Source organism: Notolepis coatsorum (genome assembly GCF_963971535.1).
Source record: "Notolepis coatsorum genome assembly, chromosome: 1".
Lineage (NCBI taxonomy): Eukaryota > Metazoa > Chordata > Actinopteri > Aulopiformes > Paralepididae > Notolepis > Notolepis coatsorum.
Genome location: NC_140165.1, coordinates 84,402,618 through 84,474,706, shown reverse-complemented (window position 1 = coordinate 84,474,706; position 72,089 = coordinate 84,402,618). Strand labels below are relative to the sequence as shown.

The 72,089-nt window shown below is 43.1% G+C and overlaps 1 protein-coding gene across 4 annotated transcripts; it reads left to right on the top strand.

Moving 5' to 3' along the window:
- Positions 1-12,420: 12,420 nt before the first annotated feature.
- On the top strand, positions 12,421-56,466 carry ift46 (intraflagellar transport 46 homolog (Chlamydomonas)). Of its 4 annotated transcripts, none has more exons than XM_084315799.1 (6): positions 12,421-12,545; positions 13,168-13,345; positions 33,395-33,696; positions 45,925-46,018; positions 48,531-48,662; positions 55,946-56,466. In XM_084315799.1, exons 2-6 carry the CDS (start codon positions 13,217-13,219, stop codon positions 56,297-56,299), a joined length of 1,011 nt encoding a protein of 336 aa, XP_084171925.1. In that variant the 5' UTR covers positions 12,421-12,545; positions 13,168-13,216; the 3' UTR covers positions 56,300-56,466. The 4 variants fall into 4 exon arrangements, with proteins under 4 accessions (XP_084171925.1, XP_084171926.1, XP_084171927.1 ...); XM_084315800.1 differs by having other exon boundaries at positions 12,431-12,556; XM_084315801.1 differs by having other exon boundaries at positions 12,434-12,550.
- The last annotated feature ends 15,623 nt before the right edge of the window (positions 56,467-72,089 follow it).

Sequence of the window (72,089 nt, the reverse complement as noted above, 5' to 3'; positions counted from 1 at the left end):
AGTCTAGATGTAGGGTTTCATACGAGGCCGTTAGTAATTGATGATAAAAATCTGAAACAAAACCTCTCGATGTCTCTCTTTCATAGAAGAATTTGTGGTATCTGTGGTGTACAATTGGTATCCTTAATGGAACACCGTGAGCCTTCAAACATGCCAATAACTGTGCGTAAAAATAATATGAGGACTTGGTGAGATTAAATTTTTTGCATATCTCATCAAAACTACAAAAACCCTGTTTGTTGAAAACATCTCCTAATGTGTGTATGCCTTGCTTTTCCCATCTAGGGAATCTTATAGGTTGTTTTCCAATCAAGAGTGCATTGTTATTGAATAAGGGAGTATGATTATGCCATTTATGTGGGATAGAGTATATTTTTTGTGTTTCACGCCATATCCGGATTGCATGACTTAATTGATAATTTGGTGTACACTATGTCCTTCAGCCTATGTGGAGCTACTATATTTTCTTCTAAATTTCTCCAGGATACTGATGCTTGGGGATCAAACCATGTTGTCAGTGGTCTTAAAGTGTATGCCTTAAAATAGTGGTGGAAATCTGGAAATGCCATACCACCGTCTGCTTTGTTTCTCTGTGCGGTGGATCTTTTTATACGTGGTGGTTTGTTATTCCAAATAAATTTGTATGTGGAGGAGTGTAATTCTTTCCAGTAACCCTTTGGAGGGGGTAACGGTAGCATTGAGCTGAATAAGTTGATTCTAGGTAGGACGTCCATCTTAATTATTGATATCCGTGCTTGTACTGAGTTTTTAAGTTTTGACCACCTGACAAGGTCGTATTTGATTTTGTTTTGGATTTTTATGTAATTGTGCTTCACCGTTTGGCTTATGGTAGGGAATATTTCAACTCCCAAACATCTAAAGTGTTTTACCATCGGTATCTCTTCTGGGAGGGTTATATTTCTTTTTGCAGGGGCGTTAAGTGGGAGGAAGGCCGACTTCGGCCAATTTATCCTAAATCCAGATAAATCTCCAAAGACCTCAATCAACTTGAGAAGATGAGGCAGTGCGGTGTTGGGGTTTTGCATGAACAGTATTACGTCGTCCGCATATAAACTAATTTTGTGTTGTGTGCCCTTGATTACGATTGGTTCTATGGATTGGGATTGTCTTATATATTGTGCTAAAGGCTCTAATGATAGATCGAATAGTCCGGGACTAAGGGGGCAACCCTGTCTGGAAGACCGTGGTACTGGAAAGATTTCGGAGGTGATTGTACCTGTTGTAATCATGGCCGATGGGTCTTTGTATAATACTTTAATCATATCAATGAATCCTTTTCCTAACCCCATCCTTTCTAATACTGCCCATAGATACGACCATTCCAACCTGTCAAAAGCTTTCATTGCATCCAGGGACAGCATCGCCTTAGGTGTGTTGTCTTCCTTGTTAGCATCTAGTACGTGTAGTAATCGTCTTATGTTATCAGTGATCAGGCGGCCTCTTATGAAGCCTGTTTGGTCCGGATGAATTAAAGACGTCATATGCTTTTGTAGTCTGATGGCTAATACCTTAGAGTACAGTTTGATATCGGTTCCGAGGAGGCTTAAAGGTCTGTAACTACCGCACTCGGTGGGGTCTTTGTCTTTTTTGAGGAGGACTGTTATGAGTGCAATATTGTCATTCTTATGGAAGTTCCCCTCCTTGACTGAGTATAAAATCATATTTAGTAATAAGGGTCCAATTATGTCCCAACAAGAGAGGTACATTTCTGGTGGGATACCGTCTCTTCCAGGGGCCCTTCCACTTTGCATTTCAGATATGGCCTCCCTAAGTTCATCTAGTGTGATCGGTGTTTCTAACTGTTTAGCGTCATCCTCTGAAAGTTTAGGGAGGTTAATTTGATTAAGATATGTGTCCATTTTGTTTTGATCGAAGGTCGTTTCTGATTTGTATAAGTTGGAGTAAAATTCTTTGAATGTCGTGTTTATTTCTTTGGGTTCTGTAACAAGTCCTTGTTGTGCTCTAATGGTAGTTATATCTGCAAATTTTGCGTTGACTCTTAGTCGCATGGCTAATAGGTGACTTGGTTTGGAACCTTGGGAGTACTGCTGTTGTCTTGTGCTACATATTTGCTATTCAGATTGTTGTCTGTATATGGCGTGAATCTTTTTTTATGAGAAGACTGAAACATATGTATATAATGAAACACACAATACAGTTTTTTTTCGATTGCCTAAGCATGATTTTGAAAACGGGGCCCAGTGTTTCAAAACACACAATTAGCACAACCACACACACAATTATCAGAACACCTCAGATCCTTTGCTAAATTAAACACTTGTCAAAACCATACACTAATTTTGTTACCATATGAGACACACGTTTCATTTGACTTAATTCTGTTTGAACCAGTTACACACACTGCTGTGCTTAACCTAAAACACATTTAGCAATTCTACTTCTCAGTGATTAGAGTACTGTAAGTGAAGTACGCAGAGAATGTGCAAATATACAATAAATTCACCAAACACTACACAAGACCAATGCTGTAGACTGATGAAAATATAATTTATTTATCTACATATACCGAAATCAATGATGCAGACTGATGAAAAAAATATCATTTTCTCTCCATATACCCAAATCAATGATGCAGACTGATGAAAATATAAATGTTCTCTCCATATAACCAAATCAGTCAACATTTCAACATGGAGAATCACAACAATACATGTCCCAGTTGTCATGCTACTATGTGCATAACACTGTAAGCTCAGCAAATATCAGACAAACATAAAATACTGTATCCAGTACAGGTTAAAATTACAGTAACACAATTTTTTTTTTGAAAAAATTTTAACAGAAAATACTAGACATTATCTCTTTGCCTAGCTGGATCTGGCAAGATAATTTTTTGTTGTGATTCTCCATGTTGACATGTTGACTGATTTGGGAAAATGGGAGAAAATGTATATTTTCATCAGTCTGCATCATTGGTTGTCTTGTGTAGTGTTTGGTGAATGTATTGTATATTTTCACGTTCTCTGTGTACAGTACTTCACTCTCCTTCCATTTTGGTTGAAGACAGGTGAACTCACCTGCTGCATTTTTATAGTGCTTAAACCTGATTGTGTATCTACAATTAAGCAATGGTGTGTTTGTGCATCTGATGGCTGTGTTTAACCAATTGGCTCATATGTGTGGTAATTTGACATTCTGTGTCTAATGTAATGCAAGTGTGTTTAGTGTTTTGCAAATCACTGTGTGTATTTTTTTGCAAAAAGTGAGGCTGACATTGTAGGGGTGCAAATCTGGGCCTATATTTTGCTCCTTGAGTGTAAGGTTTTGATAATTGTGTAATACTTTTGTAAAGACTAGAGATGAACTGTTTATTTATTTTGTACATAGGCTGTGCATATGTTTGTTTGTTTGTTTGTTTGTTTGTTTGTTTGTTTGTTTATTTGCTTATGTGTATGATTCTTAACTGTTTTTATTTTGTTATTGGTGTATATGTGTATGTATGTACAGTATATCTATATATATTATATATATATGTGTATATGTGTATATTTGTACTCCTGTTGGGGCTTCTTGGACCAGATCAATGTTGTATCTGGCTAAATAAATAAATAAATAAATAAGAAACTGATGATTTGGTCCTGTTAACTTTGAATTTTCTATGGGGACTGCCCAGATCCCTCTCATGGACCTGGACCTCACTTTGAGAACCTCTAATGATTCTAGTTGAAGCCCCCAATGTTTTCTAACCCTAAAAACGCCCCTGGTCGCGACTAACTCCCGTGCTGGCCTGAAGACAGCCGGTGCAGAGCAGACGTTGACACCGGCGAAGACTAGTTGTTGACGGACGCCGCTGGGTTGACGCGCAGCAATACTCTGGTCCTACCCTAAACTGAAGCTACTCTCTGGGTCCCAAACAGCCCACCTGCTACACGGTTATACTGTTGCGCAACGTGGCTGGCTACACCACCGGTCTCTTCAGCGCCTCGCGCTCGGTGTATACTGGAGTCAATATAGCAGCATGCTAAATATACCGCACACACTGCTACTATAACACGCTATCTATGGACGTTAGTCCTTGGGTTCAGTTTCTCTTACTCACGCACTATCACGGGTACTTCTGGGATAACCCGTCATATACTCAAGTTCAATACGTTCGCCCGTGTGGTCCACAACGGGGGCTCTGTCGAGACATGACCGATCACATCCAAGTCCAAACTCAAAGAGGCTCGTTCTCCCCCCTTCCGTCTCCATTGGCTTGCTTCCTTCCCCGTCTCTCTCGTACGCTCTCTGCCTGCCACCGCACCCCCTGCTGGTACCGCCAACTAGCCCCACAGGGAAGCACTGGATGAAAGAATATGACCCAGTGTTACTGTTCATAATCCATATTCCAGCCGGTAGAAGAAGGAGAAGTCCGCGTCATTGTTCGAGGGAATATTAATGGAAACTAGTTAGTATGTCTTGGTGCACCAGGGGAGATAGAAGGCAAGTCAGCACTTCTGAATAATAGCCATATTTTCAGGGTGCTACAGATTGATTGATTGATTGATTGATTGATTGATTCAGCCAAGCCAAAGCAGAGGTACATCATTTTAGTACATAGTTATAACAGCTAAGAGGTGTTGTTAATGCATTTTATTGACATTGGGTTCGTGTTACTTGCCGTGCTGAATCCCTACGTGTGGCCTGTGTGGACTGTGTGGACAAGTATGTGCGAGAGGCGAGGAGGCTACATAGCTGAGGCAGCTTCCAGCTTCCAGCTTCCATAGCTGAGGCTGCTTCCAGATTGCATCAACACGAGTGCCATCAGAGAGAGAGGCAGCACCTTCAACCCTGTGATGACTACCATCAACGTGCAGTCGGAAGCGCGGCGGGTGAGGAAGTGCATGCAACAAGAGCTTAGAATAAGATAAACTAAGATAAGATATTCCTTTATTGATCCCTTTGGGGAAATTCAGGAAAAGGAGAGGGATGAAGTAATAGAATGCATTTGTGTTGTTGCTAATGCGGTACTGTATGGTTGAGTCACAGTCTATAGGCCTACATTGACCATTGACTCTCTGGGTGGAAAGGAATCCCAACCTGAGCATGACATGAGAGCAAAATGGCCCCCCGTATGAATAGGGTCAATATGTACACTTTCCCCTGAGGGTGGAAAGGAATCCCAACCTGAGCATGACACAAGAGCAAATCTGCCGCCGTGTGAATATGGTAAATTAGAACATGCGTTGTCTTGTCTTGACTCACTGTTACTAACATTCGCTCTATTAAAACAACAACTGTGATATATCTCCTGCATCTTCTCACCGGTCTCTCATCTCGCTAGTGAGTTCAAGGGAAAGCTTCAAGTACAGGAAGGAGACATTAGACTAATTGCAACACAGTCAGTCACACAGGTTTCCATATAGGCCAGTGGCGGCCGCTGGGTACTTCGCCACTAGGGGCGCTATACCAAACATTTTGCAAAATGCAAACATGTACAGTACAGTACCACGCAACACTCATGGCAAGACGTGAGCGATTCGACTCACGCTCACGGCAATGAATCGGCTCTTATGAACGAGTCGCTCAGCTGTTACTACAACAACACACAACCAGTCAAATAAAGTATAGTCTAGACTCTAATTCACAACTTGAAACACAATATATAAATAGAAAAGTTAGAAACAGGGCGGCTAGGTGGTGTAGTGGGCAAGGCACTCGCCACCAGTGTGGAGACGCTAGGATTCGCGTGTTCGAATCCAGCTCTCCACATTGTTTTTCAGTTTGGCTGGTCGTCCGCAGTAATACACATTGGCCGTATTATGGGGAGGGAAAACTGAAGGGTGGGGATCGAACGTTGTGAACAAGCGACTCCTACAAGTCGGTTGGTGCGCCTGCGCAGTAGAATCAGGAAGTGTCGGGGGCAGCGTGAGCCTCCCACGCGTTACTCCTCGACACTGAGAGATCGAGCTGCGCAGGTGAAAAGATGCGACTGCTGTTACCTCAAGTACCGGAGGGGACTTGTGCTATGTATGACTTAGTCCACATTGCAGCCGGCTTGTGGGAGGCAAGAAACAGCGTTCGTGACAGGGGAGGGTTGAATTGGATGATACGAAATTGGGATGGGAGAAAATATGGAAAAAATGGGAGAAAAAGTGGATAAAAAAAAAGAAAAGTTAGAAACAAAACTCGCCCGTCTACAAACACAGGCAGATCTCTCCCTCTCTCCTTCTCTCTCTCACACACAGCGCGACGTGGAATCGATTCGTTACACAATCAGACCTATTATATACCAAGAATAACTTCAGTATGAGTACAGGGCTGTACACATATTTTGCATATTGTTAAACGAGCCAAGGCTAGCTATTAAACTATCGATATGAATCGAAAATCTGGGACCCTGATGTAAACAAGACAAACGTCTTTCTCTGGTCTGCATCCCCTTAACAATTGTGTGTATTGAGCCGTACTGTATTGTACCCATTCTGCAATCTGTTAATAAAGTTCTCATTCATTCATTCATTCAAACATAGACGATATTGAACAAGCCATAATCCACGTATTTTCAATCCGAGAGAGCTGCAGTAGTTAAATCAATGAGCCATCGACATAGTCAGTGTGGTAAGTAACGTTATTATTGCATCCAAGATTGATACACGGCTGGCTAGGCAGTTGGTAGTCATAGTCTTGTGTTATAAAATAAATAAACAATCAGCAATGTCTCGCTTCATGAATGGCCAGCAGTAGTACTGCTCCTAAAAAAAACTATTTACAAACGTTAACGTTAAGCACAGAGAGAGAGAGAGAGAGAGAGAGAGAGAGAGAGAGAGAGAGAGAGAGAGAGAGAGAGACTCACTGTTTAGTTGAAACGTCCAGGGCAGGAGAGCTTGATAAACGTGTATAATCCGCCATATAGCTTGTTAGCCAAGTGTTAGCTGAGCTCGTTAGCACAACACTCAACAAGTACATTCCTTTGTCCATTTCCGCTCGAACAGACTGCAAACTACCTGGCGTTCTATCGCCATGTTCTAAGACAAACTCTAACCTTAACCAACTTTGAAAGAGTGCCTAAGCTTAACAGTCTAAAGAACTTGCAGTCACGGCACGCTCGTCTAAGACAAACAGCTGCATGCATCTCACAACAACACAACTATCTCCACCGACCAACCTAGGACCAACCTAGGAACCAAGCTAGAAGCTAGAATTGGAACATTAGAAATTGGATTCGGCCAATCAGAGATCGTCTCTGTGAAATTCTGCCATGGAAAAAAATACTGGCGTCGGCCAATCAGAGAGCGTCTCCGCGAAATGCGGCTATGGAAATTCTTCACGGAAGTTCACGCTGCAGCCTAGACCGCTTCAAATCGCGCTCGGATTCCAACATAATAGTCATATTTCAACGCACAACGCCGTATGCACTGATTGGCTGTGATGGAGACAGCGATCAAACTGTGACGCGCACTCAGAGCGCTATCGCTTCTAGCCCGGGCGAGAAATACGAAAAAATAAAAAAAAACGTCACTTCCTGTTCAAGAAAACGAGTATTTCTTTTTTAATATAATAACGTTATATTGTGCATTGGAAACACAAACATACTTAAAATGAGTAAATATTATTAATTTTAAACATGTTTATATTATTTATAGGGCTTTAAAACAAAAAACTAAAAACTTATTTTTCTTGTTCTCTCATATAACCAGGGTAGGAGCTGAGGGGGGGCGGCGCCCGAGCGCCCCTAGTGGTAGAGCCGCCACTGATATAGGCGTATATGTCACACTGCTATAGTACGTAGCATCAATGGACTTGGAACTCCTATTGTACATTTGACTGCTTTTAATCCTTGCCAACTATTTACTGACTCATTTCTGTCTGTGTGACCCATTGTCTGGCAGTCCTGCTGAATATTTAGCTCTGCAAACACATGTAACTACTTCAGTTAGCTTATTCAATTGGGTTAAAGGGCAAATTGTTAAATGATTGTATTTGTAAAATGACATTACATCTCCATCTGGTAGTCTATATTAATGTCTTGTTTTTTCCCTTCATGAACAATGCCCAGTAACTTTTTTCGTTGTTGTATAAAGTTGGCATTAGTCATATTTTTTTTGTTGTTTTTTTTCTTTTTCATATTGTGTTCAACTTTACATGAGTTGCTTGAGGATACTGCAGGCTACCGGTACGTCCATCGACATGAATGGATATTATGCCACAGGCGTGTTGCAGTCAGACATGATGGTGGATGAAAGTTAACAGATGTATGTAGATGGTGAACAAAGCAGACTTTGTGGAGCATTTGAGGTGTTTACCATTACCAAACAGGGAACGGCTGTGGTGTTGTAATGGCAACATTAAACTGAAAGGCTGAGACCATCCGGTACATGTTTCTATTGTTCATGGGCGTATTATGGGGTATGTTTTATTGCGAAAATACTGTACATCTATGTGAATGTCAAATATGTGAATTTCAAAGGTTGTTCAAATGGAATGTTTGAGGTTGAGGGGTTATAAAATAGGCTAATCTGAGATTTATACAATTGATTTTGCTATAACAGTCTCCCCTGTTCAGACCTCTGGTGAGTGTACTGAATTAATAAAAAGTCACCTTCAAAGTAATGTGTGTCTTCAATTATTTTAATTATGCAGCAAAGGCCCAATCAGTGATCCAAATGTAAACCACAGGGTATAGTCTCCACCACCAGAAACAATAAGAAATTAAGGAGACTGGTTGATTGACTTCTTGATACAAGGACTACATTGACTAGACAACATGTAACTACAGTATGAGTTTTAATTGTAATTGCTGTATTGTGTGACCAGGGTTTGTTTACTTTGGTAATTGTATGTTTTGAGCTGTACTGTACCCATTCTGCAATCTGTTAATAAACGTTTCAATCAATCAATCAGCTGCTTTGTGTTACAAAGTACAGTTGCACGTTACAATGTACAGTTGACAGCTGGGCTACAATGTACAGTCGCGCGAAATAACGTTATGAATGCCCGAAATAACATAACGTTACAAAGTACAGTTGACAGCTGCGTTGTGTTAATGTACAGCGAAATAACGTTATGGCGTTATGAAAGTACAGTTGACAGCTGCGTTGTGTTAATGTACAGCGAAATAACGTTATGGCGTTATGAAAGTACAGTTGACAGCTGCGTTGTGTTAACGTTACAATGTACAGCGAAATAACGTTATGGCGTTATGTGGTCCTCGTTTGGATAATATGTAAAGTACAGTTGACAGCTGCGTTGTGTTAACGTTACAATGTACAGCGAAATAAGGTTATGGCGTTATGTGGTCCTCGTTTGGATAATATGTAAAGTACAGTTGACAGCTGCGTTGTGTTAACGTTACAATGTACAGGGAAATAACGTTATGGCGTGTTATGGCGTTATGTGGTCCTCGTTTGGATAATATGTAAAGTACAGTTGACAGCTGCGTTGTGTTAACGTTGCAATGTACAGGGAAATAACGTTATGGCGTTGCAAGTGAATCTGGTCCGCATCGCGATAATATACATGTATTCCATTTCGGCGTCTGAGTGGCGAAAAAGATAATGCGCATTTGGAGCGCGTTACCGGGGCCAATCAGGGCAAAATGCGGAAGCGCTCTTGCACTCTTGGGCTGGGATTAATATAGACGCGGTAAGGACACTCTCAGTGGTGCCCATGTAGAATGCATGCAGGATGCTAGGCCAATGCATGCCAAACTTTTTTAGTCATCTCAGGTGGAAGAGGCGTTGTTGGGCCTTCTTCAAGTTCAAGTTTCAAGTTTCTTTAATAGTTGTCATACAGAAGTACATACTTTTATACAAAATGCTTCTTTCTGTTACGCTCCAGAGACTGTGCTAGACAAAAGATAAGTATGAAATAAAATAGTATAGCATGTAAAAATAGAAGTAAAAATAGAAGTCACGTACGTATACACAGTGTTCAGTATATACATATGTACAATGTTCGATGCAGAATAGAAGTAACTGAGTTACCATACAATATACAATATACTATGCAATATACTAATATACAATATACTATATAGTGCAAAGCAGAAATGGGATGAGGTACAATTTATGTACAATTTACAGTAAGGTGTACTGAGGTATGGGTTATAGTGCAAATCCTTTACCAATCAATATAAAGTGTGTTTAGGTGTTCTAAAGTGTGGAGAGTGGGTGCTGCAGTGTGTTGTTTGTTTAAAGTGAGTGTGTGCGTGTGTGTTGTGAGTGCATTTGATGGTTGTTGCATAGTGTTATTGTTCGTTGAGCAACCTGATGGCCTGGGGATAGAAGCTTCTTCTGAGTCTTTCTGTGCTTGCCATGAGACTCTGGTATCGCTTGCCTGACCGCAGCAGTTCAAAGGGGCAGTTGTTTGGGTGGCTGGAGTCCTTGATAATTATCTTAGCCTTACCCCTGCACCGCTTGTTGTAAATGTTCTGGAGAGTGGGAAGCCCCCCTCCAATCGTGCGTTCGGCTGAACGTGCCACTCTCTGTAGTCTCAGATTCAGATTCAGATTCAGATTCCTTTATTGAGCCATTTGTGTAAAACACATTGGTAATTGTTGCAGCAATACAGTGTATGCATTCTTTCTTTTTTCACAATAAACAAACACCAACACAGACAAGAAACGAAAACAGTCTGCTACAGTCTTGTGCGGTGCTATTCCCAAACCAGGAGGTGATATTGCCAGTCAGCCAGGATGCTCTCTATTGTACATGAGTAGAAGTTCTTAAGGATCTTCTGACTGACTTGGAACTTCCTTAGGCGCCTGAGGAAGTAGAGGCGTTGTCGTGCCTTCTTCACAACACTGTCAATGTGTGTGGTCCATGTCAAGTCCTCGGATATGTGGGCTCCGAGGTATTTAAAACTGTTCACTCTCTCAACCGGTGCCCCATCGATGCTGAGGGGGCTGTAGTCCCTGACCCCCGACCTCCTAAAGTCCACAATCATCTCCTTTGTTTTGCTGACGTTCAGGGAGAGGCTGTTCTTAAACCATCCCGCCAGGACCTTGACCTCTTCCAGGTAGGCCCTCTCGTTCACCACCTGATCTGCATGGGTGTGCCATTTCAGGTCCTCGCCTATGTTGACTCCGAGGAACCTGAACTGGCCCACTCTCTCCACAGCAGCACCAACTCCCCCCCCCCCCCTTCCTTTTTTTTATTTTTTTTATTATAATTTTTTTTTATTTTGATATTTTTATTGGATTTTTAAAAGATTTTTCACATACAGTTACTTACATTACAAAAACACACATTGGGACAGAAGGGGGGGGGTCCTCCAGTTCATCTATGCCGTCATCCACACCATATGCAAGCAAAAATAAGTCAAAAAGAAAAACAAGCAAAAAGGAAAGCTACGCCAGACGCGTTTTCCTTAATGATAAGCAAGCAGTGCAAGAATGCGGAAGCAATTCTACCGTAGTGTCGTGCGGTAATGCGCCTTTCATTTTCCGCCGCCCAGCGCCCGTGCGTGCACCGGCGGCGGCGTGCTCGCTCAGGTGCGTGCGTGCGCCGGCGTGCTCGCACGAGGTGCCCGCGCATGCGCATGAGATCCCGCCTTGGTTCGACACGAGCGGAGCTCAATATATATAAGTCACCGCCCCTTATTCAGTATCTAGAAATAGCTCAATTGGCAAGACTACATGGCTGTGGATCCTATGGCTCGTTTGCTGGCGAGTTCGAATCCCATCGAATATTTTTTTTTTAACGTGATTTTTTTTTTTTAACGTGTATTCTTTCGCCGGTTAAGGTTAGGCATGGTTAAGGTTAAGGTTAAGGTTAGGCATTGTTTCGGAGTTGGTTAAGGTTAGAACGGTTAAGTTTAGGCGCTGTTAAGGAGCTGGTTAAGGTTAGAGTTTGTCAAAGAGAATGGCAATATAATTTCTATGGTTAAGGTTAGGCATGGTTAAGGTTAAGGTTAAGGTTAGGCATTGTTTCGGAGTTGGTTAAGGTTAGAACGGTTAAGTTTAGGCGCTGTTAAGGAGCTGGTTAAGGTTAGAGTTTGTCAAAGAGAATGGCAATAGACAGCCTATTTCCGCACGACAGCTCCCAAAGCGGGCCTGAAAAGAAAGGCGCTTTACCGTAGTGGCGTGCGGTGACGAATGCGGAAGCATTTTTGCACTGCTTGCTTATCATTAAGGTAGACGCAACCCAGACAGGCACTGTACAGTATTGCACTTGCCACGAGCCCATGTAGACATACAGATATATATATATTTTTTTTTTTTTTTTTTTTTTTTTTATAAATTGTCAACCTGCTAAAGTAACTAGTGTGAATAAAATAATAGTGAAATTAACAAATGATGATTAATTTCGTTGAGGTGATAGATAGCTGGCCTCGGGTCAGTTTGAGGTCACAGCAAGAGGTTGTCGCTTTGTGCGGGGCTTGTAAGCGCTGGTCTGAACGGCTGCAGCTGGAAGCATCTCGTCGCTTTGGTCCCAGATTCTCCCACAATCCCTTGCCCTGCCTCGTTGCTAGGATACACTCCCAGACGCGGCGGCTAATGCTATCGCTAGTCAGATGATGGCCGTCACTGTTTGTTGTCAAACCTCTAACCTAATGTCAAATTGACCAAGAGGAGCGTCTCCGTAAGGCACTGGTAGTATTTATGCTCATAATAGTTGTGACGGGGAGGAGGGTGGAACTATTTAAACCCTCCGCGCATTCTATATGTAGTTAGCTAGCGTTAAGTTAGCTTGTGTTGCTAATTGTTTGTTTAGCTACACGCACGTTATATTCAAGCTTTTAACCAATAATGTTACATCTGTGTTAATGTCTTGGTCTATACAGGTAACTTAGGTTAATGACTTTATTACAGTTAGTAAACCTTCACTCTTGTAAACGGCGAAAGCAACCGTAAACAGGGCCATGTGTTTAGTTACATCTCGGTTAGCCTGATCTCTTCTGTCAGTTTTTATTATACAGCACAAATACAGTACAACGAAAATAGGTTTGCCATCCGACCAGAGTGCAAATGTAACAGTAAAGTGCAATAATAATATACAATGTACAGGGGAGTAAGCTGGGTATAAGATATATAAATTAGTACTATTGAGTAATAGTGCTAATCAGATGTTTGTACATAGTTGTAGTATTATTATGTACAGTGATACAGGTGTGACGTTATACACCAAATCTAAGACGAAATACTCTGCTAACTTGTTTAATGTTATGTTGCTATCTGCCTATATTGATTTGTTGTCCTCCCAGGTAGATGGCTGTGCTTCTCTCCTAGTGAGAACAGATTAGTTTGGCTTCTATGGAGATTGGAGACGGACAACAACAGACCACCAAACCTGTCTGTAACCTGCCTTATGACGAGAGCCTGGAACTGAACGACTCCGAGGAGATTGCAAGTGTCTACACTCCTACACCACGACAACCTCAGGTATCTATACCGTGACTATTTAACCCTTTAATTAATTTAACCTGTATTTAACCAGGTAGGTCAATTAAGAACAAGTGAGAGGACAAAAGGGCCCCTTGAAGGGTAACAGGAGAAAGGGAGAAGGAAATTGAAAAGAGACAGATGATACAAACTTCACAGGTACGGGAAATAATTACAACAAACAACCAAATAAAATTACAAGTTATGTAATACATGAAGCAGAACAAACTATTTACATTTACAGGCCTTTCTGTGTGGAGTTTGCATGTTCTCCCCGTGCTCGCAAGGGTTTCCCCCCCGATAAGATAAACCCAATGGAAAAACATGCACAACAACAAGATCGCTAACGCTGTGGCGTCCTTGACGAAGACGGACAGGAGCACTTGGATTGGTCCCCTGGCGCGGCTCACGTTGACGCCTGTCTGCTCCCGGCTGCCCTTGGGGGGGAAGGACGACGGGATGGGTTAATCGCAGATACGAATTGCATGCATGCATCGCATGTGTGCCAATTGATGACCTCGGAGCAGGTCCTAAATTATTTTTTTATTTTTTTATTACATTTAAAAGGCTGGTAATGCCTCCTCAAGGTTTGCCTTCATCACCGCTTCTGTTTATTTTAGCTATCGAACCGCTAGCAATAGCAATCAGGGCTAACAGGCAGAAATCGGTAACAATGATCACAGAATACACCAGAGGAAGCTCAACAAATCATGTTAAACCCAGATTCGGCTCAAACAAGGGACTAAATACGTTTCGCAATTATGCCACATCAATGTGGAACGCCCTACCCAAAGCTGTAAAGGAATGTGAATCCCTACCCACATTCAAAACCGCTCTTAAAGAGCACCTACGGGAGGCTGCAATTCGAAACTGGCCACCGTAAATGCCCAAAACCCCCACCACCTCCTAATAGACAGTCTCCTCCCCACCGCATGTATATATTCCCTCCCCGCCGTATGTATATCTCTCTCCCACCCACCCACCCCTCCTAATGTACAGTCCCCTCCCCATCATATGTATATACTCTGTCAGGATCTAGGGGTAACAGTACTGTATATTTGAATACCGTTTATGTCACAAATGTATCAGTACTAAATACCTGTATGTTGTGTATGTCATAAATGTCTATGAATTGAAAATGGGGAACCCTGATGGAAACAAGACAAACGTCTTTCTCAGGTCTGCATCCCCTTAACAATTTTGTGTATTGAGCCGTACTGTATTGTACCCATTCTGCAATCTGTTAAATAAAGTTTTCATTCATTCATTCATTCATTCATTCATTCATTCATTCATTCAATAGCCCTCTTTACGGACAACGTCATTTTGTTCCTTAATTAAAAAACCTAGACACGTCTATACCTGCATTGCTTGATATGATACCTATCAGTGTTTCCCCTGAAAAAAAATTCAAGCATCCAGATCCAGATTTGTGCGTGTGCACGTGCCGCCGGAATCATTATACTGTATTAGCGCACACTGCCGGAGAAATAACTTAAAACTACCTTAGAATTGGTCAAGATTATTATTCATGTTCATGGAGTCATGTAAACTTGCTAGGATGTTTTTGGTGTGTCCACTGACACTAGAAGTGCTCTGGAGGCCCAGGTAGCTGCATATTTGTACACTGCAAAAAATGAAATCTTATCAAGTGAAATTATCTTGTATTTGGTCTAATATTGAGTAGAATTATCTTATTCCACTGGCAGATCATTTTGCTTATTTTTTTCTTGATTTTGGTCAATTTAATCTTGTTTTAAGAAAAAAATTATCTTGTTTTTTTAAAACAAGATTAAATTGACAAATCAGGAAAAAAAGCTAAATTATCTGCCAGTGCGATAAGATACTTCAAGATAATTCTACTCAATATTGGACTTATTGTACCAAATACTAGATTTTTTCACTTGATAAGATACATTTGGTTTGCAGTGTAGTTGTAATCAGGGTAAATGTCAAGATTAATGACATGCCTCAACAAAATGTACACTATTTGTATTGAACATAGATATAGATGATTTAATAGATAATATAAATAGAAAAGATAGACATAGATACATAGAACATACTAACTGTCTAACATACACAAATCATAACACTACAACAGCACATTACACCTAAGAAGTCTCAGTGGAGGGGAGCTCCAGTAGCTCACCGCGTACCTCGAGCGCTATTTCGGCGCCGGGGACAACCGTGCTCGTCACGGATCTGGGGTAGCAAGTTCGATTCCCGGACAAAGCCGTAACTTTCTCAGAGTGTCTTCCCCCCATCTCTACCCCCATTCAAAAAAATGAATAGTCGACTAATCAATCGAAAGGAGCCGTAGTCGACTGCCAACCTCTTAGTCGAATGCACTCTTTCCAAAAGCAAAGAGGCCTATAAGCGTGGCTAACGCTAATTGTGTGCATACCAGCAAGGCTAACTGCCTAAGAAAACGCGCACAGAGGCACTGAAAGAGGATTTCACCTGTCTAATGAACACACTAGACAAATATCAAGATGTATCCATCTGGTGGACCAGTGCATGCTTTCACAGAGGACAAGAAGCCTTCAGTCAACTCCTTCAGACATTAAGCACCCCCCACAGCCCAAATGGAATGATAAAAAATAAAAATAATAATATATATATTTATTTTTCTTTTGGGAGGGGGGGGGGTAGTCGCTAGTTCATAGCAGCGGCGGTCCTGATGCTGCGCCACTGCTGAATGCATGTAAGGGAAACACTGCCTATTTCAAAACATCCCTTTGGCACCACCGGTAGGAATGTTCATTTCAAAATGTATATGGCGTAAGAAGTGTCCTAGAGTCTGCTTGTCTCTGTTGTACCTTCCATTTGATGCAGGGGGTTGAAGTGTCCTAACCTTCATTGGTATTATCTAGCTGCACAATTGAGAACCGTAATGTTTTATTTTTCTACGGGAGATCCTCCATCATGGATGGAAGTGGAAGCATGCTCAGTGCAATTACCACTACATTTATACATGTATTCAGCTGAGCCAAAATACTTAAGGAAACATACTACACACCCCATAGTGCTTAACATGATCAATGTATGGTACGAGGTAAAGAATCTTATGAAAATAACCAACTCCATGTCGCAATTCAGCCCAATTTGGGGAAACGTGTCATTTAAGCCATTGAATCCGGGAAACATTTGTGTGTATATGCAGGCTATATAATGCATTATTAGCAGGCGTTTCAGGTCTAAATGGGTTAAACCAGGCAAACTGGATGCTGGATTCAAACTGGACAAAAGAAGGAATAAGTAAAGTATCTGACCTATACAAAGAGGGGGTCTTGATGGCTTTTGAGGAACTATCAATAAAATACATCATCCGAATGAAGCACTTTTTTAAATACTTGCAATTGAGAAGTTTTATTTCCTCTATGCAAAACCACTCACTGGTAGTTCCTACACTTTCATCTTTAGAAAAAATGATCATCAAGAGCTGTAAGTAACAGCAAAGGCTTGATAGCACTGATATATAACTGGCTTGTATCTGGTTCAGATGAGACGTCAATACCTAGACTGGAGGCATGGAGGCGGGACTTGGGAGAGGAGATCTCAAACGAGGACTGGAACAGAGTGTCCGAGGAGGCTCAGACACAAACAGCCAACACTAGCTTAAAACTCTCTAGGTCGCCCTCCATCGGTGCTTCCAGTCATCCCGATCGTCCATGCATCTGGCTAGCTCGCCGGTGCTTTCTGCTCCTGCATCTCCTGAGTACGTCCACATATGTTAATGTGGGATGTCCTCGCGATCGATGCCCATGTGTTGGCTCCCACAGCACAAGTTTGCTGGTTGGCAGGTTATGGTGTCTCGGGCAGTGACCTGCCAGCCTCATTCTCCTGACTGCCACTTTCTCGCTCACCCTTAGTGCCCCCCCCCCCCCCCCCCCATACAAGTTTGCATTAGTGACATGCTCATCCCTGTTGGTGTTAACACTTTGAGTGCCAACGACGAGATTCCTCGTCCTAACTCGCCATGCGTTGAGTGCCAATGACGAGTTTTCTCGTTATTTAATCGTTATTTCTTTTAATAGCGATATCTATTCATTTTTCATCCATCCAGCCTCACGTTATCATTGAGAATGGCTCTGAGCTCGAAAATGGCAAATACCGCCGCCTATCGTCTCCCGGATGGTAATGCACATCATTGGATTGGATTGAGTGGCCATGTGCATCAGAAAAAATTACGTTAGCGCTGACAAGGTCATGGATAATAGATTTTTCAGCCCGCTTCTCTAGCGTGCATAAGTACACATATACTATTGATAATCTAGCGTTTATTTGAAAACGATTTATAAATCAGCCGAAAAATGTGTTTTGTGTATTCCACTAAAGGGCTATTATCGCAGAATTTCTCTGAAATTACTAGAACTCTCCGAAACTATACTCGTATTCAAAACGGTATAAAACGGAAATGTACAAATGAAAAAACAATCCGTTTCGTACATGTTGACTGCAAGCAAGTCATTGATAAGCGAGGGGTGTTTTAGACCCATAGCCATAATTTAAAATATAGTTTAAGCGTTCGCAAATATCCCCGACCTCCCATTGACTAAAGCGCTGGCACTCAAGGGGTTATCTGGGAAAGGGGGCGTGGCACCCAATGTGTTAAGCACCACACGCATCATTCTGGTGTAGCACCCATCCAGGGACTTCTGCAGGGTGGGCTTCAGGGTCCAGCATTCACTGCCATACAGAAGGACAGACTCAACTGTTGCATGAAAGAAGTTGAGCTTGATTTGACGGGGGAGGTTGGATTTCCACACACTGGTCATGCCATTCAGGGCCCTCCACGCAAACGCCTTCCTCACTTTAAGGTCTTGCTCGGACGAGTTGACCCACGAGCCCAGGTATTTGAAGTCACCGACTTCCTTTAGAGCAGTGCCTCCTGTTGTCGTTAGAAGTGGATGATCCAGGAGGATGTTATAAATTATGACCTCGGTTTTCTTGGCATTTAACCTAAGGCCAACCTTGGCGCACTCCGTCTCCACTCTGCACAGGAGTCCCTGTGCCTGCTCTATGTGGTCAGAGAGCAGGCTGATGTCGTCCGCGTAATCCAGGTCTGTTAGGACTACGGCGGAATGTCGTCTCGACCTCCTTGGAGTTATTGCGAGACCAAGTTCCTGCTCACGTCCATTGATGGCCTTCCTGAGCGCATAGTCGAGGACTATGATGAAAAGGAAGGGGGCAAGGGTGTTCTTCTTCACCTCCTCGATGATTCTCCTCAAGGCCAAGATCTGGGCAACAGTGGTCCTCTTCTCTCTGAAACCATTTTGGTTCTGCCTGAGGTGGGGGTCGATGGCGTTCCGTATCCTGTTTAGTATCATGCGATTGTACATCTTTGCATTGACACATGTCAGACTTATGCCACGGTAGTTGTCTGGCTTTGAGAGATCTCCAGACTTAGGCACTGGGATGATGTTAGAGAGAGACCACATATCAGGCTGGTTGTTTTTCATCAGGGCGTGGTTGCAGAACTCCAGGATGATGTTGTCAAGGTCACAGTTCTTACAGACCTCTGGGGGAATGCCGTCCGGCCCAGAACTTTTTCCCTGCTTCAGTGTGGATTTCACTTTGGCAAACTCCCTGACTGTGAAGGGACCATCGTCAATAGTGAGATTCGTGAGGACGGCAGGTATCATCTCCTCAGCTTCGTCCACTGTGTCAAGTGTGTTCCCAGTAGATTTCGAAAGTGAGTGAACCAGGAGATCACCCTCTCCTCTGGGCTGTTGCCCTCCACCTGTCCCTGCTTCGACCTTTTCCTCCCACTCATCTCATTGATGACCCTCAATGCCTCCCCGTACTGCTGTTCACCATGCGCTGCCTCCACTCTCTGCACCTTCTCCATCAGCTCCTCCCCCCTTATCTTGTCGTAGGTATCGAACAAAATCCGTTTGGCCTTGTTCAGTACCTTGCGTTTCTCTGCACTCTGCTCGTGCTTGTAGCCTCGTCGTGCCTCCTCCACTCCCTCACGTGCCACCATGACCTCCGGGTGCTTGCACCTCCGGGAGACCCCATTCCTCTCCACCACTGGAACACACCGCCTCTTCATTTGCAGCAACGAACCGCCTGTATTTGGTATTAGGCTCCTCCTCCTCACCTAGCAGCTGAAAGCGATTCCTCACTTCCACTGCGTACCTGGTTTGAAGGCCAGGGTTGACTGCGAGCGCCTTCCAGTCATACCAGGGACCCTGAGGCTCCGTCTCACCCTCATGGAGACCACTCGATGATCAGAGCCCACAGAGTTGAACGTGCTGTAAGGTTCAGCATTCACGATGGAATTCCTCCACCTTCGTCTTACTAGTATGTACATAGTCCAGTTGACGTTGCATACCGGTAGCCCGGTCCTGGAAGGTCCATCTCTTGCCCCTTCTTTTCTGGAACATGGTGTTTGCAGCCAGTAGCTCGTATTCCATCAGTAGGGCTGCCAGGTATTCGCCATTGCGATTGGTGGATTCGTGGTGTGTGAAAGGTGCATCCTCTGGTCCGAGCCTTGCGTTGAAGTCACCCAGGTTTGCTAGGAAGTTGTGAGCCGGGATATCATAGACCGCTGTTGCAAGGTCCTCATAGAACTTCTCCACCTCCTCAGCTAGTGCCACATTGGTGGGTGAGTACACGACTATGACAGTTGTAACTGGGTTGCCATCAAAGTCGGCAATAAGGATCCTGTTGGTGTGATAGCATAACCTACGGAGAGCCTTACGTGCCAGAGAACTTAGCAATAGCCCCACACCGCCAGTGGCAGCTTGTGCATCGTTTCGCCACGCTGATGAGGTGATGAACCAGCATCTCTCCACTCTGTGATACACTATCTGATCCTCAGCATGCACTCTTCTATGCTCCTGGATTCCCATGATCTCAACTCCCCTTTCCTCGGCACAGTGTGCCAGCTCCTCCAATTTTGCTTCTTCTCTCACTGTGTTTGCGTTGAAGGTTCCCATGGTGAATGGTCTCCAACAACGCAGGGGTGCATTGGACCGCGTGATGTGATCAGATAGAAGCCCAAACCCGGAAGGGAGGCTTCTATCGTCATACTGTCCTCTGGGGAGAGGACCAGCACCACCATCCTCTGCTTGGTTCCTGCGGATTCCCACCGCTGGAAGTATAGGTTTAGAAATGACTTTGTTCTCCATATTTTAGGACTTACAATGCGCAATTTAAAGACTGGGGCGCAACTCCTCGTAGTCCTACTCTGGCCGGTTTAGGCATGATCCCTTATCCGCCCTTCACTCCGATGCCTCCAGGTGGTAGACGGCTCGGAGCCAGGTGCGAGGAGCACCTGTGGTTTTTGTTCGGAGTGTCCTTCTCCTAGATGGGTTGCCTTGCATGGCTATGAGCTTTATTTGCCCATAGCTGGGACAGTGGTTGGCAGGCGCCAGGGCATGTCCACACACCGGTGGGCCTACACACCTTGCCTCTGGGGCCCACTGTTGCTCCGAGATCCCCTACAGTTTGGCCTGGGACCGCAAGGTACCCAGTGGACGTGTGTGGCCACGAGGAGGCACTGTAGGAGTCTTGACTGTGTAGTGGCCTTGTACCGGCAGAAGGAGGCTTACACACTCTGCTCCTCCTTTCGCCCCCTGCGAGGTTGATGCAGACTTATATAACCCCTGTCAAACTGAATAAATATAACAGCAATACACTAGGGCTGTCTTAAATACTTCAAAGCTTCGAAGCTTCGTTCGATGGGCATGGGCTTCGAATATGAAAATAAAATTCGATTATGCTTTTATAAAGCCTCAAATGACGGCTTACAATATTTCATGGAAGGAAAGTATTTAGTTTGTCTAAGATTTAAAAAGGTTTAAACTTTACAGCACTGACAAAGTTGAACAAAGTGCTGTACAAGTCCCACAACATAAAAAAAAAATTATAATAATAATTATAATAAAAAAAAAACATTTTTTTTCTTTTTTTCGAAGCTTCGAATTAAAATCGAATCTCGGCCCGAAGCTTCGAATTCCAAAAAAATAATCGAAGATCAGCCCTACAATACACCAGACAGTTGCTTTAAATGTACCGAAGCTCGGGGAACTTTTATACATTGTATTTGGGAGTGCGACAAAATCAAGAAGTTCTGGGGGGAGGTGGTGAATAAAATTAAAGATGTCTTGTCAGTGAGTATCCCATTAGACTCAAATGATATTGCTACACCTATATCCAATAAATCTCAACCTGAGAACCAAACAATACAAATGTATTGACTTTGCTATACTGCAGGCAAAACTAACAATAGCTTTCAATTGGAAGAAATTTGACGCACCTACAATCGGTGCTTGGATTAAGAACATGGCACAATGCATGTCAATGGAGAGAATAACATATATCCTCAGGAACAAAATAGAGGTTTACGAGGGTATATGGAAACCATTTAATGAATACTTGAGAAGGGAAGATATAGGAGCGCTTCTACAGGAGGAATCCCCCCGCTCTCTCCCGTGGTCAGTTGACCCCGGGGGAGAGCGGAGGCATGTCATTGAAGGTGTTGTAAAGATGTAATTTTTATTTTTTATTTTTACCCATGTACAAGATATTTTACTAAAGGTACCATTGAATGTATACGTATTATTTTTATATGATAAGACTAAATGTGGACTTAAAGATGTTAAGAGAGAGATAAGGGGGGGGGGGGGGGGGTATGTGTATATTTGTGTACGCTTGTGGAGAAAAGTAACTCAAAATATTTAATGGCAATGAAAATCTGACTTGTAAAATCCAATAAAAATATAGTTTAAAAAAGAAAAAGTCTGGTAATGCCACAGAACATCAGACCAGGGGAAAAGGTGGAGCAGAGCCTAGTCAGATTTCTGTGAAAAGGTGGATTAAACTGAGCCGGGTCTGACCACCTCGCCATCTAGGAGAAAAGCCCAGGCTGACCCAGTGTTGGTTCTGTGCAAAGCATAGCCTAAGAATGGCATGGTAACCATCTCACACGCTACTACAAGTGTTCCATATCAGTGTGTGGAAGTTGGGATGTCAGTGGGAAACTGGCAAAACGGTCTCTCTGCATTAATTCAAGTAATGGAGAACCATGCAGGTAGGAGTTAGCTTGATAATAGTAATTCAAGTAATGGAGAACCATGCAGGTAGGAGTTAGCTTGATAATAGTAATTCAAGTGATGGAGAACCATCAGGGGTGCAGTCGTAATATCAGAACTACCTGGATGCCACGTGCACGCGCATACATGTTCCCTTGCGGTCTCACAGAACAGATGATTATTATGCATAAATAGTAGGAAACATGTTTGTATAGGAAATTACTAGTTTTAGTTTAGTTTTTGTAAATATTGCCTTGAAATAGAGAAGCTGAAAAAGGTAGCAGGATGTAGCCTTCAATATATAAAGAAATTATATTGTCAACAGATATGGTTGAAAAACAAACAATGTTTTAAATGTAATTGTAGTTACAATTTCTTTAATTGAATTAACTTAAACTAGAAAAGTAAATACAAACTAAATTAACATGTAACTTAGTTTACATAAGGACAGTTTCCTTCTGAACTTAATGCCTCATCCTTCCAGTCGGGACCATTTGTCACATAGTGAGAGCTCCACAAATCAAGCAAACCCACACAGGGCTTGTATTTTGGTTTTGCATTTCTCGTTCTTTATGTTATTGGTATCCTATTATTATGCAAAGTCTAGGTGATAGATAAGTGCCGGTACTTGGCGCGCGACGAGTCGAGTGAAAGTTGTGAACGCATTTTTCTGTGCGTGCACGTGTGTGCGCGTACTTCTTCTCAGAAAACTGCTGGGACGGCGTGGTACCACCACTGCACCACTGAGAACCATGCAGGTAGGAGTTAGCTTGATAATAGTAATTCAAGTAATGGAGAACCATGCAGGTAGGAGTTAGCTTGATACTAGTAATTCAAGTAATGGAGAACCATGCAGGTAGGAGTTAGTTTGATAATAATAGTTCAAGTGATGGAGAACCATGAAGGTAGGAGTTAGTTTGATAATAATAGTTCAAGTGATGGAGAACCATGAAGGTATGAGTTAGCTTCATAATAATATTGTTGCTAATAGGTTTCCAGGGTTCGAAAGTAACGGCGTCCCAATGTTCCAGGGGCTGTAAATACAATTTGGACGCTCATATTTGTGATTCGGGACCTTTAGGGATGATAAGAGTAAAGCCTGTTGTTGGAGAGCCTGTGGTCCGTTGTTGTTAAAGGGTAACTATCTTATAAATGGCCTTTTTCAGTGTTTAGCATTGTTTCCTAGCTATGTGGACTTATATTAATAGGATCTATGTCTCTAATTCTCATATTGGCGCATTCTTCCAATTCTCTCACAATATTCACCCTCACTGAACTGAGTCATCTGAAAATGTGCATATCTGTGATGTCAGAGATTTCTCAGCTGCATAATAATGTGCCAGTTGATGTGGCATTTGGCACCAGGCCACACCGTGGTTGGAGCCCAGCCTCAAAACGGCAAGATCTTGAGGTAGAAAAATGCTGTTTTTGAGTACTTGATTAGAAATACAAAACAATGCTATTTTTTTTAAGTGCCCAAATAGGGAATGAAATAGTAAAATAGTTCCCCTTTAAGCAAACTTGCATTGAGAGCTGCATAGAAAATATACATGGTGCCAGTTCAAAGTTTGAGCTTTTAAGAGTTAATGACCTACAGACCTGTGGACAACATGCTGTCAGAGCTGAGAGACCGTAGAGTAACGTTAACGACCTACAGACCTGTGGACAACATGCTGTCAGAGCTGAGAGACAGAGTAACGTTAATGACCTACTGACCTGTGGACAACAGCATGCTGTCAGAGCTGAGAGACAGAGTAACGTTAATGACCTACTGACCTGTGGACAACAGCATGCTGTCAGAGCTGAGAGACAGAGTAACGTTAATGACCTACTGACCTGTGGACAACAGCATGCTGTCAGCTGAGAGACAGAGTAACGTTAATGACCTACTGACCTGTGGACAACAGCATGCTGTCAGAGCTGAGAGACGGCTGAATATGACACTACAGGATAAGCCTCTTGACAATCTACTACCAAAGGCAATTGATTTGATATTTATAAGATAGCCAACATTTGTTATAATAAGGGTTCTGTTGTGAAGGATCAGATTAAACCGAATATATATATTTATTTATGGATATATATTTAATAGTATTTGTATATCGTTTGATATCCCTTGTATATTCCTTGTACATATACACTGAATATCCCTTTAGTCTACTAACAGCCCATAATAGTTTCATTCTACCATTGGACAAGAACCTGGCGCCAGCAGCCAAGCCCCTTGGTTCAAGTTCAATCGTGCCGACGAACATGTCGTTACAAGCCCGGTTCCGCGTAGGAATACGTCTGGCGAAATACGAATGGTACTATTTGTTCACAGCGCATATATATATGGCGCAAGTAAAGTAGAACTTTCTTTTAGTCCATTAGTCCTTTACCCTCCAACCTAGTAACAGACGTGAAGCCTCACCCACGACCCACGTGTGGTGCAGTATGGCCTACTTGGCCTCAGAATAGGCATTGAGACATCGTGTGGATTAATAGTTGAATTGTCATAGTTTGGCACTATACCGTCGAGTGGGACGTATTTCTATTAAGTTAATAATAGTCTATCATGTATGGTGCATCGTTCGGTTAGAGTTATAAAGTGAGCAGTACCCCCATCGTTCCTGGCGTTATCTAGAGTCTTAACCAGGCTGGGCAGACCACGTGTGGTGCTTTCATCCGAGGAGTTCTGGGCCAGGACGAGTGGACCTGTACATTGGATTACTTTACCCGGACGACGGCGAGCCCTACATGGCTTGGATTATCTACTTGCTTTGGGTGCTTTGATTACGCCATGGATAACAGCCAACACTGCTGAGTGTTGGAACTACCCCCCGAGAGGAGTCCAGGTGAGACGGCGCTCTACCCCGAGTGAGGTCGCCTCACGTCTCTTCGTTGTGGACCGGCAGCTACCGTCTACAAGAGGGCCCAGCTGTATTCATCTGTGGACCGAGGTTCTGTGGGCACCGTGTTCAGCACTCTGAATTCTCCCAAGAAATCGTCGGCCAGATGGGATATCGCCAGCGGCTCTCCTAACCCCCCCCCCCCCCCCTACTGACTTACAACCAGCGGGACCCCCCTTTAGTGTATCCAGCTATAATCATTTAAGTACCATCGCTATAGTTCCCTAAAGAACCAGGTTGTATACTTGCTCCCTGCGTAACCAGAGATTGGACATTCAATGTTGATTTGCCTACGAATACTCATTTGCCTTACAAGTGCATTCAAATCATAAATGTCATTAAGTGAACGTTGTATATACCCTTTGCTATATAAAATATTCGATTTATACATTTGTGTGGACTTCGTTTCATCAGGTGGGAAAGTGTTCATCATATCTATATCATGTACTGTGTGGCCAGTAGTTAAAGTACATAATCGGTAGTGGTTTAATGATACCATACTTATCAATACAGTCAGGGAATTGTACCCCTCAGTTACAATTGGTCCTTCGAGCCGGAGGGTAACTAGTGTAATATTAATATAGTGTTATTAATATTGAAATGGCCTATGATGAACACTCCACGAAACGGTCCTCCTAACGTAGAACGCCCGCGGCGCAGACGACAGACACCTCAGTACTTAGAGGATTACGCTGTCAGTCAACTACCTAGCCTTCGACAAACGGTAAACGCGGTAAAAGTAGAAAGTAAAATTATGTCTGACCTTAACGACCAGGTTACCCCGACCACAGAGGCCCTAGTGGGTTCTAATGTAACTGACCAAGCTCACGGTGGGGACCAGGAGGGAGCTGACATGCCTTTACCCCCCGCCAATACAGAAGAAGTAGTCCCCGACCAGCCCCGGGAGGAAGACAACCCTACAGAGAGAGAACTCTGCACGGAAGAAGAGGAGGAGAGCGCCGAGGAAATAGAGCTCCAGGACTCCCCAACGAGTACAGCCAGGAGCGGCTCACCTCTACAACCGTCTTCCCCCAGCGAAGCGGAGAGGATGCTATCACAGGCGTTCCTCGTCAGCCTGACAGCCTCTACCGAACGCGATCGACTTCAGGGTGAACGCGATCGACTTCAGGGTGAACGCGATCGACTCCAAGCACAGACGCTTAGCGAGCGCGAACAACTCCAAGCGCAACAACGGAGCGAAGAAGAGCGCATACGCCTGGAGATGAGACGCCTTCAGACGGAAGAGAATATGGCAAGAGACCGGGCCGACGCCCAGCGCGCCGCTGCCGGTGCCCAAAGAGAAGCAGATCTCACCAAGCGCGAAGCCGAGCGCGACAGACTACAAGCCGAGCGCGACAAGTTACAAGCGCAGCTAATGGAGCAGCTGATCCTCAAGGCAACACCCTCTCCCTCCGCCAGGGGTTCAAGGAACTCGTCGAGACAACAGTCAAGGGCAGCGTCTCCTAACCGAGCAAGCGACCCTGAACTTGACCAACAGACCAAGCCTATACCCCCCGCAGACCCCCTTCCCAGACCGGTCCAAGCGAGACCCAGCTACAAGGAAGGAGCGGCATACACTGCGGAGAAGCTAAACAAACGACTACAGGATCTAGAGGACCTGATAGAAGAAGAAGAAGAGGGAGAGGAGGAGAACCAAGCCCGACGACAGCACAGTACTCCACCGGACCAGGAGGTCCAGTACAGCCCAGGCTATACCCCCGCGGCGCTGCGCTACAGACCCCCGACTCTATTCACGGGTGAGCATGACGCACGACCAGCCCCGAGGAATAGCACCTGGACCAGCGGGCCATGGTACCCTGCCGGTACCAGCCCACAGAGAGGCGCAAGAGGAGACTCGCCTAGGAGGTCTCTCCCCCAACGCTCGCCGATGTATCAGCCATCCACGGAGTCATACATTGCCACGCCGACGTTTCCAGACTTCACCTATGAGAATCGAGCACAGTACACGGAGCTCCGGATGTGCTTAGAGACAATGATGGTGGATGTCGCTGATGAACGCCACAAGTATGCAATATTACTGAAGCACCTGAAAGTACCGCGAGCGCACAATATAGCGCTAGCCTATGCCACCTCTACGACCCCATACACCGCGGCTCTAGCAGCGCTGGACCAGAGATATGGACGTATATGGGATTACGTAATCCAAGAGATAAGGCATATTGATCGCCTACCCCCAGCAACAGACAATCGCTCATTAGACGACCTGTCTATAAAAGTGCAGTCCCTGGTAGGGATGCTGGGAGCGCAACGAGAAAAGGGTATGCACGAGCTATACGCCAACTCTAACGTCGAGAGGATTTTAGAGAAGCTGCCACCCGCCAGACAAGAGCGCTTCAGGCGGCAGAGAGACCACCGTGATCCTAACGGTCCCGAACCATCCCTCCTCGATCTAGCCGACTTCCTGGCGAGAGAAGTCAGCAGCTTACGACTGGATACGTTCGTGCGGAGCACACCAAGCTCCAGAGAGGGACCCAGGAGAATAAACGATGGAAGAAGATCGGTGACTGTCATGCACCAATCAGAATCAGTACCGAGCAGTAAGAACCACAGTACCCCCTCGAGAAAAGAGAAGTGGAAGATGGTGTGCCCGTACTGCGAGAAGGAACACTGGCTGTCACAATGTGACCTGTTCACAAAGATGAATGCAGAAGAAGTGAGTCAATGGATAAAGTCCAACAGGCGCTGTTACCGATGTGCGCGCAGTCACATGGCAGCCGAATGCCGCCTAAAGAAGAGGTGCAGTCGGTGTGACGGAGCCCATCTAGATGTACTACACGACAGTAACAGAAGAAAGCCTGCACCTGCACCATCGAGCAGCACCAAGGCAAGTGTCATGTACATTGACCCCGCCAGCAGCAGCGGCGCCCAAGTGCTCTTAAAGGTAGTCCGTGTAACATTGAGCTACCAAGATAAAGTCATGGACACTTACGCCGTCCTTGATGACGGGTCAGAGAAGACCCTTCTGCTCGCGTCCGCTGCGGCCCAGCTGGGACTGCGGGGGAGCGAGAACCAAATGACGATTCGGACAATAAGAAGAGATTTAAAGACGATAAAGGGCGAGAATGTCTCCTTCACTATCGCAGCAAGCGGGCAGCCAGAGCGACGGTATAGGATTACAAATGCTTTCACCAGCCAAGAAATAGGACTATCACAGTACACCTACCCCATCGCCAAGCTGATGGATAAATATGTGCACCTGCGTCAACTACCTATCCCGCTCATAGACGGCGCCACCCCGACCCTGCTGATAGGCTCCGACCATGCAGACCTCATAGTCCCGATAGACCGGGTCCATACAGGACCCCGAGGCTGTCCTGCAGCAGTCGAGACCCGCCTAGGGTGGACACTACAAGGCCCCCTCGCTAAATCTCTCAACCGAACAGCAGCCACTAGCTGCCTCCACTCCAGAGCGACAGAAGAAGACACCACTCTCCTGCAGCATGTCGAGAGGCTATGGACACTAGAGACAATGCCCTTTAAGAACGAAAAGAAAGACATTCGTTCTAAAGAAGACATTTACGCCATAAACCTCCTCGAGCAAGGGACAAAGAGAGTCACAGTCGGCGGAGTGATGAGATACGCAACTCCACTCCTGAGGCGAGAGGGAATGCCCACCTTTCACGCAAAGAAAGACGCCACGGAGCGGTATCTATTGAACACAGAGCGGCGCCTAGCCAAAGACCCCGCTCAAGAGAGTGTGTACCGCGCTGAGATTGAGAAGCTAATCACAGCGGGACACGTAACGAAGATTGACTGGCGACGCCGTGCGCTGCTCCGCGCCTCTCTGATCAAAGACGGCTTTGATCTCAGGCAGTGGGCCAGCAGCGACCCGCACGTATTGCGCAGCCTCTCCCCCGCGGACAAGGCTGTCAGCAGCGAGACCTGGATGGCGACCATCCCAGGAGAAGCCCAAGAAATGACACTAGGACTAGTCTGGCGCTTCAAAACAGACTCGCTCCACTATAGACACAAACCCCTGACCACGGAGCAGGGAAGGTCGACGGCGATACCGACCACCAGACGGAGTGTGTACAGAACACTCGCCAGACAATATGACCCGTTGGGATGTATTCTACCTTACACCACCAGGGCAAAGATGATTGTACGAGCACTATGGGACAAGGACCAGGGCTGGGACGACCCAATACCCGCACACCTTGCCTCCACATGGAGAGAGTGGGAGACGGAGCTCCGCTCACTCCCAGGCGTCAATATACGCTGCAGCTACTTCCCACCCACAGTGAGGCCAGAGACATGCAAGATGGATCTACACGTCTTCAGTGACGCCTCCGAAGTAGCCTATGGATCGGTGGCCTACTTGCGTGCCCAGGAGAAGGGAGGAGAGATACACACTGCTTTCATCCTGGCTCGCTCAAGAATAGCCCCACGAAAGCAACAATCTATCCCGCGTCTAGAGCTCTGCGCAGCCCTAGCAGGAGCGCATCTAGCCACGTTAATCCAACGTGAACTCACCATTCCGGTGCACAGAACAATCTTGTGGTCAGATTCCACGACAGTACTCACATGGATCAAGTCTGATTCATGCAGATACAAGGTCTTCGTGGGAGTCAGAGTCACCGAGATTCAAGAGTTAACAGAAGCAGCGAGCTGGCGGTATGTGGACACCAAACACAACCCAGCTGACGTCATCACCCGGGGAATGTCCCTAGATGACCTCACCCGTCGCAACATCTACAGTGACGGACCAGAATTCCTCAAGCTCCCGGAAGAAGAGTGGCCTACGCCCACCCCACGGGAAGCGAGTAAAGAGGAGGCTGAGAACAAGAAACCTATGTTCTGTGGACTGAGCACAGTCGCCTCCACAGACCCCAACATAGATGACTGCATTACCCTACAGAGTGCGCAGCTAAAGACATTTCTGCGGCACCACCCAGAGATTCAGCCCACTGCCGACATTTCAGCAGCTGACTACGAAGAAGCAGAACTTCTTCTACTACAACGAGCCCAGAGAGACTCGTTCCCCGATGAGCTAGACTGTCTACAGGGAGGAAAGCCCGTCCCATCAGACAGCAGACTGCTCCACCTGGCACCCGAGAGCGACGCCCATAATCTCATCAGAGTGGGTGGTCGTCTGCGGAGAGCCCCCGATCTACCGGATGACGTTAAGTACCCGATAGTCTTGAACAGCCGACACAAGGTCACAGAGCTGATCATAAAGAAATACGACGAGGATGTACACCACGCAGGAGCAGAGAGAGTCTTCGCGGAGATCAGACGTCGCTATTGGATACTTCAAGGAAGAGAAGCAGTGCGACGCTTCCAGCGAACCTGTCTAGACTGCCGAAAGTGGCGCGCGCAGCCCAGCATACCCCGGATGGCTGACCTACCTCCCTGTCGCCTCCGACTCGGCGACAAGCCATTCCACTCCACAGGCATGGACTGTTTTGGCCCGTTGTATATAAAGAAAGGAAGAGGAACCGAGAAGCGGTGGGGTATTGTATTCAAATGCATGACCACCAGAGCGATACATATCGAACTCCTTTCGACCATGAGCACAGACTCATTCCTTATGGCCTTCCGAAGATTCACATCACGGAAAGGAAAACCGTCTACATTGTTGTCTGATCACGGGACAAACTTCAAAGGCGGAGAAAGAGAGCTGAGAGAGAGCTTCCAAGCTATGGGCCCAGAACTTAAGACCCACCTCGCTCCATCCCAGATTGACTTCCAGTTTAATCCCCCGAACGCACCCCACTTCGGTGGAACCTGGGAACGAGAAGTGCGTTCAATAAAGACAGCCCTGTACGCCGTGCTTGGGGCCCAGACCGTGGCGGAAGAAGTCCTAATGACAGTCCTCACGGAGATCGAGGGAGTATTGAACTCAAAGCCCCTCGGTTACGTCTCAAGTGATGTAGCAGATGTCGACCCAGTCACCCCCAACACACTCTTGATGGGGCGGCTGGACCCCGCGCTACCCCAGACAATGTACAGGCCTGAAGAAGCGAACGGCCGAAGAATGTGGAGGTACAGTCAAGTACTAGCTGACAAGTTTTGGAACAGCTTTCTACTCCACTACCTACCGTCTCTACAGACCCGCCAGAAGTGGGTAAAAGAGAGAGACAATTTGACAGAAGGAACAGTCGTCATGATTATCGACCAGTCACTACCCAGAGCTATGTGGCCGGCTGGCCGCGTAAGCAAAGTGATCACCGGTGCCGATGGCAAGGTCCGAGCAGCCGAGGTGCTCGTCCAAGGGCGAACTTACACACGACCCGTGGCGAGGCTAATAGAACTGCCCAGACTCCCAGACACTATCGATGACGACCATGACCCCATGACTTTGTGAGTTGACTGACCCTTACAGCGGACCTTGAGTGGTAGACAGTGCGGTTAATCTGTCTCTGCTTAGCTAATTAGGTGGGACTAATTAGGGGGCGGCTGTTGTGAAGGATCAGATTAAACCGAATATATATATTTATCTATGGATATATATTTAATAGTATTTGTATATCGTTTGATATCCCTTGTATATTCCTTGTACATATACACTGAATATCCCTTTAGTCTACTAACAGCCCATAATAGTTTCATTCTACCATTGGACAAGAACCTGGCGCCAGCAGCCAAGCCCCTTGGTTCAAGTTCAATCGTGCCGACGAACATGTCGTTACAAGCCCGGTTCCGCGTAGGAATACGTCTGGCGAAATACGAATGGTACTATTTGTTCACAGCACATATATATATGGCGCAAGTAAAGTAGAACTTTCTTTTAGTCCATTAGTCCTTTACCCTCCAACCTAGTAACAGACGTGAAGCCTCACCCACGACCCACGTGTGGTGCAGTATGGCCTACTTGGCCTCAGAATAGGCATTGAGACATCGTGTGGATTAATAGTTGAATTGTCATAGTTTGGCACTATACCGTCGAGTGGGACGTATTTCTATTAAGTTAATAATAGTCTATTATGTATGGTGCATCGTTCGGTTAGAGTTATAAAGTGAGCAGTACCCCCATCGTTCCTGGCGTTATCTAGAGTCTTAACCAGGCTGGGCAGACCACGTGTGGTGCTTTCATCCGAGGAGTTCTGGGCCAGGACGAGTGGACCTGTACATTGGATTACTTTACCCGGACGACGGCGAGCCCTACACGGCTTGGATTATCTACTTGCTTTGGGTGCTTTGATTACGCCATGGATAACAGCCAACACTGCTGAGTGTTGGAACTACCCCCCGAGAGGAGTCCAGGTGAGACGGCGCTCTACCCCGAGTGAGGTCGCCTCACGTCTCTTCGTTGTGGACCGGCAGCTACCGTCTACAAGAGGGCCCAGCTGTATTCATCTGTGGACCGAGGTTCTGTGGGCACCGTGTTCAGCACTCTGAATTCTCCCAAGAAATCGTCGGCCAGATGGGATATCGCCAGCGGCTCTCCTAACCCCCCCCCCCCCCCCCCTACTGACTTACAACCAGCGGGACCCCCCTTTAGTGTATCCAGCTATAATCATTTAAGTACCATCGCTATAGTTCCCTAAAGAACCAGGTTGTATACTTGCTCCCTGCGTAACCAGAGATTGGACATTCAATGTTGATTTGCCTACGAATACTCATTTGCCTTACAAGTGCATTCAAATCATAAATGTCATTAAGTGAACGTTGTATATACCCTTTGCTATATAAAATATTCGATTTATACATTTGTGTGGACTTCGTTTCATCAGGTGGGAAAGTGTTCATCATATCTATATCATGTACTGTGTGGCCAGTAGTTAAAGTACATAATCGGTAGTGGTTTAATGATACCATACTTATCAATACAGTCAGGGAATTGTACCCCTCAGTTACAGGTTCCATTTCCTAATGGGCTAGATTTTATTTGCCAAGCTTGGGAAGAGAAGGCTGACTACTTTGTTTAAGACCGAGCTGTAATTTGTATCCATGTAATGAAATTAAATAATAGAACACTGCAACAGTATTTCTGGTGTCTTATAAACCCATGGGGTTTGGGCACTTTGTGTGCATGACACGAAAATAAAAGAATCAATCAATCTATCACCTTGTCCACTGGGCTTCAACATGGCTGCTCAACTCCATGACTTTGAGTTGATGAGTAAATATTTCTCCATACTTCCTTGTAGACTGAGTCACGGCGGACAAGCAGAAGGCGTGCACGTGGTACCATGGCAACCAACAACAGCAGCAGTGATGAATTTGACAACGAGGAAAAACCCAAACAGGTGGAGCCAATTAACGGCCAGGCGACTCTGAGTGCTAATGACGATGAAGATGATGACGACGAAGAGGAGGATTCTGACGAAGAGGATTCTGATGATGATGATGATGAACGGTGTTCCGCTCTAGAGGGGGCGTACGACCCAGCAGACTACGACAACCTTCCAGTATCCACGGAGGTCAAGGAGCTGTTTCAGTACATCACAAGGTAGTACTACTACTAGTATTATTACCATCAGTATATCACAAGGTAGTACTACAACTAGTATTATTACCATCAGTACATCACAAGGTAGTACTACTATTATCATTACCATCAGTATATCACAAGGTACTACTAATATTATTACCATCAGTACATCAAGAGGTACTACTACTAGTATTATTATCGTCAGTACATCACAAGGTAGTACTACTAGTATTATTATCATCAGTACATCACAAGGTACTACTACTAGTATTATTACCATCAGTATATCACAAGGTAGTACTACTACTAGTATTATTACCATCAGTACATCACAAGGTAGTACTACTACTAGTATTATTATCGTCAGTACATCACAAGTTACTACTACTATTATCATTACCATCAGTATATCACAAGGTACTACTACTAATATCATTATCGTCAGTACATCACAAGGTACTACTACTAGTATTATTACCATCAGTATATCACAAGGTAGTACAACTAGTATTATTATCATCAGTACATCACAAGGTACTACTACTAATATTATTACCGTCAGTACATTACAAGGTACTACTACTAGTATTATTACTGTCAGTACATCACAAGGTACTACTACTAGTATTATAACGATCACAAGGTAGTACTACTAGTATTATTACCGTCAGTACATTACAAGGTACTACTACTAATATTATTACCATCAGTACATCACAAGGTAATACTACTAGTATTATTATCGTCAGTACATCACAAGGTACTACTACTAATATAATTACCGTCAGTAAATTACAAGGTACTACTACTAGTATTATTACTGTCAGTACATCACAAGGTAGTACTACTAGTATTATTGCCATCAGTACATTACAAGGTACTACTACTAATATTATTATTACCATCAGTACATCACAAGGTAGTACTACTAGTATTATTGCCATCAGTACATCACAAGGTACTAGTATTATTACCATCAGTACATCACAAGGTACTACCTTAGTGCCTTTTTTAGTCTGTTACAAGGCTTAACCTAGATACCTTTCCTTCCTTTATTCCCTACCTCCTTATCTGTTCCTTTTAGAACAGGACCTGGGTCTATCTTCTTCTCAGCCATCTCCTCTGAATTGTCAGTTTGGTTCATGGCTGGTTTGACTCTGTTCTCTACTTGTTAACAGAGACAGGAGTTGTTTATCACATCTTTAATTTAGTTTTCTCTTTCTTTTTCACACAAAACAAGACAACTCAACACAGTAGTAATAATAATAATAATAATAATAATAATAATAAACAGGACTTCACAACACAACTACAACAATAATAACAACAACAAAATGACAATAAATAGAATAATAAAAAGCAGAGTTTATCACATATTTGAACTCATTCTCTGCCACGCTGTTTTCGGGATATGGCTATGCGCTGCCACTAGGGGTGTAACGGTACACAGAAGCCACAGTTCGGTACGTACCTCGGTATTAGGGTCACGGTTCGGTACGAGTTCGGTACAACAGAAAAAAAATATTTATAAAAATTATTATTAATATAATTAAATCTTTAAAAAAAAAATGTAAATGTATATATTATATTTATGATAATTATTATAATTATTATTATTAAATCGAATAATTTTCTATAGGCTTGCCGTGGTAGTCAGTGATACTGGTGTCATTCTGTGTTCATGCATCCACTGCCCCTTTAACACTTTCAGTGCCACCAGGGGGCGCACGACTTAGTGCTTGAATGCCACCATCGGCGCCAATGTTAACCTTAATATCGCCTAATCTATGTTTTAAATTATGGCTATGTGTCTAATCTGCCCGTCGCTTCATTTCCGTTTGAGAGCATTTTGAAAAGCACCCGTTTTGAGGTAAAAAACAGCCCATTCTGTGATAATCGTCTTTTACTGGAATATTCCAGAATGTTGATATTTGTCCGCCTATTTATGAATCGTTTTCAAATAAACGCTAGATGATCAATAGTATACGTGCCCGCACGCACATTCGAGGCGCGCGCTGATAATAGCCGTTTTCATTTCCTCATGGATTTTACAGTGAAACCGCTGGAGCACATATCAGAAAAAAGCTTATATCTTCATCAAAACGAGTCTGATTATCCTAACACTGATAACATAGATTCCTTACCTGACATCAGATGGTATCCAACTGGTATATTCCAATTCCTGATCACCATTCGAAAAAATCGATAAGTGTATAGATCTAACGTGTATACAGTAGAACTCATGAATGAACTCTGGTAACCCCGGCTGCATCAGTGGACTGGAAAATGTGGACTGGAATATTTTTTTTCCCCCATCCATTTTCATTGAGTCCATTCCAAAATCCCTGATGTCATCTGGGAGACGATAGGGGGCGCTTTTTTCACATCTGATCGCCGGCGGCCCTTGGGTAGGCTAGGGTAGGCTCGCGTGATGCAATATGATTTTAGATCGCAAAAAAAATATCAGAGAAATCTAACTTCACGAGACTGAATACTAGAGAACAGATGACATGTTACAACAATGGCAGAGGATTCTTTGGATTTAAACACAGTAGCAGTTAAACTGGAGAGGAGCTCAGATGATCAGTCCGGAAAACTATGTTTCTTTTTTTTATTTGATCAGCTGTGCCTGTGAGAGAGAGTCCGCGGTTGTTGGTGTGTGTGTTGGCGACGTGCAGCGTGTGTGTTGGCGACGCGTGTGTGTGTGTCTTTCCATTGGTTTCATTTGGTTAACATTATTGGGCGAACAAGAAAACGAAAGAAAACTGTAAAATTGTAATGCCCCTGCAGCTGTTCCAATGTAAATGTGCCTTCCTCCGTGCACTTCCGCCCGCTCTGAGTCTGAAGTCGGACTCTGTGTGCCCGGCCACGCGCACTGTTCTCGCACGGAACCCGCGAGTGCCTGCATGTGCAACTGGTATGTTTGCGCTGTGAGGCGTATTCTTCGTATGGCTGCACGTACCGCACCGTGACGGCCGTACCGTAAATTCGCGGGAGGAATACACGTACCGTTACACCCCTAGCTGCCACGCATTAAACCAATGGAGTCACTCACCTTGTTTACAGGGCTATAACTATATTCTATATTATAGCTATGGATGCAATACTATGGCCCATTTGACATCGAGTATCTTATCGTTCAAGATGTGTAAAAGAAATAATTTTTCCATCCATACATTCCCGTTTTATACAGTGGTGAATATAAGTATGGTTTTAGAGTGGTTTAGGGTCATTCCTGGGAGGCTAGTAATAGCCTGCGACGTGTATTATATATTATCCATTGGCATTCCATCCCTACACACGCTACAATAAAAAAATTCGAATGCATATGATCGGTATAGGGAGGTGTAGTCTGACGTCACTGGTTGTTCCACCCGTATATGGATTTATCATTGGGAAAATGGATTATTGGCTATTGTAACAATTCTGCCGCATGTAAATTGAAAAGCTTTCCATTTTTGCACAAAATGAGTTCCCTTCTATCATTAACTCAATCATTGCCGGCCATTAGACGGGCCCCACTCTAGGAAGGTCCGCTTTTCATTAAAAGTTTTCACTGTGTGTCACGTTGTTTGTAGAGCTAAATCTATATTTTATATTATAGCTATGTATCCAATATCATTGTCAATTGACGGTATGAACCTTCCGTTCAATATGCCATAAAGAAATATTTGTTTCATCAATACGTTCCCGTTTTATACCGTGGTGAATATGAGTGTTATATCGGAATGATCTGGGATCATTCCTGCAAGGCTATTCATAAGGCGCTAAGCTAATAACATTAAATCCATTGGCGTTTCGGCCCTACACAAGCTAGAGTTAAAAATCCAAATGTATATGATCGGTATTATGTTCCATCATGAATGCATGAAAGGGGTGGGAGGGGGAAATCGTTTCTGATTATTGATTACCAGTAACGGCATTAGTATTGAATGCTAAAAACGCTGATTAGCTGGATCGGTATGAAAACATTGCACAATCAAGCCAGAATTTACGTCAGATAGTCCTTACCTTTGATCGGGAGTATTCCAAAAATAATATTCCAATTGTTTAATCGCCATCTGGTACATCCAATGTCGATTAGGGCCACGGCATAATCAATCACAGCATATGCATCGGATGTCCCGTAGACGTTTGGATGCGACCGATTGAACCTATAGCCTTGCCGTCTAGTAAAAAACTGCGCTCGGAGACCTTACAGTGTAACACAAGGGTCTGGAACAGGGTTTACTGCAGCTCGATACCGCCACCTGGGAGAATCTGGCCGGTACTGCACCCTCAGCGTCGCAGTAGGGCTTCTAACGGCAACATACGGGTCCCTGGCATTAACTCATTCAGTGCCAGGGGTCGCTGTCTACCTTCTGGCTAGAACGCCATTGCTGTAATCAATGGGGAGACTGCAAAATTTGCGAGTGCTTAAAATATATCTTATATTATAGCTATGGGTCTAATAACACTGTCGATTGTCAGTGAGTTGCTTCTGGTCAACATGCAAAAAAGTGATTGTTTTTTCATCTGTACATTTCCGTTTTATACCGTTTTGAGTACGAGTATAGTTTTGGTGATTCTTAGTAATCCCAGGAAAAGAGCGATAATAGTGTTTTAGTGGAATCCACTTATCACGTTGTAATTTTTCGCCTGAATATCGAATCTTCCTGAAATCAAGGCTAGATTATCGTTATTATCCTTGAATGAATGAATGAATGAAAACTTTATTTAACAGATTGCAGAATGGGTACAATACAGTACGGCTCAATACACACAATTGTTAAGGGGATGCAGACCTGAGAAAGACGTTTGTCTTGTTTCCATCAGGGTCCCCCATTTTCAATTCATATAGACATTTATGACATACACAACATACATGACATTTATGGCATAGGGACATATAGGTATTTAGTACTGATACATTTGTGACATAAACGGTATTCAAATATACAGTACTGTTACTCCTAGATCCTGACAGAGTATATACATATGATGGGGAGGGGACTGTACATTAGGAGGGGGTGGGTGGGTGGGAGAGAAATATACATACGGCGGGGAGGGAATATATACATGCGGTGGGGAGGAGACTGTCTATTAGGAATGCAAGAATGAAATGGGGCTTGTAGCGGGGTGCTCGCCCCCCCCCCCCCCCCCCCCCACCGCAGCCAACGGTAAAAAGCACAACACAGTCCACACACACAGCTTCGATCGCGGGAGAAAGAAATATCAGATCAACGCAAGATTTGATATATAGTGTTCTTACATTATCTCTGATGTAATGCAAAAAAGAACAATTATCTGATCGCCATTCCAAATACTGCTCATGGAGGTCTGTCCCACATTGTCCGGTATTGCATATGAAGGGGGGGGGCCAGCCTCGCAGATGTATCGTTGTAAACGCTCATCCTGCCGGAGTATTTAAACCCTGCCCGCACGGCTCAGATCGGCCCAGAAAATAAACTACATCATTTCTAATGGAGTGCAATACCGGCTGGAAGGCGTAGGCGGCGGTATTTGCCCTTTTGCGAGCTCAGACCCATTCCCAATGATAACATCAGGCTGGATGGATGAAAAATTAATGGATATAGCTAATAAAAGAAATAACGATTAAAACCCGAGATTTCTCGGGTTTGGCGCCCAGCGCATGGTGAGTTAACCCGAGATATCCCGGGTCTGGCCCCGAATGTGTTGTTAAATAGGATATTAAAAAATAAATAAAAAATGAACCAAGAACGTAATATTACGTGGCTGGAACCCAACGGTTTTCGGGCAAACACGTAATATTACGTGGTTGGCTTCCATTGAGTTAATATTATTGTTTAAGCATTTTTGGTTGAAATAATTTTTTTTTTATGATTAACCCATTCAGTGCCAACCACGAGTATAGTTGGGTTAACTCACCATCGCTTTCGTGCCAATCACGAGTATAGTCGGGTTTTAATCGTTATTTCTTTTATTAGCGATATCCATTCATTTTTCTTCCATCCAGCCTGACGTTATCATTGGGAATGGGTCTGAGCTCGCAAAGGGCAAATACCGCCGCCTATCGTCTCCCGGATGGTATTGCACATTGGATTGGATTGGCTGGGACTGTGCATCAAAAAAATAAGTCCGGTCCAGGTTTTACTTCTCGGGCATGCAGCTGGATACTATTGCATTGACTCAATAGACTGGGAGCATCGTGGATTATGTGTTTTTGGATATAACGTTGGATCAATAAATGCGATCAATATTTGGAATGGCGATCAGGAATTGGATTAATCTTTTTGCATGACATCAGATGTGAGGTAAGGCCTTTATGTTACGAATCTTGGGGTAATCAGATGTTCCTATCACCGCCATCGGAGCGCGCGTGTGTGTGTGAGGTTCGCGCCGACCAAAGTCCGGAGAAGCGATTTTTCAGACCCCGCTTCTCTTCGTGCAATCGTATAATCGTATAATATCGATAATCTAGCGTCTATTTGAAAACTATTCATAAATCAAGCGACAAATGGCACGATTTCTAAGGAAATACATAGGGCTGTACCGAATGTCATTTTTTAACATTCGAAGCTTCGATTGAAGTATTCGAACGAAGCTCAACGGTACAGTGGGGAGAAGTTTGGCTTTCCATGTTCCACTCAGGGGTGATGTAGTATGCAGTAACTAATTGTACTTGTAGGGCTGTCAACGAATATTTTATATTGAAATTAATAATCGACTTGTAAAAAAATTAAAGAATAATAATAATTATATTAGATTGTTGGCACTTTAAATAAACTGCTCAAAACTTACCTTTTTAAACTATAGCTTTTAAATGAATTATTATCTTTATTTTATTTTATTTTTCTTTATTTCTATTATTTTTACTTAAATATTTTATTATAATTTTTATCATTATTTTATGTAGTTTTTTTATCATTTTATTTGTTGTTTATTAATGTCTTATTTTACTGTTATAAATTTTTTTCTTGTTTACTATCTAATTTAGCTATTTTATTATTTTAACTATTTTATTCTTCTGTCATTATTATTTTATTTGTAATTTATTTATTGTCTTATGTTAGTGTCTTACTGTTTGTCTTATTTAGCTATTTTTACTATCTTATCTAGTTGTTTTATTACTGTTTTTATCATTTTAATGTCTTTATTATTTTATTTAATTATTATAGTTTTTTCTTTATCCTTTTGTTTCGTTTTTTGTGTAAATCACTTTGAGCTGCAATCTGTATGAATGGTGCTATATAAATAAAGTTATTATTATTTTACATTTATTTAAATTTAAATTAAATGTATTTTATTTTAAGACTTCTAAAGAATGTCATGTTTTTAGACATGTTTCTATATTATTCAAATGGGAGCTAAATATAATATACTTTATTATTATATTACATTATATTATAATATATAATATTACATTACATTATATTATAGCATGCATATTATTTATATTATTCAAATGAAGTCAAACATGTTCCGTTGTGATGTCACAGTATGATGTCATAATCAAACATTCTAGAACATTTGTGTATCTATTCAACATGTTCCATTGTGATGACACAGTATGATGTCATAATCAAACATTCTAGAACATTTGTGTATCTATTCAACAATTCTCTCAGAAGATCTCAGATCTCAGGCTACGTTTAGACGGAGAGAGTCTGAACAGAAACCGCAAAAGTCGTCTTACGGTCTCACTTTTAATTTTGCGTTTAGACTAGCGTTTTGGGATGGAATTCTGCGTGCAGACGACGCTGTAACGACTCGAGACGACTGAGCCCCACTGTCACACGATTGGCGCATATGTCACATGATGTGCTGTGAAGACCCGCCCTACTCTGCCTCTGATTCGCAGACTGTGGGTGGGGAATGTGATTGGACCAAAGCAGAGTCACTCACAGACAGTGGGTCCAGTACTAATAGTTGTGATAGCCGCGGGACAGATTCTTGTGTATTTAAAAGTACTGCCAATGTAGCCTTCAGGTGATCGCCATGGATAGAATCAGACATGTTTTGTTTACGCTTCTAGGCTACTGGCGCATGCCTGTGATGTAAGCAGTACGCGCGACGAGAGCCTTGACAACCCTTTCGTCATCGTTTTATGCGGTTTGACAGTTTAGATCAGAGAGGGGCAACTGGCGGCCCGCGGGCCGCATGCGGCCCTCACCGACGTTCCATGCGGCCCCAGGCCAATATAAAAAAAAAAAAAAAAAAAAAAAAAAGTATAATATTTTTTTATTTTTTATTTTTTTGTATTGTATTCGACTAAGAAGAGTTGGCAGTCAACTATGGCTCCTTTCGATCGATTAGTCGACTATTTGACTAATAGGGGTCAGCCCTAGTGTGCACATATTCAACGCTGTTGAAAGTGCCGTGCAGCAATATGGGGGTTTTGATAAACTGTCGGCTGTTGTTACCGATGGATTCGCCGGGCTTCTAAGGCAGAGTGGCGTTGAGTGTCCAATACTGCACTGCATTATACATCAGGTAAGTTCGCTAACATAATTTCCATCTATTGTGCGTCACTATAATGACCAATGCGAGTCGAGTGTAGTCAAATTATATGCGAGAGTCGTTAAATCGTTTTTCTTTTTTTTTTATCTGATATAGGAGGCTCTCTGTGCCAAGAAGCTTGAATACAGCCATGTTATGGATTTGGTTACCAAGGTTACCAATCTAATTCGTGGAGGCAACAGGTCACTAAACCATAGAAAGTTTGTCTCCTTTTTGGAAGAGATGGACACTGATTATGGCGACTTGCAGCTACACACAGAAATCCGATGGCTGAGCCGTCGGAAAGTACAGGAGCGACATTGAAACACTGCAAATGCAATTCAATGATCGGTTTGAAGATTTCAACGGCATGCAGTCACGGATAGCGCTGTTTGCCGGCCCCCTCACCGCTACGGTGTCAGAGCAGCCCCCACCGTTGCAGCTTGAACTGTGCGAGCTACAGTCGGATCCTTTTTTTCAAGCAAAGAGAAATGAGAGGGGAATTTCGTTTTGGAAACTGCTACCTGAGCCCCGCTTCCCACTCCTCAGGGACTTTGCCCTCTCTATGGCCAGTATGTTTGGGAGCACATACATACGTGAGAGCAATTTCTCAAACATGAAGCACATCAAGTCAAAGGAGAGAAACAGGCTGTCGGATGAAACATTATTTCATCTGATACAGATTGCATGCACAAACATTGAAGTTGACATTCCTGCTATTGTGCGCCAAATGGAGAGACCACAAGTGTCTCATTAAAGACAGGGGGGGGAGGAGATGATGAAGAGGTGTAGAGGGGGGGAAGGAGATGATGAAGAGGTGTAGAGAGGGGGGGGAGAGATGATGAAGAGGTGTAGAGAGGGGGGGAGATGATGGAGAGGTGTAGAGAGGGGACCATTATTATTATTATTATAACCATTATTGACCCACTGTGGGGCGAGGGTGAATGTCATGCCAGTTTGATAAAGGGTCAATGGGAGGCATGTAGTATTGCACTTTACTTTACTTGCACTTTACACTACTTTTGTAGTGTTCAGATAACACTAATAACACAAACACAAAGCAGCATTCCTGCTGCATTTCACTACAACAGTAAATCAAAAGTGCAATAATAAATGATTTTGTTAAATGTATAAACTTGTATCCTGCTACTAAACAAAACATTCCTGAGTGCTTCATATCCATAACATGCATTTCAGTGTTATAATGTTTTGTTTAGTAGCAGGATAAAAGTTTATACATTTAACAAAATCATTTATTATTGCACTTTTGATTTACTGTTGTAGTGAAATGCAGCAGGAATGCTGCTTTGTGTTTGTTGAGCAGTGGGCTTTAAGTTCATACATTTATTTTATTAGAAGCCTTAATTATAATTGATCATTTTTGTATATATTTGGGGTTACAGCAATACTTTTAAATTCAGCTGTTTATAAATTCATAAAGTTGAAATTGCATTACTAAATGCATTTGAAATGGAATAAAAACAAAGTTACAACACATTATAATTGTTTATATACCTTATTTATCACATCTGTGACTATTATGGGCTATTTGAGTGATGGGGTACTACTGGCGGGACTGCCGATAAACAATGCGGCCCCCCAGATTGATTGTGGACATTTTGTGGCCCTCACCATATACAAAGTTGCCCACCCCTGGTTTAGATGATAGCGCAAAGGTTTATCGTTTCTAGGAATTCCACCCTGGAAGGTGGTCTCACTTTTTTACGGTTTCACCCCGTAAAAACGCAGTTTCCGTATAAACGAAAGGCACATCCGAAAAAAAAAAATTGCGGATTCACCTGCTAGCGTTTCCGTCTAAACAGGGCCTCAGTAGACAAGTGAAGATATCACTTGTTGTTTCCGGCTACTTGTCTGTAAGCTTGAATATATACTGGAGATACAATTTAAAAATCACCACATGGAAAAGGAAACAAGCGTCAAGTGTAGCAGGTAAGGTCATAGCTGTCAGTAGGGCTGCACCGAATGTCATTTTTTAACATTCGAAGCTTCGATTGAAGTATTCGAACGAAGCTTCGAATGTCTACAAAAAAATTTAAATTACTTCATAAAATACAAATAAAGTTTTTTATTTTTATTTTATTTTTAACTAAATCCTCAATTTGAATAAAGTGATTAATCTGATTAAATTAGTCTTTTTCTTTTATTAAATACACTTTCTTTAATGAATATAACTCATCAGTTTTGTCAACATAAATAATCCAATAAGGGCACGGTTGGTATGAAAGTGATGGTGACGTCTTATAGTATAATATTAGTGTAGCCTAATCTTTAACTGCAACTGTTAAGAAAACCCCCATTGGTTTAAACAGTTGGTTTAATTTTTTTTTTTTTTTATTATTAAAAATTCCAATGTTGATTTAGAATTCGAATGTCAACATTATGATAGAAGCTTCGAAGCATTCGGTACAGCCCTAGAAATACATTTAAGCTCGATTTGCTGGAGTTTATTGAGATGAGACGGAACGCTCTAGAAATATATTGATATTCATCACGGTATAAAATGGAAATGTATGTATGAAAAAATTATCTGTTTCGTGCATGTTGACTGGAAGCAACTAATTGACGATCACTATTAATTAGGTCTATTGCTATTATATTTGATATGTTTTAAGTACTCGCAAATAAGTCCTATTCTCCATTGGATATAGCGTTGGCACGGAAGGGCCATCAGCAGAGGGCACTGTTGGCCCTGAATGAGTTAATTGTGAATATTTTCATGTTGAGCTATAGATTGTGGATGAATAAGCACAGAAAGGTACACCAATAATGCTTTATTTGTTTTAAACGAGACGATTTAGAAATTGGAAATGGGGAAATACATTGCGTTGGACAGAGGGTGGAACACGAAAAACGGCAATGACGTAACCACTACACCTCCCTATTATGTTCCATCATGAATGCATGAAAGGGGGGGGGGTCGTTTCTGATTAATTGATTGTCAATAACGGCATTCGTTAGTACAACAACATACGCTGATCAGGGCAATGGCTATGAAAACAAGGCACAATCAAGCTGAAATTGACGTTAAATTGCTCTTACCTGTGGCCGGTGGGATTCCAAAAAGATTATTCCAATTATTTGATTGCCATCTGGTAGATCGTATGTCCATTTGGCCCACGACATAACCCACCACAGCATAATGAATCGGGGGTCACCGAAAACGATTCAATGCGATCGGGTGAAGCCCTAGGTTTAGGTTACTAGAAAAGTCCACCCGGACCAATATAATCGACGCACAGCCGAATACAGAGTTTCAAAGGATGTGCAATACCGGCCGCATTCCTACTAGGCGGCGGTATTGGACTTTTGCGATCTCAGACTCATTCCATATGGTAACACCAAGGTCCCTGGGTGAATAATGAATAGAAATATCAAAAAAAATTTAAGGAAAAACAATCAAAGAAAGGGCCAACAGGGTGTACACTGATCAGGGCTTTGCGCCAGCTTCGCCCATTGTCCAATAGGTGCAGCAATACGCTGAAGCCAGTATGAGATATAACGAAGGTTATGAATTATAATTATAGTTAATTCTGTCAAACTGTCTTGCTTTGACTCCCTGTTGTCCATAGTTTCTTTTTATGTGAAAGAAGATTTGGGAGGGAGATTAATCAGCTACCACACCTGCTAATTCCTAACCTTCGTTTTATTCTCGTTTATTGATTGTAGGGATTTATTGTTGTTTGTTGGTTGTAGGGTTTTATTTATTGTTATTGTTGTATTCTTGTTGTGTATTGTTATTGTTATTTATCGTTTTATTGTTTATAGGTACACCCCTCAGAACATTGAGTTGGACCACAAACTGAAGCCGTTCATTCCTGACTTCATCCCAGCAGTGGGAGATATTGATGCTTTCCTGAAGGTCAGTCAGCACACCAACACATGTAGAGACATTGGTCCTCATTCTCGAACATGTTCGTAAGTACCATTGTAAATCTCTCTGTAAAAATCTCGTACTAACAAATTTACAAAAATCCTCCGGATTCCTGAATGCATGAAACTGTCTCCGTAAGTCGCCAAAGTCTTCACAGCTGGGTTCCCATGAATGACATACGTCACTCATTCTTAAACTGCAAAGCACGTTCTCGTATACCTGAATTTGCATACAGACACGCCCCACCAGCTCCTTATAAGGCAAAGGAGGCGTGTGCAAAACGGCAAGGGCCGTGTGCAAAACAGCGAAAGGGTCATCATTGGATCGGCACCATTGCTGACCCATTCAACAGGTACCATGGAAGCGATTTGCGACTGATCTCAAAATTGTATTAGATTCAAACGTATTGTTATTATTCAGCACAAGTACAATACACCATCCAACCAGGGGGGATAAATATATGCTCCACAAATAAATAATTGCGTGGAGAAACGGCTTAGTGAGGCAGCCTCAGAGTGCTTGTCAAGAGCCAATCACCAATTAATCGTCGTTCAGTATTGACATTACTAAATGAGATGTCATGCTAATACGTCATACAATACTATAATACCTAATAAAACAAGTAATTAGAATAATAGAAGCCTACTTTGCTGGAACGATTAATTTTGCACGTATACAGTACGTGTTTGTGGGTGTGCTCGTGCGCTGAGGCTACCTCACTAAGCCGTTTCTCCACGCATTTATTTAGTTATAGCAATAGGAATACATCAAACCAACAATAAATAATATCATAGAGAAGAAGACAGTATATGACATATTAATACAGTATATTCCAATACAGTAGCTATATCCGCTGCGATCAGTTTAGTTCTTATTTATTAAGTTTGCAGTGTGTGTAATGCTCACAATGCCTCTTTGAGTCAGGACTATAAATGCAAAACGTAATTGTTAATGATACAAATATTGTCGTATTTATTATCATTATAATTATTTAATTCCACGGATGTCTGTAGTATCGGCAATCCCCAATGACTTGTCCCAGAGAAATCTGTTGAAAACACGAGCACACACTGGTCTGTCCGACTTACGACTGCCTTCTCGAGTTTGTAAATCCTACATAAATCATACAACTAATTTACAATATAAGGCCGTTCGAGAATGCCGAATAAGTACCTAAAACGAGTTAGAAAGGAATTCCTTGGTAACTTTTACCTATGTTCGTTCGAGAAGGAGGACCATTCAGCACACCAACATATGTAGAGACATTGATGCTTCCCTATACTGTTCAGTCAAACTGATGGTCTAAGTCTATACTGTTCAGTCAAACTGATGGTCTAAGTCTATACTGTTCAGTTAAACTGATGGTCTAAGTCTATACTTTTCAGTTAAACTGATGGTCTAAGTCTATACTGTTCAGTTAAACTGATGGTCTAAGTCTATACTGTTCAGTTAAACTGATGGTCTAAGTCTATACTGTTCAGTTAAACTGATGGTCTAAATCTATACTGTTCAGTTAAACTGATGGTCTAAATCTATACTGTTCAGTTAAACTGATGGTCATGACCTCCCGCATTTCACTGTATGCTTGTATGCCGTGACAAATAAAACTCTTGACTTGACTTGAAATCTATACTGTTCGGAGTGCCCGAGTGGTGCACCGCATACAGCACTACGGTGCAACACGGCCGACCCGGGTTCGACTCCCGGACCCGGCAATTTTGCCGGATGTCTTCCCCGGTCTATCTCCCATTCCTCCTCTCTTTCTCTCTCTCTCTCTCTCTGCCAGACTGCTCTGTAGCAAAAATCAATAAAAACCTACAAAAAATATAACTTGTCCGAAAGGACAACATTTAAATCTATACTGTTCAGTTAAATTGATGGATTAAATCTATACTGTTTAATTAAACTGACGGTCTAAATCTATACTGTTCAGTTAAACTGATGGATTAAATCTATACTGTTCACTTAAACTGACGGTCTAAATCTAATACTGTTCAGTTAAACTGATGGATTAAATCTATACTGTTCAGTTAAACTGACGGTCTAAATCTATACTGTTCAGTTAAATTGATGATCTAAATCTATACTGTTCAGTTAAACTGATGGATTAAATCTATACTGTTCAGTCAAACTGATGGTCTAAATCTATACTGTTCAGTCAAACTGATGGTCTAAATCTATACTGTTCAGTTAAATTGATGGTCTAAGTCTATACTGTTCAGTTAAACTGATGGATTAAATCTATACTGTTCAGTTAAACTGATGGATTAAATCTATACTGTTCAGTTAAACGGATGGATTAAATCTATACTGTTCAGTTAAACTGATGGATTAAATCTATACTGTTCATTTAAACTGATGGATTAAATCTATAGTATTCAGTTAAATGTATGGATCAGATCACTACTCTTATCGGCAATGGAAATGTGGTGTTGTTGCCTCCCTGTTATTGTTGGTGAGTTTTGTACTAATAACGTTTGTTGTTGTTGTGGTTGTGTAGGTGCCAAGGCCAGATGGTAATCCTGACAACCTTGGTCTGTTGGTGTTAGATGAACCCTGTGTTAAACAGTCAGACCCCACAGTCCTGTCACTGTGGCTGTCTGAAGACACTAAGCAACACAACACTACTGAGGTCAGTCATATCATATTTAATTTATATCATATCATATTATATAACATCATATCAAACTGAGCTATGTATTCAGTTATGTGACTGTAGTTTCAGGTAGGGTGACCACCTGTCCCGCGACTCGCGGGCAGTGATGCCGGTAACGCGTTACTAAGTACTCAATTACTTTCCCCCGAAAATAGTAATCTAACGCGTTAATCTTTAAAAGCCAGTAATCTGATTGCAGTTACTTGTCCAAGTGGCTGTGCATTACTATTTCGTTACTATCTCATCATAAATTCATAATGCAGGCGGAATGCAGTATTTTATTTCGTTTTCGACAGTCAAAAATACATTTTGAGCTGTTTTTCTTTTGGGAGTGACGTAGTGTGGCAGTGAAAGGGTTACACAAGAATGTGTCCCGCGGGCCGCGGCGTGACTGGACACTCTGTCTGTGAGTGACTCTGCTTTGGTACAATCACATTCCCCATCCACAGTCTGCGAATCAGAGGCAGAGTAGGGCGGGTCTTCACAGCACGTCATGTGACATATGCGCCAATCATGTGACAGCAGGGCTCCGTCGTCGGAGAATTCCACCCCAAAACGCTTGGCAAAATTAAAAGTGAGTTTCTGTTCAGACTTCCATCCCAAAACGCTCGTCAGTCACTACTTCACGTTCATATGCGGAGGAAACAAAATACTGTCTACCGCTAAAAACAGCACATCCAATTGCATTGAAAGCATCTGGAATCACAACACTAGCCGACGCTTCGACTAGTAGGTACAGGAGGACTCGGAGGCCAGCCAAACAGCAAAAGAGAGAGATTGTTTCTTTCCCTTTTGATTAATGTATATTTGATGAATGAATGAATGAATGAATGAAAACTTTATTAACAGATTGCAGAATGGGTACAGTACAGTACAGCTCAATACATACAATTGTTAAGGGGATGCAGACCAGAGAAAGACTTTCGTCTTGTTTACATCAGGGTCCCCCATTTTCAATTCATCGTATATTGGCAGAGCAAAAGCTCTTATTTGCCAGATTTACAGTTAATTTACATGTTAAAGAGAGACTGATTGTATGTTTATAGAGAGACATTTATAAAAACAATTTAATAGTTACAGTTGATATAATTGAATAGTTCAGCCTGCATTTGTTAGATGTGAATGGATACACTGGTTTTGTAAAACCACTGGCTGGCTGCTCTAATGCTGTGAGCATCATAGACTGTTGCTTTACCATACTTGATGGTACAGAAGCTGAAGCACTAGTTTAACAATTTACGTTATGTGCAGAGAAACAAGTTAAAAACATAATAATAATTTATGCACTTTCAATAAAGCGTTTAAAAAAAACGGTTGGGGGAACGACGACGACTTCGTAACCTAGTTACTTTCAAAGTAACTAAGTTACTCTGATAATCAAGTAATCAGTAAAGTAACTTGGATTACTTTTTAAAGGAGTAATCAATAATCAGTAATCGGATTACTTTTACAAGTAATCTGTGGCATCACTGCTCGCGGGACAGTCCTGATATTGGGCCGTTTGTCCCGCGTCCCGCAAGCCTGTACGTTAATGCCAAGCAAGCAGTGCAAAAATGCTTCCGCATTCGTCACCGCACGCTAGTGCGGTAAAGCGCCCTTCTTTTCAGACAAATGCTACCGTGCGTGCACCGGCGGCGGCGTGCTCGCTCAGGTGCGTGCGTGCGCCGGCGTGCTCGCGCGAGGTGCCCGCGCATGCGCATGAGATCCCGCCTTGGTTGGAGCTCAATATATATAAGTCACCGCCTCTTATTCACTATCTGGCACTAGCTCAATTGGCAAGGACACATGGCTGTGGATCCTATGGCTTGTTTGCTGGCGAGTTCGAATCCCATCGAAAATATTTTTTAACGTGATTTTTTTTTAACGTGTATTCTTTCGCCGGTTAAGGTTAGGCATTGTTTCGGAGTTGGTTAAGGTTAGAACGGTTAAGTTTAGGCGCTGTTAAGGAGCTGGTTAAGGTTAGAGTTTGTCAAAGAGAATGGCAATATAATTTCTATGGTTAAGGTTAGGCATTGTTTCGGAGTTGGTTAAGGTTAGAACGGTTAAGTTTAGGCGTTGTTAAGGAGCTGGTTAAGGTTAGAGTTTGTCAAAGAGAATGGCAATAGACAGCCTATTTCCGCGCGACCTGGGCGCTGGGCGGCGGAAAATGAAAGGCGCATTACTGCATGCCACTACGGTAAGTTTTTGCACTGCTTGCTTGGCATAAAGCTACACGCGTCCCGCAACAACAAAACAATGTCCTGCAATTCAAAGATTAAAAAAAAAAAAATATTATTATAGTTTTTTTTTTATATATATTTTTTTTTCGTTCAAAGATTATTATTTAAAAAAATGTTTTAAATGTTGTTAATTTAATGCCTCGTTCCAATACCCTCTTATATTTAAAATAAAAAAATCGGGCGGCATCACAAACCAATGCATTTGCGCAGCCAGAGCAGCTCACTCGAGTCTCGCGAGGCGAGGCGCGCAGCGCTGCCTGTCACCTGTCCGAGCGAGCCGCGAGGCCGTGGCAGCTGTGTGTGTTACGTGAGTACGTGACTGACGTCAGTCACTCGAGTAGTCAGAAGACCGCCAAATATTACTGATACAAGTTGTTTAGCTAAGACAAGGAAAATGGAGGCAAAAAGAAAGAGACTTTGCTCATACAACAGAGACTGGGACAAGAAATATTCGTGGCTGAGATCAGTTTCAGATGATCCCCAGAAGGTCGAATGCAGAATCTGTCACAGGAGCTTCACCATCACACATGGAGGAGAGGGGGACGTTAAGAGGCACGGTGATGGCGAGGCCCACAAAAAAAAATGAACAGCAAAGGAATACTAACAGTAGTATGACTAGCTTTTTCTCGAAGCCAAAGGACAGCAACACAGACAAAGTCACAGCGGCTGAGGTGACCAGTGTCTACCATAACGTGCAGCATGGCTTATCTTATAGATCTGGCGATTGTGGATCAAAACTTAACCCTGTGATGTTCCCCGATTCAGAGTTAGCTAAGAAACTAGCATGCGGACGCACCAAGAGTGCAGCTATCGTTACAGACGTGCTTGCACCTGCATCCGTGGAGACATTATTAAAGAACTTAAATAAGCCATTGGTTGCAGGTAAACCAGAGTATCTTCCATTTTTTTCAATTGCATCTGATGCATCGAACCATGGTACTACCAAATTATTCCCACTAGCAGTGCGATTTTACACCCCAGAGCTTGGCCTGCAAAACAAATTGTTGGACTTTTATGATGACCACAAGGAAGACTCTGATGCGATATTTAATCAGGTCGTTTCGAGGCTCGAGGAGAGCAACCTTGGCTTGGAAAGGGTCTCTGCATATTCTGCAGATAACGCCAGTGACATTATTGTTTAAGAATTTTTGGTTGAAATAAAATGTGTTATAAGGTTGTTTAATTTGTCCTTAACTCATTGGCTGCCAGCCATTAGATGGGCCCCGTGGTAGCACTGCCACACTTTAAAAGATAGGAGTGCGTCACCTTGTTTGTAGAGCTATAACTCAGTGTTTCCCATTAATTACCTAGTTATAATTTGTCCCGCCACAGTTTTATAATGTATTAATCATATTTTTATTTTTTATTTTTTATATAAAGTTTGCCAATAGGGATGTATCAGTAGTATTGGCAGTGGTAGTAGTCGTAATAGTAATCCAGTATATTTTTGTATTTTCTAAAAAATAAACCAGTTCAACACAGGTAACCACTTTTGCTTAATTTCTTTGATGGCTCAAATGTTTGCTCTAGTCCAGTGCTTCCCAATCCTCTCCTCGAAGCACCCAAGTTCCATGTATTTGTTCAATTCCACCACCAGCACACCTGATTCAACTAATAAAGGGCTTGTTAAGTTGAATCAGGTGTGCTGGTGGTGGAATTTAACAAATACATGGAACTTGGGTGCTTCGAGGAGAGGATTGGGAAGCACTGCTCTAGTCGATTTTGTGTTTAAGCACAAAGTTCATCATAGATCTAGCCTCTTTATTTTGTTCTCAAAGTGCACCAGATTGATGCATTTAACTTTCAAATGTACAATTGTACGTCGGACCCCCCTAGAGGGTCCAAGGTTCACCCACCACAGTCTCACAAATTCCTGTGGGAAACACTGATAACTATATTCTATATTATAGCTATTGATACAATACTATGGCCCATTTGACATCAACTATATCGTTCAATATGTGAAAAAGAATAAATTTCTTCATCCATACGTTAACGTGTTATACCGTGGTGAATATAAGTATGGTTTTAGATTGGTCTGGGGTAATTCCCGAAAGGCTGAGTAATAGCCGTATACGTCAATTCTACTAAAAGCGCTGCCGCTTCTTGCCTGGACCCGCTATTATTCCCAAACCAAATCTATATCATAGGTATTATGTTTCATCATGAATGCATGAAAGGGGGGGGGGGGGGGGTCGTTTTTCGATGCTTTGATCGTCACTAACGGCATACGTTGTGGAGTAACGTTACACACACACGTTGCGATCAAGGTGAAGACATGGTTGGATCAACGCAGGATTGATATCATATAGCCCTTACCTTCACTAGGATGTACCCCAAAAATAATATTCCAATTATCTGCTCGCGAGTCCCAGTATTGGTGTCGATCGTGTCGCCAACATAATCCACCACACATCATGCATCGGGAGCATTTGACGCTTCTCAATCCGATCGTTATAACCGCTCCATTCGCCCGACAAAGAAAAATCTGCCCGGAGACATTTGATCGACGCACAGGCCAAGATATAATGTTTCAAAGGGTGCTCGATACCGCCGTCTAGCTGGATGCGGCCGGTATTGCACCTTGGCGATCTCAGACTCATTCCCTATGGTAACACCAAGGTCCCTGGATGAATAATGAATACAAATATAAAAAAAGGAAAGAACGATCAAATAACGAGTATACTCGTTGTTGGCGTTCAAGCGTTGGCTCCCAATAACGAGTAAACTCGTTGTTGGCAGGGAATGTGTTAAAAAAGAACTACACTTACCAGTAGAATGCCTATCTTTCAGTGCTGTTGCCTAATACAGCCAGGAGTCTACGCTGTGGTGAGGTCAGTCAGCAGCGCCAAAATGAAGTGTAGTTCCTCAGTGAACAAAAACGTAAATGTTGTTATTTTGCTACTTTTACGATTAATTGTGAATTGTTTCATGTTGAGCTATAGATTGTGGGTGAATTACACACAGAAAGGTACACCATGCCAATGTTCATGCTTTATTTGTTTTAAACGAGACCATTAGAAATATGTCTCTCTCTCCCTCCCTCTCTCCTGTTATCCATCCATCCCTCCCTCCACTCCCCCCCCTCTCTCTCTCCCTCCCTCTCCTGTTATCGATCCATCCCTCCCTCTACTCCCCTCTCTCTTTCACCGAATCTCTCTTGCCGTCTCTCTCTTTCCATCTCTGTCCCTCCCTCTCTCTCTTTCTGTCTCTCTCCTTCCCTCTCTGCCTCTGTCTCTCTTTCTCTCTCTTTCCATCTCTCTCCCTCCCTCTCTCTCTTTCTGTCTCTCTCTCTGTCTCTCTTTCCATCTCTCTCCCTCCCTCCCTCTTTCTGTCTCTCTCCTTCCATCTCTGTCTCTTTCTCTCTCCATCCCTCTCTCTCTCTCTCTCTCTCTCTCTCTCTCTCTCTCTCTCTCTCTCTCTCTCTCTCTCTCTCTCTCTCTCTCTCTCTCTCTCTCTCTCTCCTCTCTCTCTCTCTCTCTCTCTCTACCTTTCTGTCTCTCTCCTTCTCTCTCTTTCCATCTCTCCCTCTCTCTTTCTGTCTCTCCCTCCCTCTCTCTCTTTCCATCTCTCTGCCTCCCTCTCTCTTTTTCTGTCTCTCCTTCCATCTCGGTCTCTCTTTCTCTCTCTCTTTCTGTCTCTCTCCTCTCTCTCTCTCTCTTTCCATCTCTCTCCCTCTCTCTCTTTTGGTATCTCTCCTTCTCTCTTTCCATCTCTCTCCCTCCCTCTCTCTGTCTATCTCTATCTCCTTTCCATCTCTCTCCCTCCCTCTCTCTCCCCATCTCTCTCCCTCCCTCTCTCTCCCCATCTCTCTCCCTCCCTCTCTCGTTATGTCTCTCTCCTTCTGTTTCTGTCTCTCTTTCTCTCTCTTTCCATATCTCTCCCTCCCTCTCTCTTTATGTATCTCTCTCTGTCTCTCTTTCTGTCTCTCTCCCTCCCTCTCTCTTTCTGTCTCCCTCCCTCTCTCTCTTTCCATCTCTCCCTCCCTCTCTCTTTCTGTCTCTCTCCTTCTGTCTCTGTCTCTCTTTCTCTCTATCTTTCTGTCTGTCTCTGTCTCTCTCTGTCTCTCTCCCTCTCTTTATGTCTCTCCTTCCCTCTCTCTCTTTCTCCCTCTGTCTGTCTCTCTCTGTCTGTCTCTCTCTCTCCATCTCTCTCCCCCTGTCTCTCTTTCTCTCTATCTTTCTGTCTCTCTCTCTCTGTCTCTCTTTCTCTCCCCCTCTTTCTGTCTCTCCTTCCCTCTCTCTCTTTCTCCCTCTCCCTCCCTCCCTCTGTCTGTCTCTCTCTCTCTCTTTCCATCTCTCTCCCTCTCTCTCATTTGGTATCTCTCCTTCTCTCTTTCCATCTCTCTCCCTCCCTCTCTCTGTCTATCTCTCTCTCCTTTCCATCTCTCTCCCTCCCTCTCTCTCCCCATCTCTCCTCCCTCCTCTCTCTCCCCATCTCTCTCCCTCCCTCTCTCGTTATGTCTCTCTCCTTCTGGTTCTGTCTCTCTTTCTCTCTCTTTCCATATCTCTCCCTCCCTCTCTCTTTATGTATCTCTCTCTGTCTCTCTCTTTCTGTCTCTCTCCCTCCCTCTCTCTTTCTGTCTCCCTCCCTCTCTCTCTTTCCATCTCTCCCTCCCTCTCTCTTTCTGTCTCTCTCCTTCTGTCTCTGTCTCTCTTTCTCTCTATCTTTCTGTCTGTCTCTGCCTCTCTCTGTCTCTCTCCCTCTCTCTTTATGTCTCTCCTTCCCTCTCTCTCTTTCTCCCTCTGTCTGTCTCTCTCTGTCTGTCTCTCTCTCTCCATCTCTCTCCCCCTGTCTCTCTTTCTCTCTATCTTTCTGTCTCTCCTTCCCTCTCTCTCTCTTTCTCCCTATCCCTCCCTCCCTCTGTCTGTCTCTCTCTCTCTCTCTCCATCTCTCTCCCCCCCTCTCTCTTTCTGTCTATCTCTCTCTTTCCATCTCTCTCCCTCCCTCTCTCTCTTCATCTATCTCCCTCCCTCTCTCCTTCTGTCTCCCTCTCTTTCCATATCTCTCTCTTTCCATCTCTCTCTCTCTCTCTCCTAGATGAAGAAGGTGACCAGTGTCTCCTCTCCTCAGAGGAACCCTAAAGCCGTGGCCAGTTGGATGGACAGCATCACAGAGCTGCATCGCTCCAAGCCTCCGGCCACAGTCCACTACAGCAAGACGATGCCCGACATCGACAGCCTGATGCAGGAGTGGCCGGCTGAGCTGGAGGACCTGCTGGGCAAGGTTGACCTGCCGACCGCGGACACAGACTGCAGTCTGAAGGACTATGTGGACGTCATATGCGGTTTACTGGACATCCCTGTGTACAAGAACAGGATCCAGTCTCTCCACGTCTTATTCACCTTATATCTGGAGTTTAAGAACTCCCAGCACTTCAAACACAGCAGCTGAGCTAGGGCTGGGGGCGATATGGCCTAAAAATAAGATCCCGATTATAAAAAAAATTTAAGTCCGATTTACGATTTTAATCGATTTTTTTTTAGCATAACAGAAAAAAGCATTCCATGTGAAGGTATTCTGTATTTTTGCATGTCAAATAATAAAGAAACTTGAAACTTGAGCAGAGGAAGGGATGTTGCTTTGTTTGTTTTATTTGGCTGCTACACTTTAAAGGGGCATTTCACCAGATATATTACAACCTCACACATATTCCCAGACTGGAATGTGTTTTGCATTAAATGATTTGGTTGTAGACTTATTGAGTTGCTGAGTTCTTCCATCTAGGGACCTCATCTGGAGATGGTAAATGGTAAATGGCTGCTTTTTTATATAGCACTTTTATCCAAAGCGCTTTACAATTTGTTATTCACATTTGTACCCATTCACTCACACATTCACTCACACACCGACGGCGGAGGCAACCATGCAAGGTGCCAACCTGTTCATTCGGGAGGAAAGGAAGAGGTAGAAGAGGAATGGAGGAGGTGGGAGATGAGAAGGTAGGGGAGGAAAGGAGGACACCGTCAATCACTCCATTCTGATTGACAAGCTAAAAGCAATTGGTTTTGATAGTCTATCAGCGAGCTGGATGCAATGCTACCTGGAGGGGAGAGAACAGATGGTGGCGGTAAACGGTACCCTACCCCCCCCCCCTCCCAGTGAGCTGTGGTGTTCCACAAGGAAGCATACTAGGTCCGTTACTGTTCCTAATTTATGCAAATGACATGTCGTCAGCTTGTGACTGCAACTTGTTCCTGTTCGTGGACGACTCAGCCCTGCTGGTCTCTGACAGGAACAAGTTACAGGTTGAAAAAACCCTCAGCTCGGAACTCGGCAGAATCTGCATATGGCTCGCTGATAACAAACTATCATTACACCTGGGTAAAACAGAGTCCATTCTCTTCGGTTCAAATAACAAACTCAGCAAGACCGACGGCTTCTCGGTTACAGTGGGTGACAATATTGTCACAAGGAAAGATGAAATTACATACCTGGGTTCCATCCTAGAGGCAAATCTTTTCTGTGACAAAATGGCATCCAATGTAATCAAAAAGGTCAACCAAAGAACTCTATTCTTGTACCGGATGATCTCACTGGTAAACAAGAATACCCTGAAGACTCTGGCAGGAGCACTCATTCAAGGGTACTACGACTATGCTTGCACCTCATGGTACCAAAGCACCTCAAAGGCGCTAAAAACAAAATTACAAACTTCTCAAAACAAACTGGTCAGACTACTGCTTGACCTTACTCCAAGAACCCACCTCACCCCTGCCCACTTTGACTACCTAGGATGGCTTAGAGTAGACGACAGAGTACAGCAACTTGCAATGGGCCTGGTCTACAAGATACACTACACCACTAAGGTACCCATGTACATGTCAAAATACCTCCCAAAGGTCAGTGAATACCACGATCACAACACCAGAGGGAGCTCCACAAATCATGTTAAACCCAGATTCCGCTCAAACAAGGTACTAAACACGTTTAGCAATTATGCCACATCAATGTGGAACACCGTACCCACAGCTGTAAAGGAATGTGAATCACTACCCACCTTCAAAACCACTCTCAAAGAGCACCTACGGGAGACTGCAATTCGAAACTGGCCCCTGTAAATGTCCAAACCCAACCCCCTCCAATGTACAATTCCCCCACCCCGCCTACACAACCCCCCCACCCAACCACCTCCAATGTACAGTTACCCCCCCCACCAGTGGAGGTTATTGCATGACAACTAGTGAGGCAGTGCTTCACTAGTAATATACAGAAAAAAAAGTTAATATACAATTTTTTTTTTAGATATTATATTATAATTATTATTTTTTTTTTTATATACTTACATTTTTATTTTCAGTTTCTTGATTTACAAACAAACATCCACATACAACAATACCATTGGCGATCAAAATTATAAATGACAGTACAATACAATTCGACAGATAAGAACTAAACGATATAGCTGATAGTAGAAAATAATATCAAAATCGAATGAAGAGTTGACCTAAAATAAATTCACTAAAGGGAAAACAAAAAACAAAGAAATGAGATAAAAAAAAAAAAGTTACATAAAGTACCTTCATAGTTTATTTTCATTTCGATTTCTCTTGTCTCCTTTTCACTCTCCTGTGATGTCGTTTCTTTTCTTCCTATACTCTTCCCACTTCTCCCATTTTGTCTCAAACTTCTCGTCTTGTAGCCTCAGCCTATGTGTGATTCTCTCCATTTCCTGTATCCCACCCACTATCTCTGTCCATTGTTCCCTCGTCGGTGCTTCTACTCTATACCACATTTTCGTCAATGCTTTCTTGGCTGCTACTAGTAATATCTTAATCAAGTATTTGTCTTCCTCCTGAATTCCTTCCTGTGTTAAGTTCCCTAAATACAATACTTGGCCTGTCTGGGGTATTTCATATCCTACTATTTCATTTATTATCCCTCCTATCTCTTCCCAATAGTTATTTATTATCTGACATCCCCAGAATATGTGTGTGTGGTTTGCTATTTCCTGTCCACATTTTCTCCAGCATGGTTTCTGTGTTGGTGTATAGTTGCCCTGTATTTCTGGTGTTATAAAAAAATCGAATTATGTTTTTCCACCCAAACTCCCTCCATATCCTTGACCCTGTGGTTGTGTGTTGTATCTTACATAATGTTATACCATTCTTCTTCTGTTATCTCCGTTTCTAATTCCTTCTCCCGCTTTTCCTTTATATATTTGGTTGTGATGTCCTTGCTGTCCATTATTGCCTGATATAGTGCTGATACCCCCCCCCCCCCCTTCCTTCCTTCGTATGATTTTACCATTATCCTAATTATCCCATTCTGATCTTTGTCTTTGTCTAGTTTTATTTCCTTGTTGTAGTAGTCCCTAATCTGTAAATATCTAAAGTGGTCTCTATTCTCTAGTCCGAATCTTTCTTTCAATTTTTGTAGAGTCTGGATCTCCCCTCCTTCTATCATTGTACATATTGCTGTTATGCAATGATCTTCTATCCCTGGTTTAAATTTGTTGTTGTGCGTTATCCATCTCAGTATCTTGGTTTCTTTTTCTAGCTTGTATTTCTTTACTATCTTGTTCCATATATTTATAGTGATTTTGGTAATTGGGTCTATTAGTTGTTCCTTTCTTCTGTATAGCTCCCTGCCTGCACTTTGAGTCCCTCATTTTTTGTTTCTATGTCTCCATTTGGCTTCATAATTCTCATTGCACCAACATGCTACTATTATCAGCTGTGCTGCGTAGTAGTAATCTTCTAAACTAGGTATTGCCATTCCTCCTTTCTCCTTTGGTAATTGTAGAGTCACATATCTGATCCTTGGCCCCCCCCCCCCCCCCCCCCCCCCCATATGAATCTTGATATCTGTTTATTCCATTCCCTGAACTGGCTAAGTGGTATTAATATAGGTAGAGCCTGAAATAGGTATAGTAACCTTGGTAATATATTCATCTTTATAATTTCAATCCTTGAGCTAAAGTCTAGAGGCATTACTGTCCATCTTTCTAGGTCTCTTTTGATTTTCTGATTAATCTGTGTATAGTTTGCATCATATAGTCCCTCCACCCCTCTTGTAATATTCACTCCTAGGTATCTGATCCTGTCCATATCCCATTTAATCTTGTATTTTTCTTTGATCTCTGTCGTTGGGGTGTAGTTCAATGTTAAGGTCTGTGTCTTCGTTACATTAAGTCTATACCTTGAGTAATATCCATATTCTGTCAGTAAATCCATCCGTGTCGGGAAGCTTGTGTCTGGTTGTCTCATATATACTATCACATCATCTGCGAACAGTCCTAATTTATGTTCTGTTCCCCTTATCTCCACCCCTTTGATGTCCTCGGTCTGTCTAATTAGTTGAGCCAGTGGTTCGATGAATATATCGAAGAGCGTCGGCGAAAGACAACAGCCCTGTCTTGTAGCCCTCTCTAGTTTGATCCGGTCCGTCAGGTTGCCATTTACTTTAATCCTTGCCGTCAGGGGCGTCAATTCGGTATGGCAAGGTATGGCACTCGCCATACCTTGGCAAATAAAAATGTAAAAAAAAAAAAAAAACTTTTTTTTTTTACAATTTTTTATGTTGATTTAGAATTCGAATGTCAACATTATGAACGAAGCTTCGAACTATTCGGTACAGCCCTAGCATGTTTTGATATTGTCAATTATCTCACTTTTACTAGGTGACTTTTGCTGTGACTAACTGAAATATGCCAAAAAAAAAGGAAAATGGACATAGGGAAGTTTTTTTTATCAAAGGGCAGCAGAGACAAGTGATACAGGGACACAGGTAAGGTCTGGCTTAGTGATTATAATAGTGCAGTTCAGTATTCAGTAACCCATACTTTTTGTGAATGTGTTTTTGATACTACATTCTGTTGAACACACACCTCAAAACCGTACCTAAGGAAAATTGGCTCAATTGCAAGAAAAGTAATAGACAGTTATGATATTACATTCTGCATAATTCGTATGCAAAACATTGTGGTTCCCTGCTTTAGTCTGTTGACACATTTCTATACTAAAAATGCTTGTGTAGTCCTGTGTCATACCTAAATATCATATAACTGAATTGTATAGAAACAACTCACCAAAAGTGACTATTGCACATCTGATTTGACAAAAAAAAAACACCAAGGGGGGGGACACCACCACCCCCCTCATCGCCATACCTTGCCTTTTAGTGAAAGGACGCCACTGCTTGCCGTTGGTTCTTGATATAATGCCCTAATTGTTTTCAGCGCGTTTTTGTCTAATCCAAATTTCTCTAATACTTTATATAGGAATATCCAGTTTACACTGTCGAATGCTTTTTCTGCATCCAGGCTAACTAGTACTGCACTTCCTCCTTCTTTTTGTATCTCCTCTACTATCTGCACTGTCTTTCTTATGTTGTCCTGTGTTTTTCTTCCTTTAATGAATCCGGTCTGGTCTTCGTCTATAATATCTGGCATTTTATAAAATATTTAAAAAAAATTATTAGAAATGTTTCCTCTGTGAAAAAAAACAATGCCAGTGAATTTTCTTTTCTTCAAAAATGTCCAAGTGACAGCTCTGAGCTCTCTGACCTGGCCTGATCCCATAACACATTTGATGGGCAGCTGTCAATCACTCACTGCAAAAAGAGTGCACGGGCTGCGTGAATACTTTCCCTAAGCGGGTTGTACTTCCGCGTTCGGTTTGCGCGACCTGATTGGCCACTGACGTTTCTGGTCATGTGACATGTGCACCAATCGTGTGACGCCTAGTTCTGCCACCGGTTAAGCTTAGGCACTCTTTCGAAGTTGGTTAAGGTTAGAGTTTGTCTTAGAGCAGGGCGATAGAACACCAGCCCTGATTCCATACTCTAATCTTAACTTCGAAAGAGTCGCCTAAGCTTAAAGTGCCACTTGCAGGTTAAACCCTACTCTTCAATTATGGGTAGTTTACATCATTGGTATCTAATTTCATTATTTATTTATTTCCATTTGACGCCGGAAATTCCACTCAGAAAGGGTTAAAAAGGTCCACGCACGAATAACATGTACGGAGCAAATAAAAAAGCTTATCAGACGCTAGCAGGGCCGCGACGTCACTTCAGGCAACTTATGCCTTATGCTCGTCCGGGTCATAGTACTACTGGCTATATGGCTCTGACTAACGTTACCCCGCTAACGTTAGCATTATGTCTACTGTCGTGAACCATTTTAAATCGGGGCATGTAAAAGAGTTTTGGGAACGTGTAAAATGTGCAGGTCCTCTTCTCAGACCTGTGGGGCAAAGCACTGCACACGCATCATGCCGGCTAGCAAGCTACACGTCACGGCATGTTGATACAATAGTAGCCCCCTAGTAGCCCCACTCAGATGGTATTGTACCCATTCTGCAATCTGTTAATTAAAGTTTTCAATCAATCAATCTCCTCCAGGCCTTCATCTCCTCCTTCATCTCTTCCAGGCCTTCATATCCTCCTTCATCTCTTCCAGGCCTTCATCTCCTCCTTCATCTCCTCCAGGCCTTCATCTCCTCCAGGCCTTCATCTCCTCCTTCATCTCTTCCAGGCCTTCATCTCCTCCTTCATCTCCTCCAGGCCTTCATCTCCTCCTTCATCTCCTCCAGGCCTTCATCTCCTCCAGGCCTTCATCTCCTCCTTCATCTCCTCCAGGCCTTCATCTCCTCCTTCATCTCTTCCAGGCCTTCATCTCCTCCTTCATCTCTTCCAGGCCTTCATCTCCTCCTTCATCTCCTCCTTCATCTCCTCCTTCATCTCTTCCAGGCCTTCATCTCCTCCTTCATCTCTTCCAGGCCTTCATCTCCTCCTTCATCTCCTCCAGGCCTTTATCTCCTCCAGGCCTTCATCTCCTCCTTCATCTCCTCCAGGCCTTCATCTCCTCCAGGCTTTCATCTCTTCCAGGCCTTCATCTCCTCCTTCATCTCCTCCAGGCCTTCATCTCCTGCTTCATCTCCTCCAGGCCTTCATCTCCTTCGTCTCCTTCATCTCCTTCATCTCCTTCATCTCCTCCAGGCCTTCATCTCCTGCTTCATCTCCTCCAGGCCTTCATCTCCTTCGTCTCCTTCATCTCCTTCATCTCCTTCATCTCCTCCAGGCCTTCATCTCCTTCGTCTCCTTCATCTCCTTCATCTCCTTCATCTCCTCCAGGCCTTCATCTCCTGCTTCATCTCCTCCAGGCCTTCATCTCCTTCGTCTCCTTCATCTCCTTCATCTCCTTCATCTCCTCCAGGCCTTCATCTCCTTCGTCTCCTTCATCTCCTTCATCTCCTTCATCTCCTCCAGGCCTTCATCTCCTTCATCTCCTCCACACCTTCATCTCCTTCGTCTCCTTCATCTCCTCCACACCTTCATCTCCTCCACACCTTCATCTCCTTTGTCTCCTTCATCTCCTCCAGGCCTTCATCTCCTCCAGGCCTTCATCTCCTTCATCTCCTCCACACCTTCATCTCCTCCAGGCCTTCATCTCCTTCATCTCCTCCACACCTTCATCTCCACACCTTCATCTCCTTCATCTCCTCCACACCTTCATCTCCTCCACACCTTCATCTCCTTCATCTCCTTCATCTCCTCCAGGCCTTCATCTCCTTCATCTCCTCCAGGCCTTCATCTCCTTCATCTCCTCCACACCTTCATCTCCTTCATCTCCTTCATCTCCTCCACACCTTCATCTCCTTCGTCTCCTTCATCTCCTCCAGCCCTTCATCTCCTTCATCTCCTTCATCTCCTCCAGGCCTTCATCTCCTTCATCTCCTCCACACCTTCATCTCCTTCGTCTCCTTCATCTCCTCCAGGCCTTCATCTCCTTCATCTCCTTCATCTCCTCCAGGCCTTCATCTCCTTCATCTCCTCCACACCTTCATCTCCTCCACACCTTCATCTCCTTCGTCTCCTTCATCTCCTTCGTCTCCTTCATCTCCTCCACACCTTCATCTCCTCCACACCTTCATCTCCTCCACACCTTCATCTCCTCCACACCTTCGTCTCCTCCACGCTGGACTATTGCAATGCACTCCTCATCGGGATCCCGAGCAAGAACATCCAGAAACGTCAGCATATCCAAAACTGCGCTCCTAGGATCCTGATGAGGGTGCGTAAATATGACCACGTCACCTACATCCTCAAATCACTCCACTGGCTTCCTGTCTCTCAGGTTTGAATACATGGTCTCCCTCCTCACCTACCAGTGCATCCATGGCAATGCTCCTCCCTCACAGAACTCTCTACACAATCCGCCACATGAAACCTCCGATCTGGAACTGCCAACTCCCTAAAAAAAAACAGAACCAAGCTCCGTACCAGGGGAGATCATGCAGAACCAAGCTCTGTACCAGGAGAGATCTCAGGCAGAACCAAGCTCTGTACCAGGAGAGATCTCAGGCAGAACCAAGCTCTGTACCAGGAGAGATCTCAGGCAGAACCAAGCTCTGTACCAGGAGAGATCTCAGGCAGAACCAAGCTCCGTACCAGGAGATATCTCAGGCAGAACCAAGCTCCGTACCAGGGGAGATCTCAGGCAGAACCAAGCTCCGTACCAGGGGAGATTTCAGGCAGAACCAAGCTCTGTACCAGGAGAGATCTCAGGCAGAACCAAGCTCTGTACCAGGAGAGATCTCAGGCAGAACCAAGCTCCGTACCAGGAGAGATCTCAGGCAGAACCAAGCTCTGTACCAGGAGAGATCTCAGGCAGAACCAAGCTCTGTACCAGGAGAGATCTCAGGCAGAACCAAGCTCCGTACCAGGAGAGATCTCAGGCAGAACCAAGCTCTGTACCAGGAGAGATCTCAGGCAGAACCAAGCTCTGTACCAGGAGAGATCTCAGGCAGAACCAAGCTCTGTACCAGGAGAGATCTCAGGCAGAACCAAACTCTGTACCAGGAGAGATCTCAGGCAGAACCAAGCTCTGTACCAGGAGAGATCTCAGGCAGAACCAAGCTCTGTACCAGGAGAGATCTCAGGCAGAACCAAGCTCTGTACCAGGGGAGATCTCAGGCAGAACCAAGCTCCGTACCAGGGGAGATCTCAGGCAGAACCAAGCTCTGTACCAGGAGAGATCTCAGGCAGAACCAAGCTCTGTACCAGGAGAGATCTCGGGCAGAACCAAGCTCCGTACCAGGAGAGATCTCAGGCAGAACCAAGCTCTGTACCAGGAGAGATCTCAGGCAGAACCAAGCTCTGTACCAGGGGAGATCTCAGGCAGAACCAAGCTCTGTACCAGGGGAGATCTCAGGCAGAACCAAGCCCTGTACCAGGAGAGATCTCAGGCAGAACCAAGCTCTGTACCAGGAGAGATCTCAGGCAGAACCAAGCTCTGTACCAGGAGAGATCTCAGGCAGAACCAAGCTCTGTACCAGGAGAGATCTCAGGCAGAACCAAGCTCTGTACCAGGGGAGATCTCAGGCAGAACCAAGCTCTGTACCAGGAGAGATCTCAGGCAGAACCAAGCTCCGTACCAGGGGAGATCTCAGGCAGAACCAAGCTCTGTACCAGGAGAGATCTCAGGCAGAACCAAGCTCTGTACCAGGAGAGATCTCAGGCAGAACCAAGCTCTGTACCAGGAGAGATCTCAGGCAGAACCAAGCTATGTACCAGGAGAGATCTCAGGCAGAACCAAGCTCTGTACCAGGGGAGATCTCAGGCAGAACCAAGCTCTGTTCAGAATTTGGTCAGAATTTATTGAAAGGATAGCCCCTTGAGATGCAGCATCTCATTTTAGAGGGGGTCCTATGCACAAACGTAAAACATTACATACAGTACAAGTACACAATACACACATGTACAGATACAGTTACTGTAGCTTGCTCACCCTCTCCCACCCACACCCCCATTCACCAACTCATTTTAAACAAAGAAGTCAAGTATACAGTACAATGACCTATCTCAAAGTCAGAAATAGACGTATGTACAAGCAGTGTTAAAAGCATGCACAGGTAGTTTCAAGATGTGAATACAGTGAAGTCTTGAAGCGGCCAAGAGAGGTAACAGATCTAAGAGAAAGAGGAAGGTTGTTCCAGTCAGATGGAGCTTTGTAATGGAATGACCTTTGTTCAGCTTCAGAAAATATTCTTCTGGGAACAGTAAAATAGGGATGTTGTGAATGTCTAAGCGGGTATGGTGATGTATATGGTTCCAGAGACTGTTTCAAGTAAGAAGGACAGTTAAAGTGAACACATTTAAAAAGGAATAGGTACCAGTGAAGTTGCCTTCTTGCCTTAGGCTGCAGCCAATCAAGCGAACTATACAGAGAGCAGTGGTGTGTTCTGTATGGACACCTCAGCACAAATCTACATAGGGAGTTATATAATACATTGAGAGGTTTGAGATTAGTGTCTGTGGTGTTCATATATACAATATCAGCATAATCTACAATGGGAAGTAGTACTTGGGAGATTATTCTTTTCCTCACTTCAAATGAGAAACAATTGATTGAGGGATAAAGTGAGCACAAGCTGCCATATGTTTTTTTAATGGTAAGTTCAATGTGAAGTTTGAATGAGAGTTCTGGATCGATCGTGATACCGAGGTATTTAAATGAATCCACTTTTTCAAGATAGGAGCCGTCTTCAAAATTGATCTGTAGGTCAATGGAACTTGCACCACTACGTGAGTGGCCAAGCAGCATGCTACAAGACTTCCTCTTATTCAGTAATAGTTTGTTGTTTTTAAGCGATTTTTTGACCAGATTGAAGTCTGACTGTAGAAAATGTTGAATTTGATTCATGTTTTTATCAGAGACATAAATAACGGTATCATCAGCATAGAGCTGGATTTGACAGTGGGAACAGATATCTGGCAGATCATTAATAAATATAGAGAAGAGAAGTGGCCCCAATATGGAACCCTGAGGAACACCTTTCTCAACAGTTAGAAACTCTGACTGAGAGCCTTGAAGTACAACACACTGGCGCCTGTTGTGAAGATAGGCACTAAACCATGGGGCATTTCGGTGTAAACCAATAGAGTACAGTTTGTCAAGGAGGAGGTAGTGATCAACCATATCGAACGCTTTGGAAAGATCAATGAATATTGCACCAGTAAGATGGCCTTTGTCAAAGGACAAAAGCACATCACTGGTGAATTTTAATGTAGCTGTGGTTGTAGAGTAATGAGGTCTGAATCCTGATTGGAAGGGGGATAAAATGTTGCCAAGGTTAATGTATTTTGATAATTGTTTAAAAATAAGTTTTTCAAAGATTTTCGCAATAGTGCATATAATGGAAATAGGTCTATAATTATTTAAATCTGATGGATCTCCAGCTTTAAAAATGGGGGTAACTCTTGCACATTTCCATATCGATGGGAATGAGGAGGTAGACAAAGATAAGTTAAACAAGTCTGCAAGGGGATACATTAATATGTGAGCAGCAAGTTTGATAAATTTGGCTTCAAGACCATCAGGACCAGCACCACAACTCTCTTTCAGTTCTCATATTGCATAGTAAACATCAGTAGGCAGAATTTTCTTAAAATAAAACAAACCATTATGAGCACTTAAGTTAGGGGAACCAGCTGTAACATAGGAGAGATCTCAGGCAGAACCAAGCTCTGTACCAGGGGAGATCTCAGGCAGAACCAAGCTCTGTACCAGGAGAGATCTCAGGCAGAACCAAGCTCTGTACCAGGGGAGATCTCAGACAGAACCAAGCTCTGTACCAGGAGAGATCTCAGGCAGAACCAAGCTCTGTACCAGGGGAGATCGAGCTTTCTGCTCGGCTGCTGCCAGTCTGTGGAATGCTCCCCTCGACCACCTGAGGACACCACATATTCTGGATGCTTTTAAACGTGGCTTTTTTTTTTTTTTTTAGACCTTGATATGCTCCGTTTTTATCTGTTGTATTAAATGTTGCTTCTTCTGTTGCACTTTGAGATGCCAAATATAAAGTGCAATATAAATAAAATGTATTATTAGAAAGCCAAGGACTGAATTGGGTATCTTGGAATCGGTTGCAAAATGATGGTCTCACTGGATGCATTCTTAACACATTAACCGCCACGCTTATATCCATCAATGTATGATCACTGCCACCACTCTAAGCCTATGGAGATGTTCACCTTCTTTGCAGGGCTATAAATGAGGATAAGACAGAAGTTCTCATAGTGGGGTCTAGTGAGCAGAGAGAACTGATCAAAAGTAGACTGGGTAACCTGAACGTAGAAAATAACACTGCAGTAAAGAACCTGGGGGTTATTATTGATTCTGAATTGAATTTTAATACACACATTAATCATGTCACGAAGATTGCCTTCTTTCATCTTAGAAATATTGCACGAATTAGAGCCTATGTGTCCCTGGATGATGCAAAAACGCTAATCCACGCTTTTGTTTTCTCTCGGCTTGATTATTGTAATGCACTTTATTCTGGCCTTCCAAAGAAAACAACTGACAGATTACAACTTGTCCAAAATTCGGCAGCCAGAATTTTAACTAGAACTAAGATGAGGGAACATATTACTCCAGTTTTAGCTTCACTGCATTGGCTCCCGGTTGTCTTTAGGATTGATTTTAAAATTCTCCTGCTTGTTTTTAAAGCTCTTAATGGTCTGGCACCATCTTATCTCTGCGACTGCTTACATAGATATGTTCCAAACCGCCCCCTCAGGTCTTCTAGTGCGGACCTGCTCGAAGTGCCTACAATGAAATATAAAAAATATGGCGAAGCAGCCTTTTGTTTCTATGGGCCGACGGCGTGGAATAATCTCCCACTACATATAAAACAGGCAGCCTCTGTGGATAGCTTTAAAGCACAGCTCAAGACATATTTTTATACTCTTGCTTTTAGCTGATTTTAAAATGCCTGTTGTCATTTATGCTTTTTAGCTATTTTCTTAATCATGTTTTGCTGGTCTTAAAATCCTGCTTTTCTTTTCCTTACTTTTTTTTTTGCTTTATTGTAAAATGTTGTGTTTTTATTTCTTTGCTCTGTTAAGCACTTTGAGCTGCACTCCGTGTATGAAAGGTGCTATATAAATAAAGATTATTATTATAACTTTTTAAATTGTATTGCTAAATTGACATTACTATGGCCCATTCAACATCGATTATCTATCGTTCAGGATGTAGGAACGTTTTACTTTTTCATTCATAGATTAATACGAAAATACCGTCTAGAATATAAATATGTTTTTATCGTTTTCTGCAGTAATTCCTAGAACGTGAGTTATAGGCATAAACGCATATATAGATTATCAACTGCCGTTTGTTGGCGATACACGCTATATTAAAAATGTCAACTGTTATCTTTTCTTTTTCAGTTTACTGTTATATTTTTGTTGTTGTTTCTAAATTGTATTTTTCCCTATTACTTTGTAACAGGATCAGAGGTTATCTAACAAACATAATTATGATTTGTTTTTTTAATTAATTGTATCCTATACATGTATAAGAGTTATAGGACAGATGTGTTCTGATTCAAGGGGTTCTATATGCCAGATGTGTTTTGATTCAAGGAGTTCTATATGACAGATGTGTTCTGATTCAAGGGGTTCTATATGACAGATGTGTTCTGATTCAAGGAGTTCTATATGACAGATGTGTTCTGATTCAAGGAGTTCTATAGGACAGATGTGTTCTGATTCAAGGGGTTCTATATGACAGATGTGTTCTGATTCAAGGAGTTCTATAGGACAGATGTGTTCTCATTCAAGGAGTTCTATATGACAGATGTGTTCTGATTCAAGGAGTTCTATATGACAGATGTGTTCTGATTCAAGGAGTTCTATATGACAGATGTGTTCTGATTCAAGGAGTTCTATATGACAGATGTGTTATGGGTGAAATGCTCCTTCAACATGGCTGCTTTAGGAGGTTTGTAACGTTTGTAGTGACTGGAACCTCATATCAACGTTCCTTGACTACAATTTTATAATTTCTCCAAGATTGAACAGTAAAATACAAACGTAACAGTCTCTTGTGTCAAAGTGTCAAGTCTAAAAGTTATGTGATGTTTTCACACATTAGTCTCATATGTTCTGACTCAGTAGGCCTACTGGTATGTGAGGCTTCCTACTTTTACCATGTTGGAAGAACTACACAGCCATGCTCTACTGGGCATTCATACTGTTAAGCGGACTCATAGTTTAGCAGATAAAAAAAATACATAGGTTACTTACTTGATAAAAGGCGTATCGTGATGAGTAAAAAAATAAAACGAAAAAAAGTAGTTCCCTGACCGGGAATCGAACCCCGGCCCGCGGCGGCCAGCCGTGTATAGGTGTAACAGACTGACAGCCAATGAAATGGGTGCATTTGTCACGCTGTCCAAGGAGCTGAACTGCTCTCGTGCAGCCGTGTTCGAATCCCGGTCGGGGCAAAAGCCTGTCATACATTATCAAAGATAAACAGCTATGTTGAATCAATAAACATGAATATCACTAAATAAACATGAATATTGCACAGATTTAGATTATAATAGTAAAGCTATTATAATAGTTCAATGGTTGTGATGGCAAAGTTCGCGTCAGGTTCCTTACTGTATATTTGCGTATGTCACAAATGTAACAGTACATACTATATACCTGTATGTCCCTGTCATAAATGTCATGTATGTCATAAATGTCACTATGAATTGAAAATGGGGGACCCTGATGTAAACAAGACAAATGTCTTTCTCTGCTCTGCATCCCCTTAAACATTTTGTGTATTGAGCCGTACTGTATTGTACCCATTCTGCAATCTGTTAAATAAAGTTTTCATTCATTAATTTTGTCCCTGTCTCTCCTTGTTGCACATATTTAGATTATCATTAGATTGTAGCGGCAGAGGTTTTTGTCAACTTAAATCATGTTTCTTAATTTATGCGTAAAAAAATAAAACGAAAAAAAGTAGTTCCCTGACCGGGAATCGAACCCGGGCCGCGGCGGTGAGAGCGCCGAATCCTAACCACTAGACCACCAGGGAGCGCTTGTTAGAAAAACAAGTATAAAGATTTAAAGACATATGTATGTAGGGTTTTTTTTTAGATAACAGGTATTATGGGTATATCTTATATAAAACAACTAACCAAAAGGTGATCCCATTGGATGTGCCCTGACAATTAATGCTTGTATATCTTATCGTGTGTTGTCATGTTTGTTTATATGTTTGTTTTAAAAAAGAATAAAAAAATAAAATACAAAGATTTAAAGACATAGGGATCTTTGCATAATGATCTTTAGAAGGCTGATTAATATTGACTTATTCTAACCTCCTGTGCGATCTGCTCCACCAGCCAGGTCGAAAACAAGCAACTCACAAGCTGCAGAATATTGAACTAGAGAGACTATATGAAATATAATAATGATCAACCACCAGGGAGACATTTCTCAAGATTATTTTTCTCTGCAGTGGATATTGCTTGTAGATTAGATTCGATTAGATTCAAATGCATTGTTATACAGCCCAAGTACAGTACAACGAAAAGAAGGGGTCCAGCTTCTCCAGCTTCAAATTACTGGGAGTCCACTCCACATCTAGCTCCGAGGAGTCGGACCTCGGCACTGGTCAAGAAGACTCACTGGCGCGCGCCTCTTCTTCCTGAGGAGACTCCTCAGATTCTGGTGAACTTTTACCGGTGTTGCGTTGTTATTATGGACTGAGCCGGCACGCAGGATAATGACGCCGCGCGCACGCGCGCGCGCGCACGCACGCGCGGCCCCGCGCGCATGCGCATATGTTCCCTCGCGCACAATAATACACTTTGTTTGTATAGCCTTTCATACAGAAACTGCAGCTCAAAGTGCTTCACAACAGAAGAAATACATAAGGCATAAAATGAGCACATAAAGTGCAGACATATAAAATCAGTTTTTCACATTAGGATCTAACATCCCAACAGGCAACCTTGTTTATGGTTTGATTCAGTTTTAATATAAATAATAAAAATAAAGAGAAGATTAATTAATTATCTACTCAGTCCCAAAGTTTGTGATGTAGATATGGAATGTCCCGGGTTGCTGCTGTTTGCAGAGTGTGTTGTTGTCCGGGGGTGAGTGGTGGTGGGTGGGGGGTTGAATCAAAACAGTTGTCAATTCGGAATTGACGGCTGTTTTGATTTGGCCCTTCGTTCGCCGTCGTTCACCTTTGGACGGCGGTGCACTCTGTGGGCAGCGGCAACTTGGGACGTTCCATATTTACATCACAAAGAGTCCCCTGCGTGGTTGAAGACACCAGCCTATAGCGGCTATTGTTATGATAATGCGAGGTAGCGCCGGGGCCCGGGAGGCAGGTAAACACAACGAGCCAAGTCGAGCGCAGCGCGTTCTCGCGAGCGCGTGCACG

Coding starts and splice junctions, on each gene's coding strand:
- ift46 (XM_084315799.1), top strand. CDS start 13,217: ATGGAGATTGGAGACGGACAACAACAGACCACCAAACCTGTCTGTAAC. Junction 46,019..48,530: donor ATATTGATGCTTTCCTGAAG/GTCAGTCAGCAC, acceptor GTGGTTGTGTAG/GTGCCAAGGCCAGATGGTAA. Junction 48,663..55,945: donor AGCAACACAACACTACTGAG/GTCAGTCATATC, acceptor TCTCTCTCCTAG/ATGAAGAAGGTGACCAGTGT.